Consider the following 72,089-nt stretch of genomic DNA (forward strand, 5'->3'; position numbering starts at 1 on the left):
AATATTAACATTCCTAGAATCCCCATGGCTCCGATGACGCAGCCGATAATACCAAGCACGAGCCCGATTTTGATACCTGATGCTTTCTCCTGGACCCTTAATGGAGGCTTCACAGCTAATGCTTCCTCATGGCAAAAAGAATTTGGATTCTGAAACTTCAAATTCCCATCAGCCAAACAGTTCCATGAATACAAAACAACACAACTCGACGAATTAGATTCAACGCATAACGGCAACTTCCCACTCAACAAATTATGCGAAAGATCAACAAACTCGAGTTTACCGCCGCAGGAAACATCCGCCGGAAAAGTGCCCGTGAGTTGATTCCCAGCCACATTTAAGTACTCAATTGATTGCAATGAAACCAAATAAGGTGGGATTCTCCCAATAAAATGATTAAACGAGACATCAAATTTCTTCAACTGATCAAATCCTTTGAGTTCAGCAGGAATCAAAGATCTAAATGAGTTGTTCTTCAACAAAATGGTTACAACCTTGTTACTCATAGAAGGAAACTGAAATCCTAAAGCATTACTACTCAAATCCAATTCTTCTAAAACTCTCAACGGTTTAAGATCCGGAACAGATCCATTGAACAAATTATCAGCCAAAACAAGACTCTTAAGATTCTGCAACCTGTTTACACTCCCCGGAATCTCTCCGGTAATGAAATTAGAACTCAAATTCAATACTTCAAGCGACTTAAACCGACTAATCTTCGGCGGCAGCGGACCCCGTAATCCCACCGATACTAATGATAAAACCTTCAAACTGGAGAGCTTAGTAAGAACAGTGAAAAATGAATCAATCGAGAATCCAGTTGACAGTGAAGAAGAAGATTCAGTAGAAGAAGAAGTTCTAGTTCTGTTACCAACAATGGATAGTTCAGTTACATGGTTTCCTGAACAAGTAATTGTAAGAGCGTCTGTTGAAGGTAAGGTACAAAAATCCGTCCAGTTTGTAAATGTATCAAGTGATGGCGGATACTCTAAAACTTTCTGGATTTGATGTAGAATTCTGTTTTCTGATGGACTCAATTGACTCAATGAAGTACCTGGAAGTAGAACAAGAACTAGTGAGAAGAAGACTAAGAAAATCAAGTTTTTCATTATGAAAATGTGGTGATGATCATCAGAAAACTTTGGATTTTCAGTGTAAAGAGTTTGTTATATGATGAGGAATGGAGAAAAGTTTTTCTGTTTTTTGGTAATAAATGAATGGCATTGAAAAAGGGGAAGTGGTGATGAAATCATTCTTTAAAGAATGATGAGCTAGAGTTTCAGAGAAAAGGGAGTAACTGAGTCCACGCTACACACTGACTGAAAAGTCAACAATCAAGACAGCTAGAATGAGTAAGATCTACGGTTATCGATCGACTTAAGTAGGAGTAACGCGTCGTCACGTGCCGTACGTGTGCGGATGGTTGAATCCTCTAACTTTATCGGAAATGACAGCCGTATGCCCTAAAATTTATAGTTACACGACCCTACGCCAGTTTACACGTCGCGTGTTTTGCTGCACGAGACAGGTTGATTTTGCACGATATACAAGAATTTGTCCGTTGGATGTGATGTAGTCGACAGCCATAAATGAACGGCTGTGGATGATACGGTGGATCGTCTTGTACCAGTGATTCGTTTCGGTGAACAGCAACGACGGGACCGATGTCAGTCGACACTGACTAATGTTTACTGTTCTATAGTACTATATGGTATTATTTTCTTTTTGGTTCACTTTCCCGTGGTTTTGTTGGTTCCACCACAAATTCATTCTTCTTTCAGGAGATCCTTTTTGTCCTTAGGTTCTTACCATTTCTCGGTGTCAGGGCGCTAATATTATTTCTTGGGTTCACTTGCCACATAGAGGAGAGTATCCGTAGATCTCACACAAATACAGATTAGCAAATACGCCTATGCAATATAAAGATGGGCTGCCGTTTGAGCCACCAACTTGGACAACGAATAACATCCAATGCCCCCAACCATGGTCCAGATACACGAGGTCGATGGACCATGATAGCTTTACTAGTACTGATGTGAGACATTCCTATCTCAAAAATGCTTATATCCGTCATAAAAATAATGAAATGTAGCCGTCCCTTGATAAAGTTCAAGGGTAGTCTCCATAATTTAAGGGATATTTTGATTTTGGTGCCCACAAAATGGTATACCTTTGTGTTTGGTGCCTAACTTTGTCCAACTTTGAGTTTGGTGTCCAGTCAATCAATTGACTTTGTTTGACCGTGTTGACCATCCATTTTACACTTAAAATTGTGAAATGACTAGATGAATGCAGGAAAGTTATTTGTTGGCCAAGAATGGTTGAACGTAGATGAATGCAAAAATTATTTGAAGGACCTTGAATTTTACAATTTTAAGGGTAAAGTGGATGGTCAACACGGTTAAACAAAGTCAATCGGTTGACTGGGCACCAAACTCAAAGTTGGACAAAGTTAAGCACCAAACGCAAAGGTATACCATTTTATGGGCACCAAAGTCAAAATAAGTAGACAAATTGCCACCCATTCATTCCCCACTATCCAAACAGTAAGGAGAATCAGACATGCGGTAAGCTTCCACTAATCCACAAGAACCTTAAAACAATCTAACCCTAATCTAATATTTAACCTAAGTTAGAGATCAAACCTTAGGGTTCTTGTTATAGTTAGGACAATCCATGTGATTCAGATGTGTGCTTAAAGCTTAAAGCTATCATGTTTAAGGAAAATGATATATGGCGCCCAACATTAGTGCACCCAAATGCACCCAATGTTAGGTGGTGCCAACGTGGTTGTGTTTTAAAATTAAATGTTTCGGAAGTAATTCTATTAACTTTAACTGCTTGTTTCTGGACCATGGATGAGAATCGATGGCTTGACTTTCATATTATGTATTGGGTTAATCTGTTTAGATATTCACAGTCGATTAACTAAGTCCCTTGGAGAGCTTACGACCCAAAAAAAAAGAAGAAGGGAACGCAAGTATTTCAGAATTGTGGAAAAATGAGCTCTGCCTTCTCTCCTCTTTCCTCTCCCCCTTTCCCTTCCTTGTCCGTTTAGCTTGCCGGTTTTTCCTTGTTTGTTTCTTGCAACGGTCGGCTCAACGGCTAGTTTTCGTCGGATGTTCTAACCGGAATTCAGTTATGACAATCACAACTCACATCCATGCTCTAACTAATCACTGCAACTGCAATTGCATCACCCAAACTCACAATACCATTACAAAGAATGAAATCACTCTACATATTGATGCCACTGAGAAGATGAATTCGACATCAGAACTCAAAGTTAACCCAAATTCAGCTGAAATCACAAACCCTACAGAAACTACTCTCATCACATACATCACACCCATCACCTATTGTAGTAGTATCTCTATTACATCCCAATTCACCCCTGGTACTAGTTTTGTCCCCTAAATCACCAACTCTGTCGTATTGAATTCTGAAAACCTGCAGTACCTCAAAGTTTTCAACTTTAACCCCTTTCAGGTCAAATGTGATATGTTGAAATTGAAGATACCTTCTTATTCTGAAGGATCCTTTATCTTTGATCTTTGCAAAACAATCCTGGGAAATTATCCTAACTTCACCCACAGTTTTCTTTTAAAGGAAAAATCCAAGATTTATTGGATCTATAGAGTTCCACCTTCTAATCTATGTAAGGCTGGAAATTTCATTGGCAAATTGGGAAGTGATGTTCATCTCAGGCTTGGTAACTATAGTTTCACACTCAACTCTCAACTAGCTGCTTTGGTCTTGATTAGAATTCTGACAACTGCTGATCTCAAGAACATAAGTGTTAGTCTACATTTCCCCCTGAAGTCTGTCTCCTATACTGGTATGTATACTTACTGCTCTCTTCTAGTTATTAGATATTTCATGGTTAAAAACCCATATTTCAGGAATCCTCAATACGTTAACATCTGGGTCACTACCTATAAGCATCCAAAAAAACAAATCAACCACAGAATAACCATAAAACCCTGCATAACTTTCATCACACAACCCCATTTTCCCAATCACCCCCTAAACCATGAAATACTCATAATTTATGCCATACATCAAACCATAAAAAATCTGAAACCTAGGAAGACAAGCCCAAGCATATCATTCATTAAACCCAATCACAAACATGCTTAACATCCATTCATACAACTTTGTCACCAATTCTTTCAACCATAAAAGCAATTTAAACACCACCGGTTTAAAAATGCAATGTATAAAGCATCTATGAAATCACCTGAAAAAACCAAAAAAGTTGGCTACTTACACCACCAAATCTTTGATGTTACTCACTCCATGGTAATGCCTCTGGTGCATCTCCATATCCTCCTGCTCCACCTCCAACACCCCTACTTTCCATGCCGACGCTTCCTCCTTTGCTCCTGGTGTATCATTCTTCCTGGGAACATAATAACTACCTCCACTCCTTGGCTTGGACTTAGGAAGCACATCATCCTCAGGAATCTCATCAGGTGCAGTAATTCCACCAGGCCCAAAGAGGGCAATGCCATATGCATCCTCAACCAACTGCCGCATCACAGGGGCCAACATGAAGATGTTGGGGAAGACCACAGAATCACTGTGAAGTTGGAGGGAATCATTTCTCATGAATCCTGGCCTTGTATTCTGTTGGAACAGGTGCAGAGAAGAATCCTTGCCTAGAACCTCCACAAACTACTTGCTGATCTCCAACAAGAACCACTCCTTCATTAACCACTATGCGACCTCTGTCAGGATGCTCATCATACAAGACCCAACCATCCTGCACTCCCCTTATTTGAGGCAGAGGTTGAGAAACCTGCTGCGATTTTCGTCTCTCAACACCACTTGTAACCTCATGCATGTCCTCTCCTGGAGATTCACTACTACTACTTACTTCTACCACATGACAAAGAGAAGAACTTGGAAATTAGAAGAAATATGGTACTCAAATTTTGAAATCATTGCTCAATTCAGATATGCAGACCAAACTCAAAAGCTAAACCTTTCTTATTTGGCTTTGTATGTCACAAATCAATACCTGTTTGTCATGCATGTCGATCTTGGACCTCTTCATCCCTGGAGCAACCCTGTTCATTTGATTCTCACTTCTATCTGGAAGCTTATCCAAACCCTGATTCCCAATTTGGTTTCTCTTCGACATCCTATCAATGAAATAGGCAATGCTTGGAATTATCAGGACTGGAAATTAAAACTTCTCTCTCTGCAGAAGTCTTTATGGCTGGGAAGATCAACAGTTACCACATCCCAACCGTCTATTTCCCATCATCGAGATAGGACTTTCTAGATCCTGCGGAGTCATAATCCTACTGGATGCATGCAATGTTCTAATATACGCTATTCAAGCTTATTGGCTAATTCGAGGCAACAACTACCACTTGGCAGTTACTACTTAACCATAAAATTGGATCGGATTTGGCAACCCTTTACTCCGATGGATACTTATTTCGACCCACTTTTAGATCAGACACGCTGCAGAAATGGAATTTCTGTGAAGAAAAGATGGATCCCAACAGCAACTCACCAAACAAGAAATGTAAATCACAACTTCAAGAAGAAGCCCAACTGCAACTCAGGGTCCAAGGTAAGCACACTCATGCGACACAACATGACCATAATGAGGTACAACAATACACGTGCTACAGGTATGATCTTCTTGTAGTCCTTAGTCGAAAACAAAATTATATCACCATCATTGCCTCTCATATCACTTGCCTGGAAACTACAATACAGTTCAAACTAGCAAGATTTGTAAAGTACGTAGGTCAACCAAGCCCCCCACCACTAAAGCACATTTATGGTTACATATATTCAAACCTCAATAGCTTACAAAACTTAAGTCACTATCAACACAAAAAGTACTTACTCATCACATGGAATCTTACACTCATGAACTGTCAAGACCATAGTTTGAATAATGCTAAATTCTTACAAAATAAAGTCCAAAAAATATGTTATCATTTTTATTCATATCACTTGTATCTTGGAATTTATCTTGGTTTAAGCTTGAATGACATGTACTAATCCCTCAGATTGCTAGTAGTCAAGACCATCCACAAATGCAGGCCTGATAAGGACATCTCTAGCTGGAGTCCAAAATCTCTCGCATGGCTTATGGCCTACAGTTTAGCTATACCTTGGTGCCATCCACTGCAATCTACTCAACTGCAACAAAACAACAAGTTGTACTACCTGAAACCTGCTAATCAACAATTCAAAATTCAAATTAAAGTGAACCATAATAATACAACCACTCCCCCCAAATTCAAAACCTTCTTTCATATATATCCCCTACACAATCATCTCCACACAAACCTCAGTATCCATACTTTCATGGCATCTTCTTCAGGAACGAAAAATTCTGAAAATATAGAAAACCTAGTGAATCAAATGAACTCCTCCCTAAATATCCCAGAGGATTTATTCCCAAAAGTCTTTGTTAACCAAGCTAATATACTACCAAAGAAAAAGATAGACTGGAAATGGGTTTTCATTGGAAGGTATTGCAGCAAAATCTCTCATGAAACAAGAACTATAACCAGATTCATCAACAACAACTGGGAATTACGAAGAAACGTATAAGTCTCTCTTTGGAAGAAAATAAGAAACTACTACCAAATCAGGTTGACTAGTATTGAGGATTACAAAGTTTTCAGGAAAGGGGGAACAAGAGGAATCTTTGACAAGCTTATAGTTCTTACTGAAGTTCCATCCTCAGGAGAAGACTACATTGATGAAGCAAACTTCTACAGAGCGTGCACCTGGGCGCTGGTGAAGAGAATCCCAACTCACATCATTCCTGACATACACAATCTGATTGGACCAGCTGGAATCTACCAAGTATCTAAGAATGCTTATGGAAGAGACGAGGATGAGAAGAATCTTGAAGTCCTGATCACCATAGATATCACCAAATCTTTAAAATATGGCATTGATGCATATGAGGATGAGACTACTTCTCACTGGCTAGAACTAGCATATGCTCTAAATGGTATAGCCTTCTGTAAAGTCTGTAGAATTCTTGATCACCCTGAACCTCTTTGCATTGAAGAGGAGGAAAATTCTCAGAAAAACTCCAGGTAATCAGTACACATCCACCTCCAAAAATAAATACCCATTAACACCCACTACCCCTTCTTCTTCCAATAATACTATCACTCCGGCCAGTAGCCCGAAAAAAACACCTCTTATTCGCCATTATACTGAAAAGGCTGGAGCGAAAGAGTTTGCTATCAAAATGAGAATTGCTCAACAGAAGATTCTCCGACAAAACTCTTCTGAGGAACTGGATTGATCTCCACAACATATAATCTTCAAAGCTGGTCTAGATCAACCAATAACCGGTGATTATCCCACCACCAACCCTGAAGCTATTGCTTGCCAGAAAAGGCATAAGAAACTGGTGGAAAGCAACGGAAACAAAGAACCTTTGATGAAGAAGAAAAGCAGCATCAAGGATGCAGCAAGAAAGCAATACAATACCATCTCCATTTCCCCTGAGCTAAAGGAAACCATTGATCCCTCAACCATATTTCCAAAAACCAGAGTCAACCTTCATCACCCAAATGATGATATTACTTCAAACAATTCTCTACAAAACTTATCTACTTTAGCCGATGTCCAAAAGCAGATGATGGGAGACTATAACAAACAGAAAAAACTCCTATGGGAGAGGAAAAAAACTGAATTTAAACTTAAGGCTGTGGATTCTGAGCAACACCATCATTTGGTTGATCCTAAGAGAAAATTGTACGACCTTCCCAACAGCACTGATAACCAAGCTATGCAGTGGAATGGGCATCAATCAGCTAACATGAGTAACAATCAGACTACCCAAATGGAGGAGGATCACCTGACAGATAATACTACTAGCAATCTGGAAGGAGCTAACCCTTTTAACATCACCCAGGTAACACTCAGCTATCTTCAATCCAAGTTAAACATATTTATCATTCTTACTATGAAATTTTACCTTTGGGTTGTCTTAGACATTAATGCTAGGAAATTCTACATGACCCTAGGTACAGATCATCATTTTTACCTATCCTATCATATCTTACTTTTGGCAATTTTACTCAATCATTGCTTGGAACTGTCAAGGCATAGGACAAACAAACACTATTAAACACCTAGATAACATGCTAAATAAACACAACCCTGATATAATTTTCCTATCTGAAACCAAACAGCAATCTGTAAATCTTAAGAAAATCTTAGGTAACACAGGGGTCACTAATTTCTGGTTTGTAGAACCTAAGGGAAAAACCAAACCAGCTGGAGGCATAGTTCTTGCTTGGAAAACCAACCTAGATGTCATTATTAAGGATTTTTTAAACCATCATATTAGTGCCACCATTCATCATTTGCATGGAGAGTCTTGTTTATTTACTGGCTACTATGGTAGCTCTTATACTACTTGTGATAAAATTAATTCCTGGAAGATGATTGAAAATACTTGTGCTACTAACTCCTTACCTTGGTTAATCATGGGAGATTGCAACTTTGTCCTTCATGAACATGAGAAATTCAGTCAACATCCTATTGATCAAGTTGAAGCTGATTTATTTATAAACAAGATTGAAGAAGCCAATCTCACTGACTTGAGTTACACCGAATGTCCCTTCACTTGGACCAACAAAAGAACTGGTCCCTAACTCACTGAGCAGAGATTAGACAGAGGCCTAGCTAATGAAACTTGGCTAGAAACTCAACCCAACACTACCATCTCAAACCTTCCTTCCATTGGTTCTGATCATAACCCTATAATCCTCAATACCAACCCCACTTGGAAACAAGGTCAGATCCCATTCAAATTATTTGGACCTTGGCTCAACCATGAAGATTGCAAAAGTATTATAGTTGAATGTTGGAAAGTCAACCATAAAGGATCTCTAGCCATAAAAATTGCCAGGAAACTTAGAGATGTAAAAGTTAGACTAAAGAAATGGAATAAAGAAATTTATGGTAACATCAAGATAAATCTAGAAGAAAGCTGTAGATGGGGAAAAACGATTTGCTGGTTTTTAAGGAATTGAGGAGACGACCGTACGGAGGAGACTCCTCTAACCGAGCGAAATGTTAAACCTCACACAGATGCACCACTGCAAAGGGGGTGCTTTAGATTCGAGATATCAATCTGTATTACTCCGGCCTAAATCAAGACAATGACCGTTCCAGAGTAAATTCGGTCACAAGAGAGGATGGGTTGATCTGTAGGAGGGAAGCTGAGAAATGTGCGGAATCAATGGTAATCAAAGATTTTGGGTGTGTGAATTCTGAATATGATAAGCTCTGGATGATTGAAATTTATCAACTGAGAGTACTTGCTCAATTGATGAGTTGATGATCTCGTGTTTGCGATGAGACGTGAGATTGATGATACCGCTGATGATTCAATCATGATTCAGAGACTTATTTATATTGTTGGAATTGTAGACACCATGATTCCATGAAGTGTGACAGTTGATAGAATCAAGGAGTGGGGAAGTGGAGATCGTGTTTGAAACCAGTTTCTCAACGTGTGGATACTTGGTCGATTTTCCACCCACTACCTCGTGAATTCCTTCAACTGATTGCACGACTTGCTCACATTCCATCGTGTGTTTGAACACACGTGCAGTAGACCGCCAGACCAAAACCCTAAGTGATATCCCCCCAAGTGACACGATTGACGTCTCGTGGTATGTTAGTCAATTAATGACTTCGTGGTTTGATGGGACGATGAGTCCATGTAGTTGCTGAGTTGAACATGATGTTCTGAAACTCATGAATTGAACATATCATGAGACAGAGGTATAGTTCTTACGATGAAGTGAGCAAGTATTGCTCATTCAATGGATCGTTGAATATTAATTGTTGAACCAATACTCCTTGGTTTGAATAAATATTTATCATCTGAGCAAGTATTGCTCATGTAATGAATTGTTGAATATTTGATCGTCTGAGCATGTGTTGCTCGTCTGATGGATTATTGGCAGCGTACCAAAAATATTAATTAGAATACTGGTCAATGAATCGAGCATAATTAATAAAATTAATGACCATGATGTCGTCATAAAATTATTAAGGTAAGAATCTGGAATGATGATCCTTGGATTCAGAAACCCTAATTTGATCAATTGATGATCAATTCATGGTTCGTCAGAATTTAAACCATGGGACGAAGGAGGGAGCGACTACATGGGACCGTGGATCAACCATGTAGTGTCCATATGCTCACGTGAGAAAATACGAAGAACTCCTGAAGAGTTGACGATTTGTTGGTGAAAGAATGATTAAATGCTGGCTTAATCATTTATTCGAAAATACTTGTCTGAGCCTTAGGTGGGAAAACCTAATTAATTATGACGAGGCGAGGGACCGACCATGGAGTCATGAAACCGGCCTTGGGTTGTCCCGTGACCGCCTGACGATCACTTCATGAAAATCCAAAGTGTTTGGGAGAGTTTTAGACATAATACGAGCAATTGTGCAAATTAGGTCAAAACTGTGAAAATTGATGGGACTGGCTTCCGTGAGCCAAAGAGTCAATCTAGGTCAGTCCAGATAGCGTGCTCGTGTCCCCAAGGCATCCGCGTCTCAGTCCTGAGAATTTTGATATTTTCTAGCGTGCAATTGAGCATCCATTCGAGAAAATATGCCAAAATTAGGGTTTCGACGAAACTGAGGAAAACACCATGAGATGATGAAAAATAATTATAAAATAAGGAATGAGGAGGCGTGGGACCGCCATGGTCAAGGCATGGTCGGCCGGTCGTGACCACGTTCCGGTGGTGCCTTTTCCTCAATTTTATAATATTTTGATGGATTTTGAGAAATTTGATGAATTTTGGGAGTTTCCATGAATTGAAGGAGTTTTCATGAGTTCAAGGAAGAAAAAAATATTAAAATAATAAAACAAGGGCGTGTGGGACCGTGGAAGGCATTTCTGGCCGGCTAGGGCCCGGTCCCACGAGTTTTCCTAATTTTATAATGATTTTATGAAAAATTCATGAATTTTGATGAATTTAGGGAGTTTCCATGAATTGAAGGAGTTTTCATGAGTTCAAGGAAGCAAAAAAAATATTAAAATAATGAAAACAAGGGCGTGTGGGACCGTGGAGGCATGACGGGCCGGCTTGGGCCTGGTCCCACGAGTTTTCATAATTTTTTAATATTTTTTAGGTATTTTTGATGATTTGAGGGAATTTTTCCTAATTTGAGAGAAATACCATGAAATCAAGGAATTTGATGAATTCAAGGAAAACTAATAATAAAATAATAAAACAAAGGGGCGCAAGGCCCGGTCCCACAAGTTTTCATAATTTATTTTATTTTATTTTATTTTATTATTATTTGATGATTTATGCAAAAATACCATGAAATCAAGGAGTGTTTTCATGAAATTAGAAAAATAATAGAATAATAAAATAATAAGGAACCGTGGGTGTGGGGCCGGTTGGACCAAGGCATGGCCGGTTGGCCAATGGTCACGCCCCACACTCCTTTCCTTAATTTTATATTATTTTTTATGGATTTATGGAAGTACCATGAAGCCGAGGAGTTTCCTTGAGACGAAGGAGATTTGATAAAATGAGAGGATTTTCATCAAATCATGGAAAATAATAAAAATATGTTAAAATATAAAACTGGCGTGGGATTGACCACGACATGGTCGGTCGGCCGTGTGTCCGTGCTCCCAGCACCCTGGTCAATATTTTTAATTATTTATTATTTTCTTCTCTATTTTGCATAAGTTCATCGTTTCGTTGTATTTTTGAAATACTCGTTCGTGCGGTGACTGTTAGTGTATCATCGTTGAATACACCTTCACCATTTGAATTGGGGCTTACTTAGGGGTAGCTCAGACGCCCGGTTGTTGATTATTTATTACTAATTGTGGAATTCAGTGGAGAATAATTCACAAAACTGAGTAATAAGATGTTTATTATTAATTCATAGGATCAGCTGAGGATTCGACTACGAATTCAGAATAATAAAGTGAGCATTACCATTCCATGGGATCATAGATTCGACCATAGAATCGGAGTAATTAAGGTTTATCTATTACCATTTATGAGACCAGTTGTGGATTCGATCATGAAATCGGAGTAATGAGATAATATAGTTATTGCTATTCTATGAGATCAAGCTGTGGATTCGATCATAGAATCAGAACAATTGTTATTGTCATTCCAGGGGACCAGTCGTGGATTCGACCATGGAATAGGAGAAATTGTTATTGCCATTCCATGGGACCAGTCGTGGATTCGACCATGGAATAGGAGCAATAATAGATTATTCTGGGAATTAAGTAGTGAATGTCACGGCAGAATCAATTTTAATTAGGAATAATTAACTTTGTGGCTCTATACTAGCAGAGAAAGCTGTCTAGGAGCATTAATTATCCCGATATGAGCTTGTCGGTAAGTCATATCCTTTATATAGTCAGGGTAAACTCGTTGTTTGTTCCTTAAGATGTTATCGCTTTATACTAGCAGAGCAAGCTGTCTAGGAGCTGTCCATCTAGTGATGCTATATACAAATAATCACTGAAAGTATTCAGTATTCATGAGATATGCCGTTGTCCAGTCGTGAGACTACATATTTACATGTACTCTGAGAGAAAGTACTCTCCGTTGAGAATTCGATGAGAGACTCGTGCCTCGATACTCACGTCCGATTGCTGAATCGGAGTTTCGTATAATTATGAGTTTACGAATTTAGCCTTTGTCGAAAATCCACCATCTACATTAAGTCCCCTGCTAAATGAGGAAAGATGTGTTCCTTAGTCAGCATTAAATGGTGATTTTCCGGTCATAAATAATAATACCAGTAATTGAACTTAGTCGTAAGTTGAGACGTCACCGAATTTAGAGAGCTTGAGCAAACCAGGACTTGATGAAGGCTTCAATGTCATGATTGGAGCATCGTTTGATGAGCATAAATTGGTGTTGAACCGCTGGTTTGGATGACGAGTCCGTGGTCGGTTAGGATTCGCGGGTCGGCCCAATAAGGAAATCCTTAGAAAATTAGGTTTTGGAAATAAAATTGATATAAAAGGGATTAATCCTCTTTTTTTTTCCTCACACACGACCAACACCTTCATCACCTTCACGCCAGGGAAGGAGAGTTTTCCCGCCGCCGCCGGACCACCACCTGTCGCTGCCGGTCGTCGTCGTTGCCGCCGTCGGCCAATTTCCAGCCGGCGCTCCCAGGTACTTTTTTTTTTTGTTTGCTAATGTTTATGATCCTCATGAGTTGTTCATGCTTTGATAATGACGAAGTTATATACATGTGTGTATATTATTGTGAGTTTTATGAAAAACCCTCGTTTTTTGAAAACGTATGTTCGTTCGATCGTTAGTTTTGAAAACTAACTATAATCCCTGATTTAGGAGAGATTTTTTTTTAATATGAACCTAGGTCCAGCGATAAAACTTAGTGTATGAGCTTTCATGTATACCAAGGTTTCATCATAAAAGAAGTGAATTTTCATGAAATCGGAATAATCCTTCGTTTTAAAGACAAATAATGATGACACGAAGGAAAATATGTATGATGAACTTGTGTCCAGTGATAAAATTTTGCTTATGAGCTTTCATGTAAATATAAAACTTTATCATATGTATGAGATGTGAGCTTTCACAATATTTTTTGAAATAAACCTTCGTTTTAAAGACAAATAACGACGATACGAAGGAAAAATAATTTTTTTTTATATGTAGCCGTGACATATATTGTGTAAAATATGATGGTATATTTTATTTGCATGAATTTGTTTTCATTAGATAAAATTCTTTGAGAATTTATATATGCAAGTTGCATTAATTGTTGTTTTTTCGAAAAATCAGAAACGTGGGTTTTGAGGAACCTTCGAAGATAGACAATATATTTATGATGAAATATTTTATTGTTATGAACTTCATAGGTCAGTTGTATGAATGTTCGCATTTATGAAAATTGTGTCCGTGATTTTATGAAAAATCAGTTTCGAAATTAATAAAGCTTCGTTCGTTTTTTGCAGTTTTCGAAGAGACGAACGATTTTGAGGTGTTAACTCTAGCATTACTATAAATATTGTTAGTGGAAGTATAAAAGGTAAGAGTTAAAAGTTACCGTTTTTTGTTGGTGTTGGTTTGTTTACATAGTAGTAATCTTTGATCTTCCGGTTCCAGAAAATGTCGACCAACAATAACAACAATTATGATTAATGGTATTCCTCTTCTTCCTCTGGCTTTTCTGATGAGGATTTCAAAGCTCCTGTAGCGAAATATAAGGCTAGGTTACCCAGGAAGGGGCGAATACTAATGTTCCTTTGGGTAAGCGAAGAGTCTCTTTTGCTGAACTCGAAAAGAAAAGAGCTGAAGACAAAAAGGAGGATGCCCGTCAACGTGAAAAAGATCGCATCCGTCGTAAGAGACATAAGGTTGAGGAGAAGCGTCAATTCTTGGATGGGGTGCCTTCTGATTCTGATGCTGATCCTTCCGAAGGAGAGATCACATGGGAACCATCCGAGCGTTACATTAAGCCTGATCGATATGAAAGAGAACATCAGAGGACGATGAAGAAAATTGAAGCTGAAGCTGCGGCAGAAGATAATTCAGATTTAGATGATGATGTTATCTTCCATCCACTGGACTTCACCAATGATCCTGACAGTGACTCTGAATAAGATGATTCCGAGAAGGGCAGTGGCGATGAAGCTGACAATTCGGATGAGTCCGACGAGTAGTTTTACTTCTATCTTCTGGTAGATGGTAGAGCGTTCCCTTTTTAGTCTTCATAGTGGATATCTTTCTTTTGACTTTTTAAAGACTTTACTTCAATTAGACTTTTCTTCTGAATGATGAACATTTTGTTAATCGTCGGTTTCCTCTTATCCATGAAATGGACCAATGTCCATATATCCAAATTCATCATGACTTGTCGATTTCACGAGAAGTAACATAACACGGCTGAGAATTCATGACGTGTACAAGGCCGTGTGGCCCATCCTTTGACCGTGATGTTCAGTCCCCACTGTGTTATTTTCCTCAGCGTCTTTGGTACCGATCCTTGAAGCCTAGGGTTTCATTGAAACTCGTAATTGAGTTGACTTTATGACTATCGCCTCATATATATATCTTCAAGACTCCAAATCTATGATCCACACAAATATTTCTTTCATTCCTGAGTTAGCTTCATCGTGCAGAGAAGTTTTGATCCTACCCTCTTGCCGCCATGTCGAGCAATAACATTTCTTCTCAAGATGATCTTCAGTCGAAGCGTGAAATATCATCGTCTATCTCAGTAAGTTGTGCACTTGTTCTTCTTCTCCTTTCTTGTCTCTGTTCAATCGAGATTGTTGATCACAAGAGAATGATTTGTCGTAGGACTGTAAGAAGAATGCTACTCCTCATAATGCAAGGCTCCTGCCCGGTATGGATCGGCTCGTGCTGAAGATAGATCGTCTGTAGTAAACCTATGACTCTTGAGATTATACTGAGTCCCGGGATTAACACTCCTTCGTTTCATCGTAGGCGGATGTCCGTGTCGTCGTCGATGCTAGACGAAGAAAGAGTGGAAAGTCTGTGACCGTGGTTGAGGTTGAGGAAAGCAGTAACCAGGCATGTGAAGATTCTTTAGGATCCTTGGATACCGGAGACGGTGTCCATGCTCGTGAATACCCAACCGCTGGACTTTTATTCGAAGCCCCATTGATTAATACCTTCCCATACAATGAAATGGTCGGCGGATTCATAGTTCCCAAATGTCATGTATCTCTGTACACCAAGATCTGGAAGAAGTATGGTCACATTGCCACCACAAAAGTGTGGAAAGGTTTTCTTCCAACCCTTTTAACCACGGTAGCGGGGTTATTGCCGATCATTGAGGAAATGAATCAGATGCACTTGCGAGACGTCAAAAACCATGAGCTGCACCAATGGGATGAAATGATCTCGAATTGTGAGATATTGCGATTCAATGTAAGCTGGCTCCGTCGTCGTCTTGAGATAATCAAGGTTCATAAGGCAGCAGAGGCTGCTGATGCAATTTCCATGAATGCAGCTTTACTGGATGAGGAGAGGATACTGGCTCTGGAGTCGGCAAGGGTTGAGAAAGCAGTCGAAGACTTGAAGGCAAAGACCAAGATTTTTCAGAAGAAGCTTGACGAGGCTTCTTACAGGGATTATCCGTTGCTAGATGGTTTGCTCTGAGTGAGCATTTGTGGTTGTTGTTTTTTGAGTAAATCTGAGTTTCTAGTTAGGTGAAACAGTTGATCATGGTATGAACGAATTTTGCTCATTTATGAAATGTTTAATGAACAAAGGAGCATTCGTATGCTCTTTGGAGGAATGAAATTACATTTTTGAAAATGCTTGAAATGATGAAGAGGTAGTTTGTTTCATGGATCAGGCATAATAAGCTTTGAGCCATTTGCCATTGATGATGTTTCCTTCCTTTCCTCCATTGATTGCTAAAATTTTGTAGTATCCGCTAGACACTGCTTTGATAAACATATGGCCCTTCCCATTTAGGAGAGAACTTAGGAGCGGACATGTCTTGTTGAATGTGCTTTGCCGTCTTTAATACCAAATCTCCTACTTGAAATGTTCGAGGTCTTACCATTTTGTTGTAGGCTCTGGAGATCCTCTGTTTGTAAGCTTCCACATATTTTTCCACCTTGGTCTCCTTGATTCCAGCATATCTAGCTCAGCGATTCTTGATCTGGAGATTTCGGCCTCATCCCATTGTACACCACTGGATGCTGCAATCCTGGCTGAGGGAACTTTGATTTCTGCTGGAAGTATGGCATCGGCTCCATAGACAAGGGAATATGGCGAAGTACCGATCGAGCTCCTTGGTGCAGTTCTGTAAGCCCATAGAGCCATGGGTAATTGCTCATGCCATGATCGAGGATTGTCATGAATCGTCCGACTGATAATCCTGACCAAAGTCTTGTTGGTACTTTCTGCTTGACCATTTCCTTGTGGATAGTAAGGCGTGGAGAAGATTTGTTTGATCCCATATTTATTGAGCAGCTTCTCAACATCTTGATTGGCAAAAGGAGTTCCGTTATCTGTGATGATATGCTTAGGAACTCCGAATCTGCATATTATGTGCTCTTTGATGAAGGCGGCAATCGTAACTCCAGTGGTGCTTCGAAGAGGAATAGCTTCGACCCACTTGGTGAAGTACTCTGTCGCAGTGATGATGTATTCATGTTGTTTTGAAGATGCTGGATTGATCTTCCCAATGATATCTAGTCCCCAGCTGTAGAAAGGCCACGGACTATTCACAGAATTCAATGGGAGACAAGGAGTGTGGATGAGATTACCATGAGTTTGGCATTGGTGACACCTCTGAACGTGTGCGGCTGCATCATCTTCCATGGTTGGCCAATAATATTTCTCATGAATTTGAAGAAATAGTTTTCTTTCCTTGATGTTCTCCATCATGTACTTCCTTCAGGATTGTAGGGATTTCATGTTCGGCTAAGCACCTTAGTAAATTTCCACCAAAGCTTTTGCGGTATAAGATCCCATCGAGATGACAAATCTCTTAGCTTTCTGAATGAGTTTGACTGCTTGCTTCTTTTCCAGTGGTAGTTCGTTGTCCCGGAGGTATTTGATGTAAGGCTCCCTCCAGTCCCCAGTGTGGTGGATCGTCAAAACCTCCAAGTGATGAGGAGGTGTTTGGCAATCAGGACAAGATCCTTGTAAATCTCGATGAGTCTCCATGGATGGCCAGTAGTACCCCATTCTTTGAAGCTTTCTGTAAAGTGTTACCACTAACGTTTGCCCACAGACTTCCTCATGTATGCGCTTGAGTGTTCTTCGCTTCCGCTTCGTCGCTCCCAAGACATCGTGATAGAGATCCATCAGGGTTTCGATAGTATAGCCCTCCATGAAGCAAGAAGTAGTTTTCAATTCCTTGAGGCTGACTTGGCCTTCTGAAATAGAGCTCAATTCATGAATGATGGGTGCTCGCCAATCGTTCGCTGGAATGTCTTCGATCTGAGTGAGCCAAGTTGATGATACCGTACGTCTGTACAGTGATCGTTTTCTGTGCTCCTTCGAATTGCAGCTTGGAGGCGAGAGTTGCTAGGCAATCAGCATGCCTATTGTTAGTCCGTCCAGTATGGACGATCGTTGCGTCAGCAAAATAGGTCAACAGTCGCTGAGCTTCGGTTCTGAATGGAGCAAGTGTGATTTCTTTGAGAGAATACGTTCCATTCATCTGGTTGACCAATAATTTTGAATCTCCCCTTATCTCGAGGTGTGTTGCTCCTGCTTGCTTGGCCAAGGATAATCCTAATAGGAAGGCTTCATATTCCTGAGTTGTTGGTGCAGTGGAAATCCAACTTGAACGAATGTGAGAAAACTTCACCAGATGGAGACACACTATGCCCGCTCCTCCGGTGTCACTACTAGGGGTGGCAGATCCATCAAAGTATAGAAGCCATGTTTCTTCCTTGATGACCAAGATGTCTGGGAATTCGCCGGGTACTTCTTCATGTAGTGTTGTTGTGTCTTCCCCTGGAAAAGCGGCGAGCAAGTCTGCGACCGCTTGACCTTTGATGGCTTTAGGTGGCGTGCAAGCTATGTCAAATTCTGACATCTGGAGTAGCCACTTCGCTGGTCTTCCTATCAAGGCTGGCTTTGATAGCAAGAACTTTATGGGATCAGCTTTGGAGATGAGTACGACCCTGTTAGATAGTAAGTAATGTCTGAACTTCTGGATTGCATGTACCAATGCCAGGCATGCCCTTTCGGCCTTTGGATATCGGAGTTGAGCATCTCTCATTGTGCGGTTGAAGTAGTAAATCGGTCGTTCGACGCCTTCGTTGTATTCCTGAGCGAGGAGTGCGCCGATGACGACGTCACTGGAGGCTTGTAAAGAATCAGAGCTCGTCCCTGCACTGGAGACCTCATGACGTCCGGTGACAATAATATCTGTTGTATTTTATGGAAAGCTTCTTGTTGAACAGCTGTCCAGGTGAATCTTGCTCCTTTCTTCAGCAGAGGTGTGAACGAGCAATGAGTTGAGCTAATCCAGGAATGAAGCGTCGAATATAATTTACCTTGCCCATAAAGCTCTGTAGTTCCTTCACGGTACGTGGGGGAGGCATGATGGTAATAGATTTTTCCTTGTCGGGGTCGACTTTGATCCCTTCAGCCGTGACCAGGAATCCTAAGAATTTTCCGGAAGAAACTCCGAATGCGCACTTTAAAGGATTCATTTTTAATTTGTATTCTCTGCACCTTTCAAACACCTGCCTTAGAACTTCGAGATGAGATGCTCGAGTCTTCGATTTTACCACCACCATCAACATAGTCTTCTACTTGCTTGTGCATCATGTCGTGGAATATGGCAGTCATGGCTCGTTGATAGGTGGCACCAGCATTCTTTAATCCAAAGGGCATCACGTGTAGTGAAAATTCCCAATGGGAGTACGGAACGCAGTCTTGTTGGCGTCATGTTCATACATCTTGATCTGGTTGTACCCACTATAGCCGTCCATGAATGAGAACATACCGTGACCACTGGTTGCATCGACGAGCATGTCAATGTTGGGTAGAGGAAAATCATCCTTTGGACAACATTTATTCAAGTTCCTGAAGTCGACACAACATCTGATTTGACCATTTTTCTTCTTAACAGGTACCACATTGGCTAGCCACGTTGGATGAAGAATAGGTTTGATGAACCCTGCTGCCAACAGTTTCTGGATTTTGACCTTGATTTGCTCCTCGACTTCATGTCTAAATTGTCTGAGCGGTTGTTTGACAGCTTTGGAACCAGGGACGCTGTGCAGGTGATGGGTGACGAGTTTGTTATCCAGACCCGACATTTCTTCGTACGTCCAGGCGAATACATCTTGATATTCTTTTAATAATTTCACCATCTCGGTCCGCTGCTCTGGTAATAGCGCTAAACTGATCAGGATTGGCCTTGGAGCCCCAATGTTGATTGTTTCAAGATCGTCAGTGGTAGAGTCAGTGCCGTCCTGTATTTGTCGTGGGGCATCTTGGACATCTTCAAGTGATTGCTCACTCTGACACGATTCTTCATGGTGGGGAGACTTTTCATCGTTCTCCCCGATTAATTGTTAATCTTTCCGTCGGCGATAAATGACTCTCCCTTCTACGTCTCGATCGGTCGTGAAGTTTGTCCCTGGAGTTGAGACTTGATCATTATGGCGTTTAGTCGGTGTAGTAGGTGACTTGATCACTTTAGCAGCTGAGGATGACGGATCGTTATCAGCCTTCTCGATAGTCTTCCAGCTTGGAAGTGGAGTACTGTGAATCCTGCTTGGAGGTTCCGGGATGCCTTTTTGAGATTCAAGGAACTCAGTATCATAGACGGGAGCATAAGGAGATGATGAAGCCGGAATGCGAACGATCTTGTTGTCGAGCAGGGCCTTCATGCATTGATGGTATGTTGAAGGAACCACCTTGTTATCATGGAGCCATGGGCGTCCCAGTATTATATGGTAGTCAGGTTCTTGCTCGATCACATGAAACTTCTTTCGATCGAATCGGCCCCACCCTCAAATCTATGTATGCATATCCATATGTATGGCTTTGACTTCCTTCAAATCCTGTCATTAGGATGGGATAGCGAACGATTTTACCTTGTGGGAACCTGGCCATCCTGAGAGTCTTCATGTGACAATGTTGGTAGAAGCACCGGTGTCAACAAGAGCTCTTCTAAATTCGGTGCCTTTGATGAAACCAGTGACATACAATGCTCGGTTGTGTCCTTCATCCGTCATGCGATCTTCTTCTCCAAAAGAGATGTTGTCGATCGAATGCTCAGGCACTAGGGAGACTTCTTCAACTGATGGTGTTGGTGGCGTTATTTGCACGCTGGATGATATCTGGTTGAGTGCTGAAAATGTGTCTGTGCGCTGATCCCTGGAGAAGTGCAGGAGTTCACATAGATTTTCGATCAAATGTGTGACCTCTTGTTCCACCGGCTTCTCGTATGTGGTGAAGCTGTTGATTTGAGGGTCAGATGACGCTTCAGTCCCCGGTGTTGAGACTTCTGGAGCGGAGGTACCGCCTAACTCGGATGTTAATTTGATGAGAAAGTCGAGGATGTGGTTTATCGTCTCCTTCATCAGGTCCATGTTCCTGGTATGGACCTCTAGGATTTGAGCCAACTCTGCCAAAGTCGGGATCCCTCTGCCTTCCATGCCGCCAGGTGTAACATGAGGAATGTTGCCGTTTGAAATATTCTGATCTGAATTAGTTGAATTAGTCCTAAGACCAACCATCTTGTGAGATTGTTAGATTGCAACCGAGAGAAACTCCCACTGTGGTCGCCAATCTGTAGATGGGGAAAAACGATTTGCTGGTTTTTAAGGAATTGAGGAGACGACCGTACGGAGGAGACTCCTCGAACCGAGCGAAATGTTAAACCTCACACAGATGCACCGCTGCAAAGGGGGTGCTTTAGATTCGAGAGATCAATCTGTAGTACTCCGGCCTAAATCAAGACAATGACCGTTCCAGAGTAAATTCGGTCACAAGAGAGGATGGGTTGATCTGTAGGAGGGAAGCTGAGAAATGTGTGGAATCAATGGTAATCAAAGATTGTGGGTGTGTGAATTCTGAATACGATAAGCTCTGAAATGATTGAGAGTTGCTCAATTGATGAGTTGATGATCTCGTGTTGTCGATGAGACGTGAGATTGATGATACGATGTGATTCAATCATGATTCAGAGACTTATTTATATTGCTGGAATTGTAGACACCATGATTCCATGAAGTGTGACAGTTGATGGAATCAAGGAGTGGGGAAGTGGAGATCGTGTTTGAAACCAGTTGCTCAACGTGTGGAGACTTGGTCGATTTTCCACCCACTACCTCGTGAATTCCTTCAACTGATTGCACGACTTGCTCACATTCCATCGTGTGTTTGAACACACGTGCCGTAGACCGCCAGACCAAAACCCTAAGTGATATCCCCCCAAGTGACACGATTGACGTCTCGTGGTTTGTTAGTCAATTGATGACTTCGTGGTTTGATGGGACGATGAGTCCATGTAGTTGTGAGTTGAACATGATGTTCTGAAACTCATGAATTGAACATGTCATGAGACAGAGGTATAGTTCTTACGATGAAGTGAGCAAGTATTGCTCATTCGATGGATCGTTGAATATTGATTGTTGAACCAATATTCCTTGGTTTGAAAAATATTTATCATCTGAGCAAGTGTTGCTCATGTGATGAATTGTTGAATATTTGATCGTCTGAGCATGTGTTGCTCGTGATGGATTATTGGCAGCGTACCAAAAATATTAATTAGAATACTGGTCGTTGAACCGAGCATAATTAATAAAATTAATGACCATGAGGTCGTCATAAAATTATTAAGGTTAGAATCTGGAATGATGATCCTTGGATTCAGAAACCCTAATTTGATCAATTGATGATCAATTCATGGTTCGTCAGAATTTCAACCATGGGACGAAGGAGGGAGCGACTACATGGGACCGTGGATCAACCATGTAGTGTCCATATGCTCACGTGAGAAATACGAAGAACTCCTGAAGAGTTGACGATTTGTTGGTGAAAGAATGATTAAATGCTGGTTAATCATTTATTCGAAAATGCTCGTCTGAGCCTTAGGTGAGAAAACCTAATTAATTATGACGAGGCGAGGGACCGACCATGGAGTCATGAAACCGGCCCTGGGTTGTCCCGTGACCGCCTGACGATCACTTCATGAAAATCCAAAGTGTTTGGGAGAGTTTTGGACCTAATACGAGCAATTGTGCAAATTAGGTCAAAACTGTGAAAATTGATGGGACCGGCTTCCGTGAGCCAAAGAGCCAATCTTGGTCGGTCAAGATAGCGTGCTCGTGTCCCCAAGGCGTCCGCGTCTCAGTCCTGAGAATTTTGATATTTTCTGGCGTGCAATTGAGCATCCATTCGAGAAAATATGCCAAAATTAGGGTTTCGACGAAACTGAGGAAAACACCATGAGATGAAAAATAATTATAAAATAAGGAATGAGGAGGCGTGGGACCGCCGTGGTCAAGGCATGGTCGGCCGGTCGTGACCACGGTCCCGTGGTGCCTTTTCCTTAATTTTATAATATTTTGATGATTTTATGAAAAATTCATGAATTTTGAGAAATTTGATGAATTTTGGGAGTTTCCATGAATTGAAGGAGTTTTCATGAGTTCAAGGAAGCAAAAATATTAAAATAATAAAACAAGGGCGTGTGGGACCGTGGAAGGCATGGCCGGCCGGCTAGGGCCCGGTCCCACGAGTTTCCCTAATTTTATAATGATTTTATGAAAAATTCATGAATTTTGAGAAATTTGATGAATTTAGGGAGTTTCCATGAATTGAAGGAGTTTTCATGAGTTCAAGGAAGCAAAAAATATTAAAATAATAAAACAAGGGCGTGTGGGACCGTGGAGGCATGGCCGGCCGGCTAGGGCCCGGTCCCACGAGTTTTCATAATTTTTTAATATTTTTAGGTATTTTGATGATTTGAGGGAATTTTTCCTAATTTGAGAGAAATACCATGAAATCAAGGAATTTGATGAATTCAAGGAAAACTAATAATAAAATAATAAACAAAGGGGCGTGTGGGACCGGCTAGGGCATGGCCGGCCGGCCAAGGCCCGGTCCCACAAGTTTTCATATATTTTTTTTTTATTATTTGATGATTTGTGCAAAAATACCATGAAATCAAGGAGTTTTTTCATGAAATTAGAGAAATAATAAATAATAATAATAATAAGGAACCGTGGGTGTGGGGCCGGTTGGGACCAAGGCATGACCGGTTGGCCAATGGTCACGCCCCACACTCCTTTCCTTAATTTTATATTATTTTTTATGGATTTATGGAAATACCATGAAACCGAGGAGTTTCCTCGAGACGAAGGAGATTTGATAAAATGAGAGAATTTTCATCAAATCATGGAAAATAATAAAAATGCATTAAAATATAAAACTGGCGTGGGATTGACCACGACACGGTCGGTCGGTCGTGTGTCCGTGCTCCCAGCACCCTGGTCAATATTTTTAATTATTTATTATTTTCTTCTCTATTTTGCATAGGTTCATCGTTTCGTTGTATTTTTGAAATACTCGTTCGTGCGGTGACTGTTAGTGTATCATCGTTGAATACACCTTCACCATTTGAATCGGGCTTACTTAGAGGTAGCTCAGACGCCCGGTTGTTGATTATTTATTACTAATTGTGGAATTCAGTGGAGAATAATTCACAAAACTGAGTAATAAGATGTTTATTATTAATTCATAGGATCAGCTGAGGATTCGACTACGAATTCAGAATAATAAAGTGAGCATTACCATTCCATGGGATCGTAGATTCGACCATAGAATCGGAGTAATTAAGGTTTATCTATTACCATTTATGAGACCAGTTGTGGATTCGATCATGAAATCGGAGTAATGAGATAATATAGTTATTGCTATTCTATGAGATCAAGCTGTGGATTCGATCATAGAATCAGAACAATTGTTATTGTCATTCCAGGGGACCAGTCGTGGATTCGACCATGGAATAGGAGCAATTGTTATTGCCATTCCATGGGACCAGTCGTGGATTCGACCATGGAATAGGAGCAATAATAGATTATTCTGGGAATTAAGTAGTGAATGTCACGGCAGAATCAATTTTAATTAGGAATAATTAACTTTGTGGCTCTATACTAGCAGAGAAAGCTGTCTAGGAGCATTAATTATCCTGATATGAGCTTGTCGGTAAGTCATATCCTTTATATAGTCAGGGTAAACTCGTTGTTTGTTCCTGAAGATGTTATCGCTCTATACTAGTAGAGCAAGATGTCTAGGAGCTGTCCATCTCGTGATGCTATATAGAAATAATAACTGAAAGTATTCAGTATTCATGAGATATGTCGTTGTCCAGTCGTGAGACTACATATCTACATGTACTATGAGAGAAAGTACTCTCCGTTTAGAATTCGATGAGAGACTCGTGTCTCGATATTCACGTCCGATTGCTGAATCGTAGTTTCGTATAATTATGAGGTTACGAATTTAGCCTTTGTCGAAAATCCACCATCTACAAAAGCATACAACACCTGGACTGGTTAACAAAACATCAATTCAACTCCAATAGAGGAAAAGATCTTAAAGAAGCAAGACTTCAAGTGGAACATTGGCAACATGTTCAAGAGTCCTTCTGGAAGACCAAAAGCAGACACCAACACATCAAACTTGGAGACAGAAATACCGGTTACTTTCATCTGGCAGCAAAAAAAAGATATAAAAGGAATAAAATTGATTCTATACAAAAAAAGGATGGTACTTGGATACAAGACAATGCTGAGATAACCAAGACTTTCACAACTCACTTTGCCAACATGGCAACTTCTGAAACCATAAACATTAACCCCATCATTATAAACCTCATTCCAACCACCATTACTTCTCAATAAAACCAGAACCTTACTAGAATTCCTGAGGCACTGGAAATTAAAAATACTCTCTTTAGCATGGCTGGAGAAAAATCCCCAGGACCTAATGACTCCCCCCCCCCCAACTTCTTTCAAGCCAACTGGGACATTGTGGGAGAAGATATCATTCACATGGTTCAGCATTTCTTCTCTTCTGGACACATCCTAAAAGAAATGAACTCTACCTTCATATCCCTCATCCCCAAAATTGAGAAAACTACCACACCAGCTCACTTCAGACCTATCTCCCTGTGTAATATCACCTACAAAATCATATCTAAACTTCTTGCCCAAAGACTCAAACCCTTCCTTCCTAAAATCATATCCCCATTTCAATCTGCTTTTATTCATGGAAGACAAATCTCTGATAACATTGCAATAGCTCATGAAATAATCCACCACATGAATACCAGAAGAGGGAAAAAAGGAAGCAATGGAACTATGGGCATAAAAATAGATATGGCCAAATCTTTTGACAGGGTTAACTGGGATTTACTTCTTCAGGTTCTGTCTCAAATTGGGTTTAGTCCTCAGTGGTGCAACTTAATCCATCAATGCATATCAACTACCAGTATGGTTGTTCTAGTTAATGGATCACCAGGAAAGTTTTTCAAGCCATCTAGGGGATTGAGACAAGGGGATCCCCTATCTCCTTATCTCTTCCTCTTCTGTATGGAATCTCTATCTAGATATCTAACTCATGCTGAAACTCAACAACAAATTCAAGGAATCAAGATTTGCAAGGATGCTCCAGCCATCAACCACCTTCTATTTGTTGATGACTGCATGATATTCTGCAAAGCCAATATGCAAGAATGCAATAACCTTATTCAGATCTTTTATGAATTTGGGAAATCTTCAGGTAAGCTGATAAACTTCTCAAAATTTGGCATCTTCTTCAGCAAGAACACTGCTCCTGATATAGATGACAACATAAGCAATACTATGAAAGTTCAAAGGATCAATACTTATGACAAATACCTGAGATCCCCATTGTTTACAACTAAGAGTAAGATACAAGCCTTCAATCTTTGTGTTTACAAGCTCAAGTTCAGATTTGCTGGATGGAAGACAAACCTCTCAACTGCTGGGAAAATGACTGTGATCCAATCTGTTACTTCCACCTCCAGCATCTACCAAATGAACTGCTTTAAGATTCCAAAAACTACCTGCAATGAGATCAATGCTATTCAAAGAGACTTCTTCTGGAACAAAGAACAAGACAAATCAGAAGGCCTCTACTATTTTGCCTGGGATGGAGTCAACAAACCTAAAGAACTCGGGGGATTGGTATTCAAGAATATGAAACTCTTGAACTTGGCTATGCTCACCAGGATTTCCTGGAGATTAATTAAGGAACCAGACTCCCTCTGGAGAAGCACCATGAAGGCTTCCCACTACCCCAATACTGAAGTTATAAGAATGGATACTAAGCCTAAGAACATTAATCCTTGGATCTGGAAAGGAATAACGGAAGGCATAACCTTAATCCAGCAAAACTACATTTGGAAGATTGGTAATGGAATGCAAATTCACATCTGGGATAATAGATGGATAGCCAACAACTCTGACAGAATTACCAAACCTACCCTATGCCCAGATAACCTCACTATAGTCAACTAACTTTTCACCACCTCTGGAGACCGGGATACAAATATCTTAAACCAATGGTTCACACCTGACATTCAACAACTCATTCTTCAAACCCCACACTTCCCAAATGAACAAGATGAAATCCAGTGGTCTCTCACTCCCAACAACAAGTTTTCTGTCAAATCCCTATATGACAAACAGATATGCCAATGATACTCAGATAGCTCATTGGAATCAAATTTGGGGTCTGGATACTAGCCCAGCAATTCACTTATTCATCTGGAAATGTGCGTCCAACCAATGCTAAAACTGCTAGCATCTTGAGCTACATAGATCACATATGCTCTTACTGCAATAATGGAGCTGAAGACATCACTCATGTTCTCTTAACCTGCCCAGACGCCTCAGAAGTCTGAAAGAAGCTATTTGGAGAACATCATAACCTATTATCATCCTTCAAATCGTTCCATGATTGTTTTAACAACTGGTTCCAGGCTAATAACCTCATTGCTAGCTGGAATGAAACTTATGCTACTATCTGCTGGTTTATCTGGAAAGCCAGATGTGACTGGGTTTTAAGAAAAATCTCTCCAGATGCTACAGTCCCTGCTAGAGACATAACGCAACATCTCTGCAATTATTCAAGAGTGCACCACAAACTAGGGCACATCATTAATAACCTCTTCTACCAGTCTAATAGCTCTAATTCTCCTCCTGAGAACTACAGTCAACACAGACACACCTCTGACAAGTTTGGAATCACTATTAGCATGCATATTGAACTAGCTGACCTATGCCATGTTACTAGTGATGCTCAATCATATACTAATTATTCCTTTGTTGCTATGTCCTTCACAGGTAAATGCATGGGAACAAGAAACTTCAAGGACTATACCTCTGTAATCAGAAGAGCCGAAAGATCAAGCAGAGGAGCTCAACTTGCACTGACTTGGGGAAAGACTATGCCGCAAACAAACATCAACTTTGCTGCTGAAACGGAAGAAACTCTACAAGCTATCAAAACAAGTTACCAATTGGAGGTCCAACATAGGTTCAAAGGAAGAATAAGTTCAATCCAAGGCAACAACAACAATAATGCCCCAATCGATTTCGTCTTAGGGAAGCTCATAACAGTTACTGCTCAACAAAACTATGCTGCTATCAACCTAGCAAGAATAGCTAGGCAATCTACCCATTTCTATGATTCTGCCTAAAGAGGAACTAATCTACAAACCATTTCGCTTGCTTTACAGAATTCCACAAACAATTCTCATCTGGATTACTGTAATAATGCTAACTATATTTTGAGAGATATGTTTGATGCCCGTGAAGGCTCAGACAGTATCCACGCTGTAACCATGAGTGGGTTGCCTATCTAGGCGCCTAGACTCTTTTCTTATATAAAAAAAAGAGAGCTTACGACCTTGAACTGCGATATTCAGACGAGACTTGTAAGACAGACTGGAGATGCTACGGGGAGACGGGGTTTGTCCGATAGAGAAAAAAAAATTAATGAATGAGATAACCATCATTAGTGCCAATTTTTCATTAATCTTGTTTGACAATGTCTTTATCATAGTTTCCTCCGGAAAGTACTATTTACAGCGTATAGTCCGAACTCTGAAGAAATGAGATGGCGTGTAAAAAGAGGAAAACTAACAACATGTTTGTTTTTTCCTCTGTGTAGAGGAAAATCACTATCTTCCTCTATGTAGAGGTGGGCCCCATTTGTTTAGATGTTTGTTTTTTCCACTACCTCTACATATATAGAGCTTAAACCTCTACCGAGTAGAGGAAATGAAATAGCACCTGGTTGGTGCTATCTTTGAAGCTACCCTCTATCTTATGGTTTAATGTCTATATTACTCTTAATCAAATTTAATAATTACAATTATAATCCTTGAACAAACTAAAAAAAATCTATTTCGTAGTTACTTCCTCTTCTTCACATCCGCCGCGGTTATTGTCGGCGCCGCCTCCCCCTCCCCCTCCCCCTCCCCCTCCCCCTCCCCCTCCACTGCCTGATACACCTTTCACGTTTCCCCACTTGCTTCTCCTCCTTATTCCTCGAGATTATTTTGAAAGAGAAAAACTAAACCTTGATTACTATCGTAATTATCCACCAACAGTGAAAGAAGACTTCATCCAAAATGGGATCTGAAAAAAAAAATAAAAAAAAAAAGACTTCAAATCTCTATTTTTTTATGGTTTCTTTGAATCAAAACCCTAAAAACGGAAAGAAGATCAGAAATTAAAATCATCATCATCAGATTTTAACAGTGAGCTAAGGGGATTGGGATAAGAGATGGATCGCAAGAGGAGAAAAAAAGACGAACAATTATGGATAAAATAGGAAAGACATATAATACTCAAACCACGAGAAAGTTAAAAACAAACGTCAATTGAGACACTATGTATCGGATTTTTTAGAAAAATGGAGATAGAGCTCTATTTGATGGCCACTTTCAGATAGTTCCCAAAAACAAACATGTTGTAAGTAATACAAATGATTCTAACAGAACTATCAGACTTATTCATGATTTCAAGCAATGAAAGCACAAAAGCTTCTCCCTTACATTTTATAAAGAATCTTTCTTAACTTCACAAGCCCGATACAGAAAATTTATCACCAATGTAATCTAAGATAAGACGCTCCATGAATAAAAAAATTTAGATAAGTTGTTCCTTGAGTATGCCTGTACACTAACATTTATGCATGACAATATCTTGGTTACTTCTTCCAAACAGAACTATTGGTAATGGTAGTGCAATCGTTGCAGTTGTTACTGCTATTCTTTGGTTCGTTCTAGATTGGGAAATAATAGCTTTGTTCATTTTATTACATCAGACAAAATTTAAAGGGAACTAATTCATCTCAATGACAACCCTACAGGGAGTTAGTCCTCGAGTGATTTGTGAGGAGTTCAGTGTAGTTGGGTTTTACCCGTTAGTCGTGAGGGAGTTCGAGGGAGTCTCTCAAAATCCCCGTTAGTCGTGGGAAAGTTTAGAAGAGTCTCCCAAACTCCCTACAAAACACCTGTTAGTCGTGGGGGAGTTTGAAAGAAACCCTTGAACTCCCTGTTAGTCGTAAAACCCTAGAATTTTAGGGAGTTGGTTGTTTGGGGGAGTTCTGGAGAGTTGATAGTGTATTTTTGCCTGTATACAAATCTCCCAAAAGAGTAGAGATTTGGGAGGGAGTTTGGTCAGAGAAAAACACAAGAGAAAGAAGAGGAAACGCTTCAGCTTCAGGTATGATTTTTCTTTTATCTATTTTCCTTCTTTGATCGCTATGATGGTTGGTTTTTATGGGTATTTATTTTTACTTTTGATTGTGATTCTGTTATGCATTGAACTGTTGTTGATAACTTTGCTTCATAGATCTGTGTACATGTGTGGTATTTTTGTCTTTTAATAAACCTTACTGCAACTGTCCAGTTCATGCTCAAGACCGTCATGTATATTGATTTTTAACTTGCAAAGGTTTGAGGGTCTAGTTTAGTAGTGGAGTCTGATAGTTTCCTTCCATCTAGGAGATGCAAATAGGGTGTAAATCTTGTCACTTGGCTACACAGAGCCGATAGTGTTAGGTTGTTAGCTAGTACTTGTAAAAATATTCAGAAGGTCATACTTGTTAATGAGATGTTTAATACACATGATGTGATATATAGGGAGTGAAATGACATCAAAGTAAGGGTTTAGGTAGTTCAGATCTTATGCAGAACATCGTGGAATTGTTAGTAGATTGGTAGTTTTTGTGCTAATGCGACGAATCAAATGATCGGTGTTGTTGAATTTGTGTACTAACAATGCTAGTTAACTGAGTATGGGATTTCCAATTGGGTGAATTTCAACATCCTAAAGAGTTTATCAACGAATTAATCTGAGATTCTAAATTAAGAGGTAGGAAAAGTATTGCATAAATTGCATTTTTATGTTGTACAGGTTTAGTGTATAGTTATAAAGTACCCATTCGTCACCTGATAATATACAGATATCGTATCATTTTTTATTTTTATTGGGTTTGATAACGAATCAGTAATGTACATTAGTGTGCAGAGTTACCGGATAGATGTATTAAAGGTTCAAATTAGACAGAAGGAGCTCTTGAACAACGAGAGCCTAATGATGAGTGTTCTGAATTTTTATGTGCGTAAAACTGATTAGTATTCTGAATTCTCTTAGTATACCATACACAAAGCACGCATTCACATTAGCATGAGCTTATCGATTCTTAGCCTAATAAGTCTTCCTATATCCACTAAGATGTATATGCATTTTTTATACATGGTTAAAAAACACGGTACTACATATAGATAGAAGAAAAAAGAGTGAGAAGGTACTTTGTCCAATTCCTTGGATCTGTAAACCAAAAATTTGTACAGAACTAGTGTTTCTTTACTCCTGAACTTGAATTTTTTAGGTGCATCTTTAAGGTTGGTTGTTTGGTTTGATTCCACCAGTTGCAGCAACATAACTTGTTTTGACACAAATTCAAGAACAACAACATCAAGAAGCTAATACATGGAGAAAGAGAACAAATGGAGTTAGAATTGTATGGAGACCGTTAAAGTGAAGAAAAAAATTTATCTCGTTGCACAATAATAACATACTATTGATATACACAGATATGATCATTTTTTTTTCATTTGATTAAAGATCATTTCTACTTATAAATGAGGATTTGTTGTTTCTTAAAAGAGAATGAGTTAGAAATGAACTCTCTCAAACTCCCCCAAACTCCCTCTAATAAACTCTCTCAAACTCCCTACACTCAAAAACACCAAACTCTCTCAAACTCCCTATAGTCTCTCAAACTCTCCAAGATTCAAAATACACTCAACTCCCCACAAATCACTCGTGGACTAACCCCCTGCTAGATTATATAAACATTGACATGAGAAAAACAAACAACTCAGAGATGAATATTTTCTACTCTATAGTGATCCAAGTAAATCAATGGGTTAGCTTCAGAGAATCTCCTAAAATGATTGTTTTCCCTGAGACAGAAAAGAGCAATTTTTTTGTGAAAGAAGTAACATTTCGTCTCCCTTTTCAGCGGTATACTTATTGGATTTGAGAAATATTGAGTATATAATCTAAACCGTCTATTCTGATCCACGGTCCAGAAACAAGCAGTAAAAGTCAACAGATTTATTTATGGAACATGTAAAGGTTAAAACAAAAAGATATTGGAGCCACGTAACATTGGGTGCATTAGGTGCACTAATGTCGGGGGCCATATATCATTTTCAATAATTTAAAGTAGAAATAAATAAAGATCAACAACAAATACATCATTTTCCGTTGACCGCATGGGGTGGCACCCACTAAAAGATAGTCTAAATACAAGGTTTTTGGACAAGCTATTAGAGCATCTCCAACAGTGGGTGTAAAAAATCCTACATGGAAGTCTAAATATGACTTTTATTTAGGAGATTATGCACATATAGTAAATATAGGACCTAACAAAACATATACTAATGGAATGTAGTTTTTCTAGAGCTGTATGGCTTACCGTTCCATGCGCACTTCATAGTATACAGAGTAATGGAGGTGATGCTGCAGAATGTATACAAAGTTGGTTTACAAATACAATGAATGACTTGGTTGATGAATGGATAGTTAGGATGGCTAATACGGATTGGGAAATCTGGAAGGCTAGGTGCAATTATACTTTCCAAAACATACAACCAAATGCAGTGGGAGTAGTCAAGTGTGCCTAGAAGCTGAATCTAGGAACATGGAAAGCAATGAGATTGAAGCACACTAAAGAAACTCCAGCCACACAACAAACAAGAACCTCTTTGGCCTGGATTCCACATGCTGCTCCTTTTTTATCTATTTGCTGTGACGCTTCTTATAAGAAACTGCATAACATTCATCACTCTGCATTGAACTAATCATCCGAAATTTTGCAGGTTCCTTCGAACGGGGAGATGCGCCTATGCAAATCAATATGTAAATGCAGAACGAGCGGAATGTGGAGGTCTCTTAATGGCTATGGAATGGGCACAATAATTAGGCTGCAACAAATCTGTTTTGAACTGGATGAGAAAGCTATGGTCGAGGCAGTCAATGAAGATCATCACAAAGTTGCTTGGGAGAATCAATCACTTATTTTAGATATTAAGTTTTTGTTAAGCAGACGACCATTATGGTCCTGCAAGTCTATTAGTCGTGAATGTAATAAGCCAGCAGATAAGCTAGCTAGGCACGCAAGAGTCTTTAAAAATTCTAGTACTTGGTTGATAAATCCTCCCAATTTCATTGCTTCTGCTTTGGATGAGGATAGAAACTCTGTAACACAATTCAGTTAGTAATCAACATCTCTTTGCATCAAAAACAAAAAGTAAATATATAACCCATGGTTAAAAAACTATCTCAAGTAGTGAAGGGTATAATCTTTAGTATATTTTATATTATAAAATCTTAACCGTTTATCATTACTTTAATTAATTTCTAAAACAATAAAATAATTGAAAATATGACGTGGACTTTCTTTATTTTCCCATCCCTCCTGATTTGTAGGATACAACTATTTGGAGATGGATTTATGTTAATTGGGGGTCTAAAATCCTACATATCATGAAAAACAAAAAAACTTGACCCTCTATTGGAGATGCTCTTAGAATTTATGTGGTATGCGGTTTACTTGGAAGAGTTTTTTTCATTTGAGCAAAAAAAAAGGATGAGGAGGGTAATATCATGTTTATGCTTAAATTGCGCATTCTATGAATTGATTTAGGAATTTTTATTTAAAAATTTGAAATTAGTGGTTATTAAGAAATTAAAAAAAAACATTATACAACCCCAAAAGGTGATGAACAAATGTAACGCATATCCAGGATAGTTATTTTATGAATTATTGTCCAATTTCTTGAAACTGCTGTAGGTTTAACGAATTTGTAATGTAACCGCAAGAAGAAGATTCATTGATAAAAAAAAATTAGGATGCAAAAGATTTAGAGAGTACAAAAGATTTGAACAACCATCAGAAAAAGAAACCAAAACTACTAACATGCTACTAGTTGCACAAATACTACTGTAAAAACTGTGAAGTTGTATTATCCACGTTAAAGAATACAAAGAGATGGATGATACTTTCATATAATAATATCATCATACAAGAATACAGAAGATTAAAAAATACAGGTTGTTTTTGAAAGAGACAGTTGAAGGCTAATGAGTGAGCTGTCAGATAATACACATATCACCACAGCATTGGGCAGAATTAAGTAACACAGATTAAAGAGAATCCGACGATTATGATTTGTTCTTACAGTCCCCTCAAATCTGACGATCATGATTTGTTCTTACGGCCCCCCTCAAACTGAGCACTCTGACAATGCAAAAGTTTGTTTCTCAGCTTGAAGAATAACTGCTTAGCTAAGCCCTTTGTAAAAAGATATGCAATCTGCTCCAAAGTAGAAACATACTTGACCTCCAAAAATCCAGTCATAACCAAGCTTCTGACAGCATGATAGTCAACCTCAATATGCTTTGTTTTTGCATGACATACTGGATTATTAGCCAAACTTCCAGCACCCATGTTATCACAATACACAACAGAAGGAGTCTGAACTGGAACACCTAGATCATCCAGAATATATGAAATCCATCTGTTTTCAGAAGAGGCAACAAATAATGCCTTATATTGTGCTTCAGTAGAAGATTGATCCACTGTTGGTTGTTTCTTGGAAGACCAAGCAACTAAATTATCACCAAGATAAATACAATACCCAGCTGTAGATTTTCTAGAATCATGACAACCAGCCCAATCAATGTCACTGTAAGCCGTAATAGTAGAACAACTTCTCTTATTCAGAGTAAGTCTGGTACTCAAAGACCCTTTGAATGAATGTCTGTTGGTTGATACATGAGTTGAGCCACGTAATTGACAGCAAACTAATATCAGGCCTTGTAAGAGTAAGATACTGCAAAGATCCCACGATACTCCTACATAAAGCAGAGTCTTCCAATAAAATTCCATCAAACAAAGAAGCCATTCTACCAAAAGCACCCGAAGTTATCATGGTTCCAGAGAATACATATTCTGGGTGGGTAGAAAAGTCTTGGTGGAGGAATTCAGAGTAGCTTCTATACCCAACAGACATTCATGGAAAAAAACTGTCTTAAATCCTTCATGGAAAAAGCTGATTGTAAAGTCTCAATTGAATGAAGGTATTCTTGAATCTGAATTATCCACTAAGATTATATCATCAACATAAACCAGTAAGATCATTTTCACACCATACTTACTGTAATAGAACATTGAGTGATCACAGATAGACTGAATGAAGGCATGAGCAACCAGAAATTTACTGTTTCTTTTTTTTTTTTTTGCTGAATCACATTTTTTTATTAATTGAAAAACTAAAGAAACAACTTACAAGACTGACCCAAAATAACCTTACAAACCCAAATGACTAAAGAAGGAAAAGCAAAGACAAGAATGTAAATGGCCCAATATGATCCTAAGCACAAAACCTAAGGCAAGAATGTAAACTGTGCTTTATAGCATTACAAACAATTCCAAAATAGAGATACATACCCTTCTTATACTTTCAAAGAATTCCTCACCTGAGACTCATAAGGTTGCTTCCAGCTAACTCCATTCAATCTATAACCACCTTTATGAACCAGCTGCATAATTCTGCATTTAAATCCATTCACATTGAGTTTCTTCTCATCAAAAAATTTTGCATTTTTTTGAAACCACAATTCTCTCATGGTTGCACAAGCTGCAATCATCCAAACTTGCCTACTAAGGACTCTTATTCTTGGTTGTTGTACAAACTTCGTCAAATGATTTTGGATTTGCAAAAAAAAAAGACCAAGTTCAACCAGTCCCAAAATGCAACACTGAAAACACATTCCCACATAATGTGATTCATGGTGTCTTGAGTTTCCAAACATATGCAGCACATAGAAACCATTTCAAATTCATTCTTCCTCATTACCTCATCATCAACATATACTTCTTGTTGTATTTTCCAGATGTTACTAGCTATGCTAGGATGAAGAAAGTTCTGCCATATATACTTAGGCCATGGAAGTATTAATTATTTATGCCTTATCTTCTCAACTGCAATATCAGTGTAAAAATTTCCATCTTTACTAGCAGTCCACACTATCTGATCAGTTCCACCTCTTATTACTGGCAAAGAATTCACGTAAATGATTTGTTGTGATTCAGTAGGAATACACCAATTCCCTTCTAGGATCAAATCCTGTACTTTCATTCCAATTTGATTTTTCACATAGTCTATGAACCCAGTTTCTTTAATTATAGAACATCCACCTAACCAAGGATCAAACCATACCGAAATCTTTGAGCCATTTCCCACTTTCCATCTAATATCTTCCTTTAAAGTGTTTCATGCCCATTTTAAGCCCTTCCAAACTGAAGACTGTCTCCAATTAGGCAATTACAGGTCCATTGCCCATTTCTGTCTTTAAACTTTGCATAGATAAATAATTCCCATTATTTATCTGAGTTTAAGATTTTCCACATCATCTTCATTAATAAAGATTTGTTAATTGTTTTCAATCTTTTGATGCCAAGACCACCTTCCTCGTATGGTATGCACACTCTTTTCCAAGAAATTGTCTTAAACTTTTTTAACTCACCATCACCAGTCTACAAGAAGTTTATAATTAACTTTTCACACACTTTAATCACAGACAAAGGCCATTTGTAGTCTGACATATTATAAATGGGAACACTACAAAGAACATATTTTACCAGAATCAACCTATCTTGAAATGAAAGCAATCTCCCCTTCCAAGCTGCCAACTTTTTCTGAATCAGTTCAACTATAGGCCATATCATAGCAGGGGTAATTTTTCCAGGAGCCAAATAAACACCCAAATACCTATTTGGAAATTTAGAAATTTCCATGTTTACAAGTTCACTAATCAATATTTTCCTCTGCTGTGTAGTGCCATCCACAAAGAGTTTACTTTTAACTTTATTAATGATTTGACCAGAACATGCTTGATAAGTATCTAGAAGTTGAAGCAGATTTAATAAACTCTTCCTACCACCATTGCTAAAAATGAATACATCATCTTCAAAGAAGAGGTGCGTAGGATGAATACCTTTTTTGTAACCATTGGCTGCATTTTCCCTTTCTCCACCAGAGATGAAATGTTTCTGCTAAGTACATCTTCCATAATCACAAAAAGAATTGGAGATAAGGGATCTCCCTGTCTCAGTCCTCTTTCAACTTTAAAAAAGCCACATGGTCCTCCGTTCACCAACACTGAAATTCTTGCTGACTTAAACAAAGTTATTATCCATTCACACCAATCATTTGAAAAGTCGTATTTATTTAATACTTTGATAAAGAACTCCCAACTCACTGTGTCATAAGCCTGAGAAATGTCAAGTTTCATACTTATATTCCCTCCTCTTCTTTTAAACTTCATTTCTTTAACAAGTTCAGATGCTAGAAGAACTTGTTCATGAATACTTCTTTCATTGACATATGATACTTGTTGAGGAGATATCGGCTTCTTCATTAACTCACCTATCTTAAAGATAACATTGCTTAATCCTATTGGTCTGAAATGGTTGGAAGTTTTTGCAGCTTATGTCTTAGGTAATAAGAATAAGAAACTAGAATTCATGCCTTTGGGAATAAATTTCCTTCTCTAACAGAATTGAATAACTTCAACTAAATCTTGTTTAATTATCTCCCAACAACTTTTATAAAAAAATACCTGAAAAGCCATCTGGACCAGGAGCACTTTCTGGATCCATTTCAAAAATTATCTTCTTAATCTCTTCTTCCTCTGGAATACCATCAAGCATTCTTTGATCATCTTCATTAATAACTTTAGGAATCACCTCCAACAATTCATCAGCTTCTTCCACAGGAGCATGCTCAAATTTCTTTTGGAAATGGTTAACCAAGTATTGTGCTATTAAATCCTGACTTGCAAGTACATTACCATCATCATCCTCTATTTCATTAATTGTATTCCTTGCAGTTCTGATCTTCATATTTGTGTGAAAAACTAGTATTAGCTGCTCCTTCTTTAATCCATTTAACTCTGGATTTTGTCTCAATAAAGTGTTTTCTTGAACCTCTCTACTTGCATGTTCATTTTGAGTTTTAACTAATTCATTTAGAGCGTCTTCATCAAATGGATTATTATCAGATATCTCAGTTTCAGCTTTAACTCTTTCTTCAGCTTCTTTTATCTTTGCTTGAACATTTTCGAAAACTTTCCAATTCCATTCATTTAACACCTTTTTAAGTTCCTTCAACTTGTGTAAAAATTGAAATGCAGGATCACCAACAATTATTTTTCCCAATATTCAGATACTACTTGCAACAAATTAGGATGACTAATCCACATTTTTTGAAATTTCCTAGGTATATTCTTTGGTTTAGGAATGCTTGCACAACCACCTTGCAGAGGAGCATAATCAGAAACAATCCTCATTCCAACCTTGAATCCCCAATCTCCATACAGTTGTAACCATTTTTGATTGAATAGAACTCTGTCTAAATTGCATAAAATCCTCTTATTACCTTATTGACAATTAGACCAAGAAAATTGAAGACCATTTTTTGGAGCAGGAAGAAGTTCACACTGATTTATACATTCATTGAAATCCAATATTGCAGTCCTATTAGGAAGTCTACCACCAACTTTCTCATCATGAGAAATTACTGCATTAAAATCACCAAGAATTATCCATGGCTTATTTAGATCACTTATTAACTGCATTTCAGACCACAAAAACCTCCTTTGAACAACCTTCATATGAGCATGAACACCAGAAACTAAAACATCACCAACACTAACTGTTATCATTTGACTAGAAACTGATATAACTTGTGGCTGTGCAATACATTTGTTCCAGAACAGCCAAATATTCCTTTTTCTACCTTGACAAGAGTTATGAATCACCATTTTTTCCATTCCATGAAGACTTCTTTTTGACAGAAAGAAGCACTACAACTAACTCTTGGTCCAGCTACCCAAACTAAATAAGGACTAAATTGATTTATTAAAGACCAAAGTTTGTCTTGATCCCTTAATCTTCTTAGGCCCCTGACATTCCAAAATATTATCTTCATTGTTTAGTTGGAGGGTTTCTGTTACCCCTTTACCTTGATTCTTTCTAAAACTATATTTATTGTTTAATGGAACTTGTTTAGATACCTTTGGTTGATCAGGTGGACTTTTAGCATTAGATGTACTAGTTGCTGTATTGACCATTTCCTTCTCCACCACTTTGGCCCAAGAAGTTACTTGCACTGGAGTATTCACTACTGTACCATTAATTCCATCAACAAATGGAACCATGTTGCTATTTTCTTCTACTTTAGTAACTGCTATTGGTGATGAACCAAAAGTGGTGGTGACACCACTTTTGGAGATGAAACTTCTTTTATTATTTCTGCAGGTACCTCTGAACTTTCAACTATCTCCAGAAGACTAAATTTACTTTGTTGTAATAAAACTTCTGCACCTGAATTACTTGGTAAAACATTATGTTGAATGAAATCAACAACTGAATCTTCTTTAGAAGAATAATCACATATATCAAAAGGAACTGGAGTAGGCTTCTCCTTTGTAGCACTCTTCTCTTCCATTGTTTTTGTTTTAGTCATAGGTTGTTCTTGCTGATCATTTAGATTTTTAAACTTCTCCATCCTACATTCAACATTTAGATGACCAACAATTTTACAGGATGAACGTAACTTATGACAATCAGGAATCAAAACATCTTGAAGAAACCTCCATATTTAGTTCCAATCCATACCTTATGAGGAATGTGCTGAGCAAAATCAACCTCAACCAAAACATTTACATAATAACCAACTTCCCACCTTGCAGTAGCATTATCAATATTAATTGGAGCGCCAAATTCTTTGCAGATTTTAAACAAGATACTTTCATTCCAAAATTCCAAACCTAGACCAAGAAAACGAACCCACACCATTGCTTTAGATGTTCTTTGACTTGCTGGTCTAAAATTGTAAACCCAATTTCTAACTTATAAGATTTGATTCAACACCTCCCACCTCTGTGATTTAATCAACTTTTTATCTTGTTCATTATCAAGCTTAATAGTGAAGAAACCCTGCCTAATGGAATTAGACGACAATCTCCATGTAACTTCCATTGACTTCATAGAATAACAACAACATCTACAAATTTAATCTTCTGTAAATCAAGCCTCCAATCAAAGAAAACTTCCATGGATCCAAAATTTTTCAAACAAATCATCTGGTAATTCGATCGGAGGAATTTTCTGAAAGTTGCTTCTGTTACTTAAATTGTCCATTTTATACTTATTTTGATTAATCAAAGTGTTTTTAGGACAAGAATCCATTAACCAACACTTTAATTACTACAAGAAATCATCATAAGACTAAAATCAAGAACAATATTAAATATTTTTCACCTGAAATTGCACAGAAAACAAGATCTGAGGAGAATTTTTTTTCGCCGAGTTGCTCGCCGATTCACAGAGCTCCTATTCAGACCGGTCCACCTGGATTAATGAAAAAACCACTGAATGTAAGAGCTCATAATGCTACTGAATGTAAGAGATTACTGGGCATCTGTAAGATCCGAGGTTCACTGATTCAGAATGTAAGAGCTCTTACATTCACAATTTTTGAATGTAAGAACTCCTACTGAATTTATCAAACCAAGATCTAGGAGCTTGTTTGAGCCTATAAAGAGAATTCTGTAAATGACAAACATAAGAAGGATGTTCTTGTAATACAAACCTCGGTGGCTGCATCATGTATATATTTTCAGTGAAATCTCCATACAAAAATGCACTGGAGACATCTAGCTGTCTCATAAACTATTTCTGATGTAAAGCAAGGTTCAAAACAACTCTAACAGTACTAGCCTTCACTACAGGACTAAAAGTCTCTGTGTAATCTATTCCATTTACTTGATTGTATCTTTGAGCCACTAATATGGCTTTATGCCTCTGAATGGTACCATCAGCCTTTAGTTTACAACCAAGTACATTCATGCCAGGTTCATATGGAACCTCCATCTAAGTATAATTTTCATACAAAGCAGCATACTCATTTTTCATGGCTTGTACCCAAACTGGTCTTTTTGCAGCCCATTTTAAAATTTTTTGGCTCAGTTAAAGAATCCAAAATAGTAGTACATGCTTCTGGAATAGGATGTTTCACAGTTGCACGAGTTACAAAATCAGCACATAAGTGTTTTGGTTTTGAAATACCAGATTTTGATCTTGAATGTATAGAACTATTGTTAGAGCATTGCTCGGCCGAACTCGAAAGCGTTTCTATCTCAAGTTTGTTTCCCAAGTTTAGATGCCAAAACTATAAGTCTTGATTTCTAGTCTAGTTATAGCTAAGTCTCGGATTAGGATAGAAAGTGTAGTTGAGCATTAGACTTCATGGCGTTCATCGATTGAAGACGAAGAACTACTAAGGGGAGCTTGTGAAACTTTATCAATAAAAGTTATGTGGAGACTTGATGATACATGTGTATCTTCCTTTCTATGGGAACTAGCGATCCTCAAGACGGATTGGGGATAAAATTGTAATTTAGGAGGGATTACTGATTTAAGACAGTATTCCTATAAAAGGAAAATGGATTCCTAAGAGGTTTAGGAAACCAAACCAAAGTAAGGAGGTATACCTAGATAAGGAAATACTTCCTAGACAAGCTAATATTCCTAGAAAAGGAAATACTTCCTAGACAAGGTAATATTCCTAGAAAAGGAAATATACCTAGAAAAGGAATTACTCCTAGATAAGGAAATAGATTCCTGAAAGGTTTGGGAAACCGTTAAATCTATAAATAGATATGTTTAGCTCATAGGTAAAACATCTGGTGTGTGGTTTATGATACAGACACACCTAGATCTAGAGGTGGTCTGTGATACAGACACACCTAGAGAAAAGTTTGCGTGGAAAATATTAATTATTATAAAAGCAAGCTTAGCAAAACAGTTTAATGTTCATCCATTGTTTAGAGAGAGCATAACAAAGAGAGAATTGTAATAGTTTTCTTGTTCATAATCTAGAGAAGATATTTTCTTCGAATCACTAGTTGTGTTTTGTGTTCTTCTAAGTTTCTCGTGAATTCCGCGTCTATAATAATAGTCGCCAAGGTACAAAGATCATACGTATCAAGTTGGTATCAGAGCAAGTTCGTTTCTTTTAGGGAAGATTCTTGTGGTTTATGGTCTTCACTAGATCTATCTACAAACAACTTGGTGAGTTACTCGAAAACAAGAAGACATTAGAAGAACAAGGGGATCAAGATGGGCAAGTCAGATGATGAGCCTAAGCAAAGCAAACCACAAACTATGAAAGAAAAGGTGGATGCGCTATAAACATACATGGAGTCTTATACACCCAAGTTGAAGACGAAGAAAAAGATTACATTTTCATCTGGTGTTTTTGAAGAAAAGAACGAGGAAGAAGAAATAAAACTACTCGTACAAGATTGCGTTATGGAGCGAAGATTGACTAAGACAAGACAAAGAGATATGAAAGCTTTTCGAGTTAGACGTCAAGGTCCAGTTTCCAGCAAAGAGAGATGGTTCAACAGGGTGAAAGGAACCCTCGAGTTCCCTAACTTACAAATCTAACTTTCACAGGAGTTCAAGTTCTTGAGTGGGGGAGCATGATACATGTGTATCTTCCTCTCTATGAGAACTAGTGATCCTCAAGACGGATTGGGGATAAAATTATAATTTAAGAGGGATTACTGATTTAAGGAAGTATTCCTGTAAAAGGAAAATGGATTCCTGGGAAACCAAACCAAAGTAAGGAGGTATACCTAGATAAGGAAATACTTCCTAGACAAGGTAATATTCCTAGAAAAGGAAATATACCTAGAAAAGGAATTACTCCTAGATAAGGAAATATATTCCTGGAAGGTTTGGGAAACCGTTAAATCTATAAATAGAGATGTTTAGCTCATAACTAAAACATCTGGTGTGTGGTTTATGATACATACACACCTAGATATAGAGGTGGTCTGTGATACAGACACACCTAGGGAAAAGTTTGTGAGGCAAATATTAATTATTGTAAAAGCAAGCTTAGCAAAACATTTTAATGTTCATCCACTGTTTAGAGAGATTGTGAGTGTAACAAAGAGAGCATTGTAATAGTTTTCTTGTTCATAATCTATAGAAGATATTTTCTTCGAATTAATACTTATGTTATGTGTTCTTCTAAGTTTCTCGTCTATTATTATTCTGAATTCCGCCTCTATAATAATAGTCGCCAAGGTACAAAGATCAACACGTATCAAGTTGGGGTGGTTCTTCTCTATCAAACCACAAGTCTTATGCATGTGGAAAGATCGTCTTGTCATCTCCATCATTATCTAGTAATAGTGGTTCAAACATCTTCAACCTTCCTAGGTCTTCTTCTTTTTGTTTCGTTAGGGTTTCCAAACAAACTCTACTCAGCTTCTCCTCAAGACAACGTGTCACAAGGAGAATGAACTTCTTACTAGCATTCACCAACCGTTTAGCCTGAGTGGTTGTAATCAAGCTTGCTCCCTCAAGAGGAGAGTTAATAACTCGTATTACAAAAGCTTTCCCATCTTTGGTAAAGGTATACTTCTGCTCCCTTTGATGTAAAACCGCATCTCGATCCCACAAGTAAGGACTACCAAGTACAACTTGACAAACATCCAATGGAACCACGTCACATGTAACCTCGTCAATGTATGACTCATCAAAAGCAAACTTGAACGTGCACTGTTCTGCAACCTGTAGACCACCTTCCTTTTGAAGCCACCCTAGAGGATAGGGTTTCAGATGTTTGAAAGTTTTCAAACCCAACTTATGTACCAAAGAATGTGAAAGTAAATTCTTCTGATTTCCCGGGTCAACAACATCATCTATTAGTGTTATCTTAACCTGCATCTTAACCGTGAAGAGTCGTTCCCTAGGATCGTCTTCCATAAGTTCATCTACGCCTCCTGCCATTAGAGAGAGATTTTGATTAGGTTATGTCAGTTCTTTGACTTCTTTTGGAGCTTGTGCGACTAGTGTTGCCATCATGGCTTCTTTCTTCTGTAACCCTTTTGGTTTTAGATTAAGATACTTCATCCAACATTTGTCAACAACATGCCTTGTTTGTTTGCAATGAGTGCAAACTAAACCTTCTTGGTCATTAGACTTCCTTTTCTCTTTGCTCCTTTCATCTCCTTTAGCGACGAAACTTCCAGACTTTACCTTGTAGTTTCCCTCATCATCAGTTTTCTTTAGACTGCCTTCGATGGCATTAGCTTTTATAATTTCTTCGGAGATAGTATCCATCGAAAACATCTTCAACTCCTTCCGTATATACTCATGGAACCCGAAAATATTTCATATAGATAACATAATCTCCCAAATCTAAATCCAAAACCATAGCTTGATTCTGAAATTCTGAAGTATATTCTTGCACGGTTTGGTTGTAAGTCTGCTTCAAGTTGTACCACTTGAACCATCTCTCCTCAAGGTAGCCAACCGGATAAAATTGTTTCCTTACAAATGCCTTGAAGCTTTCAACGACAATACTCCTTTTCCTAGGTTTTGTCTTTGATAAGCTTTTCACCAGGTTAGAGCATGCTTTTGTAGCTTCAATGCCGTGAAAGAAATCTTTTCCTTTAAACCATATTCAAAGAAAGAAAAATATGTCTCTAGACGTTCAACCCAGTCATCCAATTTTTCTACATTGATACTCCCATCGTAAAGTGGAATATCAACATGAAAATAAATTTTCAGACTCTTACCATGAGGTTTATTTGATGTCGGACTTTTAAGAAAATCACTTTTCTTCTTCTCATCCTCATCTTCTTCTTATTCTCCTTCTTATGAATCGTCTTCTTCTGATTCATCTTTTTCTGAAGCTACAGGTAAAGGTGTAATCAGTTTGTGAGGCAATTAATTATTGTAAAAGCAAGCTTAGTAAAACAGTTTAAGGTTATCCACTGTTTAGAGAGATTGTGAGCGTAACAAAGAGAGAATTGTAATAGTTTTCTTATTCATAATCTAGAGAAGATATATTTCTTCGAATATGGTTTCTAGTGTGTTCTGTTTTCTAGTTTTCGTCTATTATTATTCTGAATTCCGCCTCTATAATAATAGTCACCAAGGTACAGAGATCAATACGTATCACTTGAACTCATCTATCACTCAAAAGTCTATCTACTCTATCTCCTATTTGAAACAAAATTCGTATAGCTATGTAGACTTCAATTATGCATATTTGATATTTCGAGCTGAGTTTAACTCACTTACATATTTCTCGAAATATGTGTTGGTAAGCTTTTTCTTTAACCAAGTTCATCTTATATTCTTGAAGAAAGTCAAAAGATGATCATGTGAAAATCGCCTTGTAACATCTTACATGATTTGTGTGAGATAATCATTTGATGTGGACTCAAAATGTTTCGTATTGATCATTCGATCACTTGAAAATTGCTTTGAAGCTAAAAGTTTGTGTAAGACAGCTATTGTCGTCTTCCAAGAGTGTTTCAATGGTTGAAATGAGAACAATTGGGTATAAGCATAGTATGCGTACTTGCATATATGTAGTCCAAGTCTGGGAACCATGGTATGCATACCCGTATGCGTAATGGTTGGTTTAGCGAAAGTTCGAGAACCTTGTACGCATACCGGTACGCGTACTAGCGTGAGGTTCAGGTCCGGGAATTTCTGCTGAGTTTGGTGGTATGCGTACCCGTTCGCATACTAGCGAACCCAAACTTAGTCCGACCACTAAGGTATGCGTACCCGTTGGCATACCTGAGTGGATAATGTTATAAAATCGATTTGTTCATGAACTAATACATTTATATAATAAGAATCTTTTGCAAATCGTGGCTATAATGTTCATGAATTGATTCGAGTGAATCAAAATCGATTTCGCTTCAATTGTTTCTTGTATACTCCTATGAGAATATAAACAATTGAACAGAATTAAGCATAATCGTCAGATTCTATGTAATCTTTGTTGCTTAATTCTGCCCAATGTTGTTGTGACATGTGTATTATCTGACAGCTCACTCAACCACCTTCAACTGTCTCTTTCAGAAACAACATGTATTTTCTATTCTTATGTATTCTTGTGTGATGGTATATAAAGTGTCATATATCTCTTCGTATTCTTTAACGTGAATAGTACAGCTTCACAGTTCTCACAATTACAATATAAAGATTCACTGATAAAAAGCAAAACTAGTAACATACTAGTTGCACAAAAATTGAGGAAGTTCACAATAAGCACTTTGCCAAAGACCACGAAAAAGTTAATACTACACCTCGGATAAAATAACACAAAATTGGTTAAAAAGACCAAAATCAACAATTCCTAGGTGAACGAGACTTGTGCATTTTGATACTGTTTATATGGACATGAATCAGAAAAATACTGTTTAATTATCCATTTTGGATATTCCACCCAGAAAAAAATAATCTTTTACCTAAAATAACCCTTAACCTTTTAAACCAAGTTGCTTATCAGCAAACAAACCAACGATTTTATTTGAAACTTCGAATTCATCTTTTATCAACAGAAAAAACACACTGACGATTTTGTTTTCCTTTTTCAGATCTGGAGCTCAATCATGATGACGAACACTTGTGGAATCGAAGTTTAAAATATTCTACTATCAAAAATCATCTCATATCTTCAAATTGGTAAGTTTTAAGTTTCAATTTCACAAAGTATTGTAGATGATTATGATTCATTGATCTAATTTTGTCTTTCATTCATCATGATTTGAAGTTTCATTAGCTATTGGATGATAGGATTTTTGCTAATTTTGGGGTTCAGTTGGTGATTTTCTAGTCTAGGGTTTTACAAACGAACAACTCGTAAGTTCTTAAATTTAAATCATGACAATCACGAAGTTGGTGATGCTGATTTTGGTTCGAGTTTGGATTGATATTTTTTCGAAACAGAAGTTGACATTCATGAGAATATTGGGTTCTTGATGGAGCCTGAAATTGGGTTCTGCTAGGATAAGCTCCGGGTTTAAGAATAATTGTGGATATACATGAAATATTATGTTGTAGGGCTGAAATTGAGTGTGAATTGAAGACGATTGCGAATAATCAATAGATTGATGCATGATGTTGATTCGTTTTATAGCTATGAGACATTAATAGTTTAATTCCTATATCGTTACAACAAAAAGCTTGGACCGATAGTAGACAATGTAACTGGTTTTGTGGTCAGTTCGGGGAGGAGCAGTGACGAGATGGTCATAGTAGAAATTGCGGCTGGTGGTTATGCAAATATATTAAAGGAGAAGTGGTTTAATGGTTAAGAAGGAACTGGGGTTTGCTATATTAACTGAGTTCAACTTGAATTTTTTGAAAATGTATATGTTTGTGCTTGATGGAGCAAATAGGTTGAGGTGCAGGTGATGATTGAACGTGAAATGAAAATATGTTTGAATCTTGTTATTATTGAAAAGTTGTACTGAAGTTGTAAGCGTCGGTATATGGATCAGTTTCCTTATGATCACGCTATTGTTGTATGGCTTCAACGAACCTTAATGTTTATGAGTACATTAAACTGTATTTCAGTATTGCAACTAGTATTTGTTTTGACACATTCAAAAAAGGTGTATCTTAATGACTTTTGTTGGTTGTTTAATTGTACGTAGATTCTTTTCAATTTTTATGGTAAAAACTTGAATAAATTCAGAGTATAACAAAGATTAGACTTGGATGAAACCATTTTCATCCTGCATATTCTGGAAAATAATTTTTTTGGAGAGGGTGAAACTGGTTTCATCCTTCATATTCTGAAGAACAAAAAAGATATCCATCCTGCACAAAGTCGCAAAAACATTTTTTCCAGGATGAAACCAGTATCATCATGTATATTCTGCAAATATACCTGGTTTCGTCATGCATATTATGAGACAAGATTATGTGAAATTATTGGCAACTCGAAGTATAGGATATTTTAAGTAAAAACATTGCATATTTAATTGATTTGCATTTATAATACATGCATTCATTATTATACGCAAAGAAAATTTTACAAACAAAAAACTTAAGTTTAAATTACATCAATAAGATTTGTAGTAACCTATTTGCTAAATAACCTAATGACGTCAACGGTTTTAGTTATCATTCAACTTCAAGCAACTGCATATGTTATAAACTTCATTTAGTTTCTTTTTTCTCCAACTTTTTTCATTTATTTTTCCAACCATATTAGCATCATGCATACTCCTTATGCTTGATTCACCATCCACGTTCACATCATGCCTATTATTGGCTCTTACTTCAGCATTCTTCTTTCTTTTGCAACCTGCAACAATTTATATAGAAACTAGTTACCACCTTTTTTAGAGCTTTATAAAAACCACTTACATCCTATATTAAAGCTATATGAAAACTAGTTACATCTTATGATATTGAAAAACGGGGGTCTAATAACACCACCCAATATTTCGCTTAGCAATCTGTATGGACTAACTCCGAAACAGTTTCTAGAGAATCAACTAGACAGTCAGACTCAATCTAGGTAAAAGTATCTCAAGGAGTTAATATCTCTCTCTTGTTTTGATTTACTCAAGCTAATAGAAATCAGCGAGTCTTTAATCAAACACAAGGAATAACTTGGACGGTACCAATGTCCAAGGATCAATCAATGACAATCAACAACCAAAGGTTGGATTATACTAATTGATGATCTAAACGCACAACCTGTATTATTTCATTATAAAGATAAAACAATATAATGCGGAAACTGAAATAACACAGACACCAGAAATTTTGTTAAGGAGGAAACCGTAAATGCAGAAAAACCACGAGACCTAGTCCATATTGAATACACACTGTATTAAGACGCTACAGACACTAGCCTACTCCAAGCTAACTTCGGACTGTACTATAGTTGAACCCCAATCAGTCTCCCACTGATCCAAGGTACAGTTGTACTCCCTACGCCTCTGATCCCAGCAGGATACCGCGCACTTGATTCCCTTAGATGATCTCACCCACAACTAAGAGTTTCTACGACCCAAAATCGTAGGCTTTTATAATAAACAAATCCGTGTCACGCGGACAAGTCTATCAAAGGATCAATCTGTCTCCTACAGAAAAACCCTAAAGTTTTTGTTCCGTCTTTTGATAATAATCAAGGTGAACAGGAACCAATTGATAATCCGGTCTTATATTCCCGAGAACAGCCTAGATTAATCAATCACCTCACAACAATCTTAATCGTATGGTAGCGAAACAAGATGTTGTGGAATCACAAACAATGAGACGAAGGTGTTTGTGATTATTTTTTATATCTTGCCTATCGGAGATATCAATCTCAAGCCGATCAATATGATTGTACTCGTACGATAGAAGATGCAAGATCATATCACACAACTACGATAAAAGTAGTATCGGTCTACTTCACAATCCCAATGAAATCTTTAAGTCGTTTAACCTGGTTTTTGAAGAAGAAAACCAAAGGTTAAAGGAGAACCGACTCTAGCACGCAAACTAGTATCACACGTAAGGTGTAGGGATTAGTTTTGCAGAGTTGCTAGATGTCCCCTTATATAGTCTTTCAAATCAGGGTTTGCCTTGGTAACAAAGCAATCAATATCCACCGTTAGATGAAAACCTGATTTAAATTCAAGCTAATATTTCTCAATCATTAGATCGAAAACTTAGCTTGTTATACACAATTGAAATGCACGCTTATAGGTTTGTTAACCGTACCCAAACGTGTACATTGTTGGTTCAACAATAGTCAACCAAAAGGTTAGCCATATGAGCATTTCATATCAACCATGTTCTTCTTCACCATAACTAGTTCAAATGACTCAAATGAACTAGTTAGAGAGTTGTTCAATTGCAAGGAAATCGTATGTAACTACACTAGACACAGTTGAAGAAAAGATGATTTGACTCACTTGAATCGGTTCATGAACTTTTATAGCCACGGTTTGCAAATAACATTTCTTAGTCTTATAAGTTTAAGTTCATAAATCATCTTTAGATATATAACCTTCTCAAGTTCGCAGACTAGGTTCGCGTACTTAAGATACCGGACAGAGTTTACAAACTCCAGCAGAAATTCTCGAAAATGAGAACTTCGCCGGTTCGCGGACTGGGTTCGTGGATTGAGTTCGCGGACTTAGCTTCACGCAAGTAGTTTGTCAACTCCAGCAGAAATTCTCGGGTTTGATAACTTCGGCAGTTCGCGGACTTGGCACTTGCCATTCTTCCGGTTATCTTGATCAACAAAGTTCGAAAACTTTGGTTCAAGGAATAAGAATTATACATAACTGTGTTTCCACAACAATGCTTATGTCCACCATTGGTTATGTAATCTAAACTCTCATTCTAATCATCGAAACATTCTTAGAGGACGTTATACAGTTGTTACACCATTTCTCGTCAAAGAAATTTTCAAAGTGATTGAAACATATCATGACTTTCGTCACTAGGTAAAGATAAACTTGGTCGAAGCGAAAAGCTTACCAACACATATTTCGAGATATAGATAGGCGAGGTATACTCGGCTCGAAATACCAAATGTGTATAATCATAGTCTATATATATAGCATACGAATTTTTGTCTCAAAGAGTAGGAGATAGAATAGATAGACTTTTGAGTGACAGATAAGTTCAAGTCTCCAGATACCTTTTTGTCGAGATTTTCCACCGGTTCCTTGAGTAGATCTTCGTCTTGTATGATGAATCGCCATGGAGTCCTTGAGCTTAACTACACTTACTATCCTAGTCCGAGACTTAGCTATAGTAGACTAGAAATCAAGACTTATAGTTTTGATCACTAATATTGGCAAACATGCTTGAGATAGCAACGCATGCGAGTTCGACCGAGCAATGCTCTAACATATATCACTGGATTAAAACTAGTTACATCTCTATGTTATCACTGTGTGAAAACCAGTTTCTGCATGTCAGCTTAGGAGACGCTATAAGAATCGCATTACCCGACTACATAATGCAGAAGCAAATAAGCACATAAGACTAGCTTATGCTCATGCATCAACATACACTATAAGATTTCATTACATTCCAAGGCCATGGAAACTCGGTCACATGACAAGTCCAAGAAAAGTTTCTACTTGATAGGATTATTGATATATGCATAACCTAGCTGTAGAGATCTTATATGTATTTAATTTAGCTATCTAAGTGATGCTATATGGATCATATTTTGCTATACAGATGCTATATATATCATATGCCATAAAAATTCACTTGAGCATTTTTCCAAACACGCTACAAACAAGTTTTACCATCAACGGATTTTTTGCCAGGGTAAAACTGGTTTCATCCTTCATATTCTGAAAAAAAAATAAGATTTTGGGCCAGGGTGAAACTGGTTTCATTCTTCATATTCTGAAGAAGAAAAAAACAACAGATTTTTAGCCAGGGTGAAACTGGTTTCATTATGCATATTATGACAAAAAACATATCCACAAGCATACACTCTAACAAAAATAATTTTGGATTGGATGAAACCAGTTTCATCTTCTACTTTATTTCTGCATTCTTACAAACACCTGTTGAGCATGACTTCGATAATGAAGAATTAGCTTCTGCGTGCGATTTTTTTGCTCATACAACACATATAACCAAATGCAAACCATTTTCATCAAATATTTATAACCATTAAGTTCATTGCAACAACCAACTAAAACCAGTTAAATGAAACTAAAATTCAACGAATCAATCATGCAGTAGTGAAAATAAAATCAAAACAAAATTAGGGTTTGGAAAACTTACGAGTTCTATGAGAGATTTCATGAAATCAATCGATTCAAATCCTAATTAGGATATAAATCTTTCATACTGGAGTTGGTGTTGGTGTTTTGAAGACGACGGAGAAACCAATTTCAACGATGATGTATTCAATTTCAACTACAACAATCAATGATACTGGATTAATTTGATGATGTCTACCAAGACGATAATACTATTGATGTCGTTGTTGATAAGAAGAAGCTGGAGAAACCGGTTTTAGTGGTTGTGATAGAGAAACACAAATGGAGGAGGAAGAGAGACGGTGGTGTAACTCTAGGGTTTTTTTTTTTTGTAGATGATGGAGAGAAAAGGGAAGAGTCGATGGTAATGTAATGGAGGAAAGGTATTTCTGTCTGTTTCAAATAAAAATATCTCTCGTCCATTTGACCCAGACGGAAAGTTTACTCGTCCATTTAAACCGGAAAAAACACTTTTCTGGTCAAATGACCAATTTTCTGATAAAATAATCACACGAATATCTTTTTATTATTTTTTAGGTAAAAAATTTAGTGCTTTTGATGAGTTTTAAACTTTCGTTACTGATATCATGGACCAATGACCTCGTTATCGTATTACAAAATACTCTATTGTCGGGATCACTACTAAAGGAATAAAAATCCACATGCCAGTGCTAGATTTAGTCGGATGCATCAGATGCTAAAATTGAAGTGTTGAAATCATATCTTGAGGAGAAATGAAAGAACAATATAATATCATTGTCAACCTTCTTCTTTACAAAAAAACGATAATTAACTTGGAAATTTGAGAAGAATCAAAACTGTTGTTTCTGGAGTAAGATATATTTAACTATAGTGCAAGTCTCCAAATATATGGACAACACCCGGAAAAGGCGATTCTGAGAACGATTTTGGTTAGGGTTTTTTCGCTTCGTAGTGCATCTCCTCTGGCGAGATGCAAGCTTCTTATTCGAATCTGATACCTCTAGAGGTTTCCTCGTCACCTCTAGAGGCTAATCCCATGGAGGTTAATCATATTCCAATTAATGTTTTGTCTGAAGATCCTGTAATTCCTCCAGGTTTTGAAAATTTTCCCCCTTTTGGATCTAAAGGATCTCCAGCATCTTGGTCATCACTTTTCGATAAGAAGAAGGATTCAACTATTTCAGCTGATATGGATTTCTATTCATACCCAATAGTTGATGGTAAGAATTCTATGGACATTCCGTATGAAGTCATTGATGAAGATATCCAGCAATGTGAGCATAAGGTCATCGGAGCTTTTGTAGGAAGCATATTAAATTTCAATTGGGATCGAAATGCTGTCAATCGAGCCTGGAAACCTAAAGGTAATATGAAAATCTATTCACGGTGACAATATGTTTATTCTTGAATTTCAATTATCGGAAGATAGAATTAAGGATTTAAAAATGGGCTCTGTGTTTATTTCAAATAGATTGTTTATTGTCAAGCCTTGGTCTAAAACAGTAGAACAAGAAATTGCTACACTGAAATCAATTCCAGTTTGGATGAATTTCAGAAATGTTCCACTACTCATGTGGAATAACAAAGGATTAAGTATGATTCCTAGCTATTTAAGGAAGCTTTTAATGATGGATACTCAAACTCAAAATAAGAGTAGAATGAGCTATGCCAGAATTTGTATAGAAGTGAGTATTGACTGTGAATTTCCAAAATCTTTTACATTTACTTTGGGAGGGAAAGATACAGTGGAAATTAAGATGGATTACTCTTGGAAGCCTACAAAGTGTATAAAGTGTGTTGTTTTTGGTCATAGCCTTGCTCATTGTCCAAAACAAGTTAAACCTAGTCAAAAAGTGGTACAAAAATGGGTTTCAAAACAGGCTACTCAAAATAAAGATGAGGAGGGATGGATGAATAAATCAAGAAATGGAGTTTAATCAATTAAAGGTCCTAATGAAGATGCAAGTAATGCACTATCACCTATTGAAATTGATAATGAAAATTTAGTTTCAGAACTAGTAGTGACAAATGTATTACATGAAGTTGCTACAAGGAATGATGGTAATCTCAATGTGTTTGGTACTTCTATTTCTTTCTCAATATTAGATCAATGTATGGATTACACTCATGAGGTTTTATCTGATCAGAACAAAGAAAATTTCTTAAATATTTTAAAGGCTACTCAATTGAAGACTAAATAAGCTGAAACTGCGAGTTCAGGATCAAGAGCACATTTCCAAAGAATATATGTTCTTTCTCCAGTAGCTATCAATCTCTTTCCTAGAGGTACCATCTCTCTCTAACAATTTAAAATGAGTTTCAACCTTGGTAGTTTGAACTTCAGGGGTCTAAATGATCCTATGAAGCAGTTAGAAGTTAAGAATTTAATTAAAATAAATAAGCTTTCCATGATTGGTTTAATGGAAACTCATGTTCAAGCTCTCAATAAAGTAAGAATAAGAAATAATATTAACCCATCCTGGTGTTACTTAGACAATGATAGTGTGAATAATGTTGGTAGAATATGGGTTGCTTGGAATCCAAAAGATGTGCGAGTTACTATTTTAAGCTCCTCTCCTCGGGATATTTTTATGGATGTTTCCTTCTCTTCCATGATAAACTTTGTTGTTACTTTCATCTATGGGGATAATTATTATATCACAAGAAATCTGTTGTGGAACTCTATTATTGATTATGCTTCCTTTAATACAAAACCCTGGGTCTTATTAGGGGACTGTAATTCTTTGCTTTATCCTTCTGACAAAGTGGGAGGTGCTTCTGTTTTACCTTATAATTAACAATATCTTTCTAGATGTGTTCAGTTGTCCAAGATTATGGACCTTCAATTTTCTGGCTGCTTTTATACTTGGACCAACTATCATAAAGATGGTACTATTATTAGATCTAAGATAGACAGAGCAATGGTTAATGTGGAGTGGATACAACAATTTCAAATCTCTAAAGATGAGTTTCTTCTTCCTGGAATATCTAATCATTCCCATTGCATAGTGTCTGTTGCTGACAGAAGAAAACATCCCCCCTCCCCCCTTTTCAGGTTTTACAAATTTCTATCTGAAGAAAATGATTTCATGGAAATAGTAAGAAGGGGTTGGAATATTGATGTTAAAGGTAATCCCATGATAAAATTTGTTAATAAGCTTGAGAGTGTGAAACATGATATTACAAGGTGGAAAAAATAAAGATTTAACAATATGTCTGAACAGGTGTTATTTGCTAAAGGAAAAATGGATTCTGCCCAACTTCTTCTTCAATCTCATCCCTTGGATCATGAATTGGCTAGAAGAGAAAGAGAATATGTAGATGAATATGTTAAGTTAGTTAAATATGAAGAATCAACTGCTAAACAACAATCTAGAATTAAATGGCTTGACTTGGGAGACCCAAATACTTCATTTTTTTTTCATAATTCTCTCAAAAAAAGAAGATCCAGAAATAGTATACTATCACTTTGTGACAGAAATAATGTTAAGCTGGTTGAAGATGAGGAGATTGCGAGAGAATGTATTTCCTATTACTCAGAATTATTTGGAAGTGATTTACCTGAAGCTGACTTATCTTCTCTTGTTTGCAATCTTAGCATTAATGTTTGTGTTCAACAGGATGATGTTGCTGATTTGGTAAATCCTGTTACAAGAGAAGAAGTAGTTGCTGCTCTACACTCTATTGGCTCAAGCAAGGTACCAGGGCCAGATGGCTTCTCTAGCCATTTCTTCAAATCTTGTTGGACTGTGGTAGGAGATGATTTAGTTGCTGATGTTCAGAATTTTTTCCATAAATCCAAGCTTCTTAAGGAAGTTAATTGTACTTTCATCACCTTGATTGCAAAGCAGAAAAATCCATCTTTTGTCACTAATTATAAACCTATTGTTTATGGGTGAAAACAATTTCTGCTGGTTTTGGTAAATTTGGGTGTGTGTGGATGAGAAACGAATCTAAACCCTAAACAAATGCGCTGCACATGAGTGCTTTTGATTCGAGAGATCAATCTATACAATTATGGACTAAACCAAGAAATGGCCGTTCCAGACTTGCTTCGGACACAAAGTGAAGGAGATGGGGTTGATCTTAGGGAGGTAAGCGAAGAAGGTGTTGATATTGTGAAGGTGTTAGCTTTTTATGACTTGTATCAGAAAGCTGAACTGGCTTGCAAAATGTAAGCTATCAGTTCTAGTGTTTTCTGGAAACGAATGACAACACTTGGTTTTCTTTGCTTGTCTCTTGTTCGTATTGTTTGGAAAATAGGTGAATGACCTATTTATACAAGTCATTGAGCGCAACCTCTCATCTCGTAGGAAGTGGAGGAGGTGAAGTGATGGAGTAGTGGGGTCGTGTAGGAGTGGTGATTGTCACACGATCACATCTTTTCCCACTTCTCTCATCACTGCTAACCATCCACCTTTTCCTGACACGTTCTTCTAATGGCGCGTTGCACGCTGTAAACCGCCAGACCAATACCCCAGTAAGTATCCCCCAGTTTGTGACATGCTTGATGTCTCGAATGAGTGGATCGTGGCACCCATTGTAGGAAGTTGGACGGACGAGATGGTTTAAGACCCTCATCTGCGGCCGTTGATGGAATTCAGGGTTTAGGAGGTGTGCTAGCATCACTCCTATGCTTGACCGAATCCGGGCTTGGGTGTAAGTGTTGGTGGGGCCGACCAGGCATGCGTGTAGACGTCCTGCCGATGTATATTCCATTCCTCTTTGTCTCATGGAGGTGCGATCTATGCCACTCAATTTGATCGGCAAAGGTGAGTGGTCGTGATCGGTTTGAGGCAGAAATCCATTGCCGCAAAGGATTTGGAAGCTGCTCGGCACACAACTTTTGGGCGTGCGTTTCGTGGTCGTCTAGTCCTAGTCTGCCTAGGCCGACCAACTTTACGCAAAGGTGGGGCCCACAGTGATCATGTTGACATTCTTGGAACCTTTTAAGTCTATATCTATACCCTCCATTCAAGCTTGCGAAGATGGATGGTCGTGATCGAACTGCAACAGTTATGCAGCGCCGCAAACCCTAATTAGGGCTTTGAAAACAACACGTACACACGATTTTGGCCAAACGGTTTGGCAAGTTATGATCCTCTTTTGGAGGAATCGATCGTGTGGGCCCACGTTGGGCCGACGGTGAACGTGTGTGCACTTCTCTAGTGGTCTTAGGCGCAATCTAAGTCATCCAAACATGCTGGCGAAGTTGGATGGTTGTGATTGTTTTAAGACGCTAGTAGAATTTCCGTGACCCTTTAAGCATCACGTCAGCTTCTCTTCGAGCAAACATTTCTTGCTCTATGGATAGGCTGTGAAAGAGTCGGTCATGTAGGTGAGAAGTGGACCCGCAAATTTGCATGCCAGCACTTCACTGATCGATCGCGGGACGATCCAAGCCGTCCAACTAGGCCGACAAAGTTGGAAGGTCGTGACCTCTTTTAAGACCGTCTTTGACATCCTTGCTCGCACGAGCCATTCCTAGCTACTCCATACAACGCAAACCAGATCATCCATCCCACTTCAAGGCCGGCCATCGGTGCGTGTTTGGGAGTGTAGCGTGCGTTCAACCGGCCAGCGTATAAACGGGCCCGTTGGTGGTCATTACAGTGGTCGCCTGCTAGGTTTCGTCTAGGCTAGTTAAATTATGTGGCAACCTTGCGTGGCTGTGATCGTTTCTGTGACTGACACAGACAGTCCAAAATTCCTTTAAGGGATTAAACTTGCTCGATCAGGCTAATATAAGCATACTGATATGAGATTCTATTTGTCAGAGAATGGTATGGCATGTATGGGTATTTCGTGCATGCCTCACTATTGACACTCGGAGATTCTTGTTACTTTGCTAAGAGTAAACACTCAGTCGTCATGCCGCGTCAATAATGAGGGTCCTGCTGAGAACAACACAGGAAATACAAGGCAACTCGTGCATTAATTGATAATGCTATAAATTCACAGAATATTTGGGATGGTTGCTACATGCACCATTCTGGGTGAATTTTGCATATTTATTGTATTGCTTCGAATAAAGCGAAGAGGTACTCATCACTTATCAAACAACTTTACTCTTTGCAGGATGTCAACGCATTAGATTTGGTTTTACAATTTTAGCCCTGAACTAAAATCCACCATCAATATTAAGTCCCCTGCCTAGCACATAATGGTTGCATTATTGTGGGGTAGGCATGAGATGGTGACAAATAAAAAGAAATTCACGGGAAAGGTTTCAGCGCGTGTTACCAGGATGGAGTCTGGATCGTTCCTCGGGCAAGATGTGTTCCTTCTTGTTACACGGAAGCTGCCCTCCAATATTCGATAAACATCCACTGATTGCTATCCTGCATCTGTAGCCTTTGCAGACGGCAAGTGGAGACTCCTTTTCTTCCTGGGATCTTGTTAACTTGTGAAATATAAAGAAGACCCTGAGTCTTCTCTCCTTGCAGAATTGTTTCTTTCTTTACTTCAGGTATTGCTCCATGTTCATTACACAACTTGATCTTCTGATTGATCATGATTTTTTTTTTATGTATGTTGATATAATCATGACCTATTCTCGCATAATCTCATGGAGGTTGCTGGTAAGGACTACTCTGGTACTTCTCCAGAAAGAAGTTTCGAAATCAATAAGCCTGAGGCTGATGATGTGTTCGAGGAGGTGATTGCTAAAATTGATCTTCCGCTTGGCGAGGCTGATCGTGCTATACAGGGTATGTCTATTCTGCACTTGCGCATCGCCCGAGAACGTATTCCAGTCCTCTTAGCTTCAATCGACAGGGAGGATCAATGGTGGCATGATGAAGCGTCGCTACCGGTGAGCGCAAGAGCTGAGAGGTTTGCGGCACGACTGAAAAGGCGAAGGGTTGAACACAAACAGCCTCCAAGGGAAGATATGTGTGATTATATGATCCGTGATGGTGTGGTAATCCTTGATTCTGACACGGATGGACCCGAGCACCCAAAGGTTGTTAGCAAAATCTCCGCAATGGCCCTTGAAGAAGATATGGAAGCTGTCCCTACTGAGGATGTTGTTGAAACGGAGAACATTGCTGCAGGAATATCTGAAGGGGAAGCTGAGGTAGATCCAAAGGAAGAAGTAGTGGCTCACGATGATAATGTTGAAGCAGACTCCAACGGGGCGAAGACACAGTTGATCTTCTTGATGACTATATCTCCATGTTCCTTTTTCTTCTGTTATTATTATTTATTTATTTTTGAGCGAGTATTTTCCGTAATTTGTGAACACTTTTCTCTTTGCATTCAGTGGCGGCTGAGTTTAAGATCTTCCTCTTCTTGCTTGCTTGTTTTGAATAAGGGTTTCATATTGTTTTAAGATAAACCTTCCAATATGGGTATATCTCTTCTCAGGTTCATGTGATTGTACGTTATTCTTGTGATAAAAAATAATTCTATAACGAAATACCATGAACCTGTCTGTGCTCCTGACATGAGGTCTGCCGGATCCTGTTGGAGTAGACTGCTCAGAGTGTTTTCCCTCTTTTCCTTTGCACATAATGTTTAGGGTTTTCTTTCTGGTCTACTCTGATGGGTAATGATGATTTAGGCTGACTCAGAATTTGTGTCATCTTTAAGGGGTAAAGAAATTCCTAAAAGGAAATAATACTTCGATTAATTCGAAAATTGAAACCCTAATTATGAATGCAAGCAGTGCAATCATTTTGGAGGAATTGCAAATATTGCATGAAAAGGAAATTGTTGGAAGTTTTAGGAAGAACGCTGGAGGAAATGGTAGTACATTGTCTCAAGTACTGTAGGGCTTGAGCCATCGTGAGTGAATCTTCACGCCTTCAAGCTTGTCGGCGTTGATGATCTTGCAATAACCGCCTAGGATGACGTCTGCCACCAAATACGGTTCATCTTCTTTTGTTGTTGGCAAATCAGACTAGGTAGTCATCTTTACTGCCACGTTTCCAACTTGAAACGTGGTTATCTTTGTCACCATATCTCCAATTTGAAACGGATTTGGACTTGGCACAACATCTCGTCTCTGGGACACGTTGTCTCTGATTGCCTCCAAGTTCTTAGCGAAACGTTTAAAAGGACCGATATCCCACTCACATCTCTTAGTGGCGGCTAGGTTGTTGATCGAAACAAGTCCCCCGGGCCTCAGTAGGAAGATAATTTACTGTTTGTAAAAAAGGTTGTTCAATGAGACTTACTTGGGTTCGAAACCTTTTAAGATATGACGACAAACTTTCTTCAGGAAGCTTCATTACATTTGCAAGTTGCTGATACGGCAACAAGTAATCTCCGGGATCGGATGGTTTATTGGAGATTCTTTCAGGTATTGAAATCGGCAAAGGACATACTCCCAGTATTGCTTTGTTGTCGTGTATCCACGGGCGTCCCAGGACCATGTCGTAATTCAGATGCTCTTTTACTATTGAAAATTTAGTCTGTGTTAGAGCATCACCGATTTTGAATTCAAGGTCAATACATCCATAAGCGTCTCTGAATTCTCCTTCCGAGTCCCTGATCACGGCTGGGCTGCGAATAACTTCCTGTTTTGAAATCTTTGCGGCTCTCAGGGTCTTGACGGTGATGATGTTGAATTCTGAGGATGCATCAATTAATGTGTTGTCGAACTCGACATCCTTCAAACGAGTGACGGTCAAAAGTCCCCAGTTCCCCTTGTGGGTCACATCTTACAGGAAAGTCTGAGGTTATGAGACTGTTTCCTTTTCTGGATACAAACGCCTGCCTGACACAACCCGGTTGAGGGATGTAAATATATCTTGACGTTGCGCCTTGGAGAAGTATAAGATTTCACATAAATGATCAGTCGTAGACTGCACTGTCTTGCGAACAGAATCCTCGGAAATCATGCAGCTCATAATAGGAAGAGGATCCCTATGAACGCCTTCGTTTCCTAACTGGAGTTCTCCTGCCTCTACCTTTTCCCTAAAAAATTTGTTGCAGTTTGTTGCAATCCTTGGTCGGGCGATGGACAAACCTATGGTAACGGCAATATTTTGGGTTTGTCATTTCTTCCTCAGTCGGCGGACGTATGATAGGAGGTAGCTTGATCGCCTTATCTTGAATCCATGCTTCCAAGAGTTCTATGACTTCGCTCATGGGAAATGGAAAGTTCGGAACTGCGTCTCCAGCTTCCTGTACAGGAGCCTTGCCTGCCCCCTTTCGAGATGAAGTTGTATGTGCTGGTGCTGCACGCTTGGGTGGTTGTTCTGTCGTTGATGCTTTCTTTTTTCCTCCTTCGCCCACCACACTCACAGAAGGACCGATGATATATTGCTTGTTGATGAGGCGTCTGCTCCCTCGACTTTCGCGCGCATCTTCGTTTCGGACGACCCTAGTTCTTTCCAACAACGCTGGAGCCGTTGTAGCTGAACGCTTGGCGGCTTCATGGAGTTTAGAAAATGTTTGAAAACCCAGATTCTCTAACAAAGCATGGTATATGGGCACCATTCCGTTAATGCATGACTCCACCAACTGGCGTTCGGTGACATTCGGATCATGACAATCCAACGCTTGAATCCTGAATCTCTTAACGAAGTCATTTGGATGCTCTTTGTTTCGTTGAAACATTCTCCCCAAGTATGAAAAGGTGATCTGCTCAGACACGAAGAAATACTTTATGTAGAAGGCACTGACCATCTCACTCTAATTGGATATGCTGTTAGGTGCAATGTTGTTGTTCCAGGTGTACGCACTTCCAGTAAGTGTCTTTGAGAACTCTTTCAGGCGGAGAACATGATTATATTCGTGTTCCCCTAAAGATTCCAAAAATCAAGAGATGTGTTCACGAGCGTTACCAGTACCATCATAAAGTGAGAACTGAGGAGAGGTGTATCCTCTTGGAAGGGGAATCCGCTGCACATCTTGAGGGTATGGAGGTTGATGATGGTGCATGTCCATTGGATTTCCTTTGCCCCGATTTTGGAGGAGTCGCTTCAGGTCCTCATGCGTAATGAAGTTGGATGGCTGGTACCTTTCCCTTGGACGTTCAAGAACACGAGCTTCTTCATCCATGTAGGACCGCATCGTTGAAGTGCCTGCTCCAGGCGTATTGACTGCGCTCCTTCTTGGCTCCAGGGGTTGTCGTGACTCTTGCGGTAATCGCTCTGTTAATGTTTTGAGAAAAGTGAATACCTATTTCTGAGTTGAAGCCATGTCCGTATGAGCCTTAGCAAGAACCTCCTTCCGTTCTATCAAATCCACAATGGTAACATGGGGTTGTCCTCCTCTGTCTGCTCCAGCCACTCGTTCTGACGGAGGAGTGGCAGCTTCTCTGGTGACGGCTGGAGGCGTTAGACTCGAAGAAATGTCGGGGTTCGCAGCTGCTCTGGCTCTGGTGATAGGAGACGTCACGCCCAAAGGAATATCTCATCCTGCTCCGCTGGTGCTGGTGGTAGAGGACGTAACTCCACGAGATACGTTGATTGTATTGAAAGGATATACGATAACACCACTAATCGGGATATCAACATTGAGAGTGTCGGTAATGGTTCCGTCGGGATTGGTTTCTGATCCATACCTAAGATCCACCATTCATGAAATCGGTAAAATTGAATTGGATTTTGAAGAAATTGACTTCACAACCGAGAGATTAATCTCCCACTGTGGTCGCCATATGTTTACGTGTTAAAACTGTTTCTGCTGGTTTTCGTAAATTTGGGTGTGTGTGGATGAGAAACGAATCTAAACCCTAAACAAATACACTGCACATGAGTGCTTTTGATTCGATAGATCAATCTATACAATTCTGGCCTAAACCAAGAAATGGTCGTTCCAGACTTACTTCGGTCACAAAGTGAATGAGATGGGGTTGATCTTAGGGAGGGAAGCGAAGAAGGTGTTAGCTATTTATGACTTGTATCAAAAGGCTGAACTGGCTTGCAAAATGTAAGCTATCAGTTCTGGTGTTTTCTGGATACGAATGACAACACTTGGTTTTCTGTGCTTGTCTCTTGTTCGTGTTGTTTGGAAAATAGGTGAAAGACATATTTACATAAGTCATTGAGTGCAACCTCTCATATCGTAGGAAGTGGAGGAGGTGAAGTGATGGACTAGTGGGGTCGTGTGGAGTGGTGATTGTCACACGATCACATCTTTGCCCACTTCCCTCATCACTGCTAACTTTCCACCTTTTCCTGACACGTTTTTGTAATGGCGCGTTGCACGCTGCACGCTGTAAACCACCAGACAAATACCCCAGTAAGTATCCCCCAGTTTGTGACATGTTTGATGTCTCGAATGAGTGGATCGTGGGACCCACTGTACGAATTAGCATGTGATGCTAAAATAACTAAGGATTTGATATTTACGAAATATCGTGTATGCTCAATGCATGTAATGCATTGCAGACAATCAGCATGTATGAAGCATCGATGTTTTAAATCCTGACCGAATAAGTTGCGGACCAAGCGTCTTAAAATAGCATCACTTCCAACCATCTTCGAGTGATTGTTTGGAGGCTGCATGGGCGAGCTATATCCTGGCCAATCACTCCCTGTGGAAGAGGGGCGGACGATGATCATCGAGATGCCTCACTGGTCGTCTAGCTTTCAACATAGGCTGTCCAACCAAGCTAGCGAAGTTGGACGGACGAGATGGTTTAAGACCCTTATCTGCGACTGTGGATGGATTTTAGGGTTTTAGGAGGTGCGCGAGCATCACTCCTATGCTTGACCGAATCCGGGATTGGGTGCAAGTCTTGGTGGGGCCGACCAGGCATGCGTGTAGACGTCCTGCCGGTGTATATGCCCATTCCTCTTTGTCTCATGGAGGTGCGATCTAGGCCACTCAATTTGATCGGCAAAGGTGAGTGGTCGTGATCGGTTTGAGAAAGAAATCCATTGCCGCAAAGGATTTGGAAGTTGCTCGGCACACAACTTTTGGGCGTGCGTTTCGAGGTCTTCGAGTCCTAGTCTGCCTAGGCCGACCATCTCTACGCAAAGGTGAGCCCACAGTGATCATGTTGACATGCTTGGGACCTTTTAAGTCTATAACTACACCCTCCATCCAAGCTTGCGAAGATGGATGGTCGTGATCGAACTGCGACAGTTATGCAGCGCCGCAAACCCTAATTAGGGTTTTGAAAACAACACGTACACACGATTTTGGCCAAACGTTTTGGCAAGTTATGCTCCTCTTTTGGAGGAACCGAACGTGTGGGCCCACGTTGGGCCGATGGTGAACGTGTGTGCACTTCTCTAATGGTCTTAGGCGCAATCTAAGCCATCCAAACATGCTGGCGAAGTTGGATGGTTGTGATTGTTTTAAGACGCTAGTGGAATTTCCGTGACCCTTTAAGCAACACGCCATCCTCTCTTCGAGCAACCATTTCTTGCTCTATGGCTAGGCTGTGAGAGAGTCGGTCAGGTAGGTGAGAAGTGGTCCCGCCAATTTGCATGCCAGCACTTCGTTGATAGATCGCCGGATGATCCAAGCCATCCAACTAGGCCGACAAAGTTGGACGGTCGCGACCTCTTTTAAGACCGTCTTTGACAGCCTTTCTCGCACGAGCCATTCCTAGCTACTCCATACAACGCAAACCAGCTCAACCATCCCACTTCAAGGTCGGCGATCGGTGCGTGTTTGGGAGTGTAGCATGCGTTCAACCGGCCAGGGTATAAATGGGCCCATTGGCGGTCATTATAGTGGTCGCCTGCTCCTGCTGAGGTTCGTCTAGGCTAGTTAAATTATGTGGCCAACTTGCGTGGCCGTGATCGTTTCTAAGACTGACACGGATAATCCAGATTTCCTTTAAGGGATTAAACTTGCTCGATCAGGCTAATATAAGCATGCTGATACGAGATTCTCTTTGTCAGAGAATGGTATGGCCTGTATGGGTGTTTCGTGCATGCCTCACTATTGACACTCGGAGATTCGTGTTACTCTGTTGAGAGTAAACACTCAGTCGTCATGCCGCGTCAATAATGAGGGTCCTGCTGAGAACAACACAGGAAATACAAGGCAACTCGTACATTAATTGATAATGCTATAAATTCACAGAATATTTGGGATGGTTGCTACATGCACCATTATGGTTGAATTTTGTATATTTATTATATTGATTCGAATAAAGCGTAGAGGTACTCATGACTTATCAAACGACTTTACCCTTTACAGGATGTCAGCGCATTAGATTTGGTTTTACAATTTTAGCCCTGAACTAAAATCCACCATCAACACATATATCTTGTTGTAATGTTACTTATAAGTGCATTACCAAGATTCTATCTTTAAGAATGAAGAAGATTTTGGGAGGTTTAATTAGTCAAAATCAATCAGCATTTATTTATGGGAGATCAATTCAGGATAACATCATGGTAGCTCATGAGTTGGTAAGGAATTATCATAGAGCCAAAGGTACTCCAAGGTGCTCATTAAAAATAGACTTGAGGAAGGCTTATGATACCGTTAAATGGGATGTTATTTTTTATATGTTAAAATAGATGGGTTTCCCTGATTTATTCATTAAACTGGATTTCTCTGTGCATTAAAAAAGACTAAGTTCTCCATTATCATAAATGGCTCACCTTATGGCTTCTTTGTTGCTCAGAGAGGATTGAGACAAGGCTGTCCAATCTCTCCCTACCTGTTTGTGCTAGCCATGGAAATGTTGAGTGCTACCCTTCTTAAACAAGTACAGATTCAGAGATTTGGCTTTCACCCAAGATGTAAGTTAACCAGCTTAACTCATTTGTGCTTTGCTGATGATGTGATGATTTTATTCAAAGGAACTATTGATGTTGCTTCTAGTTTAAAAGATGCTCTTGATGAATTTAATTCTCACTCAGGGCTAGAAATTAATAATCAAAAGACTTCTTTATTTTGCTCTGCTGTGGATACTACTACTATGTGCCAAATAACTCAAATTTTAGACTGCACAGTAGGAGAATTACCTGTTAGATATTTAGGAGTTCCTCTTCTATCAACTAAACTCTCTTATAAAGATTGCTTACCTCTGCTTGAGAGAGTTAATGAGAGAATTCACTCTTGGAAGTCTATTTTCTTAGCTTATCCTGGTAGAGCTTTGCTCATTAAAGCTGTTCTTAGTGGAATGTCATTCTTCTGGTTCTCATGCTTTGTACTTCCTAAAAGTGTCATTAAGGAGTTGAACTCTAAATTTAAAAGATTCTTATGGGCTGGTCCTGACTTAAAGAAGAGTTACAATCCTATTAAATGGAGTTTGGCTTGCCATTCTTATGAAGAAGGGGGATTGGGAATCAAGGACTTAGAAAATACTAATGTAGCAGCAAATTTAAGGCACATTTGGGATTTAGTTTCTGGCAAAGACACTATTTGGAATTCTTGGGTCAAAAGAAATCTCATTAAAAACAATGATTTCTGGACAATGAAGATTCCTCAAGATTCATCTTGGTGCTGGAGAAGAATCTTGGACCACAGGGAGCTAGCAAAAGAACATATAGGAGTCCTTTTGGGCAATGGAGTCTCCACAAGCTTCTTGCATGAAAATTGGCATTCTAAAGGTATTTTTACAAATTGGGTAGAACCTCATATTTTAGCAACAATTGGTGTTGCAGATAATTCTAAAGTGGCTGAATTTATCTCTCCAGATGGTTGGGTGTTTCCAGATTTTATGGAAGATGATGTCCAAGATGTTGTGAAGGAAATATCCCAGACTGAGTTTAATATTTCAGAGAGTGATCAAATTTTCTGGAAATCAGGAGCTACATGTAATTTTTCCATGAAAGATACTTACATTGCAATATCTGATCATATGCCTAGCCCTGTTTGGAAGCAACTAGTTTGGTTTAAAAACCACATTCCTAGGAACTCTTTTATAACTTGGTTAGCTCTACTTAAAAGATTGAAAACAAAGAGTAAATTATGTAAATGGGGAACTATCTCTGACTCCACTTGCATTTTATGTGGAACTGATGAGGAGTCTGAAAACCATTTGTTCCATGAGTGTCACTTTTCTTCTGAAATTTGGAGAGGTCTGCTTTTTAAAATGGGGATAGTTAAGGATCTTGAAAGCTCTTGGGATGAAGAAATAAACTGGTGTGCTCATAACTTTACTAGTGCTAGTTGTGTGGGTATGATTAAAAAACTGTCTCTTGACAGCTTTGTTGATCACATTTGGGGAGAGAGAAATAACATAGTCTTTAGAAATCAACATGTTTCCCAAGAACAAGTCAGCTTGATGATTACTCAAGATGTAAGGTTCAAATTGTCAGCTAGAAACTACAAGGTGACTGATACTTCAACTGTTAGAGTTTTTATGAGAAGATGGAATATTGACTGCTCCTTTGTTATCCCAGAAATCATTCCCTGTACTTGATTATACCCCCAATGGGATGAAGTCATGATAAACACAGATGGCTCAAAAATTGATACTACAGGAGGGTTTGGAGCTATTATTAGAGATCATGAAGCTGAGGTGATTGCAGCTGCTAGTGGAGAAGGTCCTGTCAAATCTGTGTTTGTTCATGAACTAAAAGGTGTTGAACTTGGTATGAATCTGGCAGTGCAGAAACAAAAACCAAACATTCATTTATGCACTGACTCAATGGTTGTCTTGTTAACAAACAAAGAGCCTGAACCTCCATGGACTGTTATACAAATCTGGAGAAGGATTATAGATCTGAAGAAGAAGTTTGTCAGATGGAGAATCACCTTCTGCTACAAGGAAACAAATATGACAACTGATTATTTAGCAGGCTTACATTTGGGAAGTACTTGGACAGAGATTCATCATGATGAGTTTACTGCAGACTTTAGAGAAATCCTGGCAAAGGATAAGGCACAAAAAATTTATCAGAGGAAGAGAAACTGGTTTTGTTTTTGTCTCTGTAGCTTTTCTTTTTGTTTTGTTCTTTTAGCTAATCTGTCTTTTTTTTGGGCCTTGTGCCGTTAAATTTTTTTTTTTTCCAAATATAACTCTTCTTCTATCCATCTTAATTGAGCAAGATGTAATCGTCCAGTTCTTTAAAGGGGATCAAAATGTGCAGATTATAGTATGTTTCGAACTCCAAAGTTTAGATCAAAGAAATGATTATTTATGAACATGAGTGGGTTGTTTGTTCGTTCATTGTTCTGTCATTGTTTTTCTTAGACAAGAGAATAAAGGACAAGTACATTTATTACAGTTGTAGCAAAAAAGTATATACCAAACACGGGCTTTACTTGGACAAAATACGAATAGAAAACATTGTATTGTCATTTCTTGTACTATCATTTGGATCGGATGTCTCATAACTTCCAACTAGACAAATTAAAGAGATTTTGTACAGAAATGATCCAACTGTATATGACATTCATTTCATGTTTACAAACTGAATGTGTCCGTCGACTACGGTTTTTCTTTAACATTTGCGGGAAACAATAAACAGAAAACATTAACCGAAAAAAACTAAACAGAAGTATTGAACGTTACAGAATTTATTTATTATTTTGAAGAAATAGTTGGAACAAAATGTGGCGCGCCAATTATTGTGCAGAATCGAGAAAATTTGGCGGTGTGATTGTTGTTCTTTTTCTTTTTGCTTCTAATGGAGGGAAGCTACTACACATTTACCGGATTAATATATCACCTTTTGACACCTAGATGCGACATGCATCAAATCCCTAGATCTAGAATGATGAATCCTTATAACAAAGACAGTGGGATAGAAAAATGAGTAGATTTGTCCATTTTTTAATAGACAAACAATCAAGGAAACGGATGGGCAAACGCTCAAATTCAGAAGTTTGTCCAACCTGTCTCAGATTGAGCTGAGCGTTTCAACATGAGACGAGCGGTTCAATTTGAGACACTCATCACAAGCTACGGTTCTTGTAGAGACGGGGCTCGTCTTCTGTTGAGACGATCGATCCTTTATAAGCCGCCAACGATTATGTTCATCCAACAGTTATAATCTCAATCCTTATAAATTCGATCAATTTCAACTCAAAAACCATGCATTCCTCACCTAATATTTCTTATATTTTCAACTCTCAAACTCTTAATTTCTAAAACATTAGGGAAAAAAAACATCATAATACAACGAAAAATGTTTCGCAGAAAATAAGGTTATGTAACATTTACTCTTAATTTTATCGATGACGCTCAACAACATCATAATACTCTTTGGGGAATTTTTTTAAACAGTTATGTTAGGAAACTAGAAGTACACAAAGACGTGATGCTTCGGTTTGTCAAGTCATTTTAATGCAATCAACAAAACATACACAGTTGGATTGCTTTGGTGATGTAAATGGATTGTCAAATAGGGCGAGGAGATATTGATGTCGATTTGGTAAGTCACGTTTCAAATAGTTTAATTAATTTTTAAAACGTGTGTATCTTTGTTGTAATAATTAATTCAAAATTATTCCAACTGCAGTATAGAAAAACTTGGAAGGAATGTCGGAAAAAAAAAATCTTCGGGTTTCAAGCACGAAGAATGTTCCCGCATCCTCTGAAAGATGAACCGATATAACCCTTATCTGTTGAATGGATATTAAGTACCAAAGGAATCACCTTACGAGAGTATAAATGTTTCTCAACAACCTGGATCTCCTTATTCTTCAACAAAAACACAAGCGTTAATCCAACACTGGAGGTTTTCCACCTGGTAGTTGTATTCCTAATGTCAATGGAAATGCAAATAGATATGATGAGGTGGGTGTCAGAAAAGCAAAAAGAATCAAATAAGCAGCTTAAGATGCCGAATAATCATCAAATCCAAAATACCATCTTCAACATTTTTGAAAGAAAAGAAAGTTGATATTGTTAAAATAATAGAGCGTAAGTAAATAGTATCGGAAATGAGGAAAGGCCGTAAGGAGGTTGAACAAAATTTGTTCAATGTCCATATGAGAGGAATCATGGAATTGACACGTCAAAAATGAATTCTGCACAACTACGATTGTGGCAAGATGAGTTTGATGAAGTTCAAGCACAAAAAGCATGCCAAAGGCCAACAACCGTTAACATTGATTCTGATGAAGATGACTTAGAAAAGAATGAAAATGAAAATAATAGTATTGCCATTACATTTGTTTAGTTTGAGATTTAAATTACGAATGTAATATTTAATTCTAAATTCAATGTAATCTTTAATTTTAAATTCAATGTAAGCTTCAGTTTTAGTTTTAATTTCAATGTACGTTTAATCCAAATCACATAAACCATAAAATCAAAAGAAACTAAATCATGTGAGAAATTCTTCTTCTAAATTCAGTCTAATTGTGCACAGTCAGATCCTCCATTAGTCTTAAATATAAAAGTCTGTTTATAATTTTATACTCTCTTGCGGGTACATCAGGAATGGATCGAACTTCTTTCCTCAAATCTTTATCCAGATAACTTTTCCAATTGGTATCCCGTCAGGTCTCCTCAATTACCATATCATGCAAAAAAAATATAGGTGACCATAACCCTGTTCATTTCTGTTGGTTTAAATAGACGATATGGTCCACAAATATATGGAACTTCCTCCTCAAAATTCCAAATGCTCGTTCAAAACACGCCATTTGCTTTTTGTTGAAATGCCTTCTAACATGGTGCTCCACCCTACTAATAGCGATACCTGCCTTTCAATCGTGATTGTTTTGTTCACAAAAACATCACCACCTGCTGCAATATTCACAAGATTCTTATCGTTCGCAGTAAAAGACTCTTTTTCTGAGAACCGGGTAGGTCTCACACAAATACTGATCAGCAAATACGCCAATGCCGTATAAATTTGGGCTACCATTTGAGCCACCAACTTGGACAACACCAACACTATGGTGCCTATCTGTAGCGTAGGTCGCCTCGAATACCTTACCGACATCCAAGGCCGCATTGCCGCCAACCATGGTCCAGATGCACGAGGTGGATGGACCATAGTAACTCACTGGTACTGATTTGAGACATTCCTGTTCCTTTTACGAAAAAAATGAAATGTAGCTATAGAGTTCCAAGGTAATCTCAGTGGCATCTCAATAATTGAAAGTACTACAAGTAGACAAATTGCCACTATTCATTCATTCCCCACTACCCAAACAGTAGGGAGAAATCAAACATGCGGTAAGCTTCCACTAATCCACTTGTACTAAATAACCAATCTAATGCTTTAACTTAAGTTAGAGTTACTTCTAACCTCAGGGTTCTTGATAGTTAGAGAGTGTGCGGTGTTGGTGCTAGTAAGCCGCTGAGACTATAATAAGACAAATACGAGAGACTTTAATGTTACGATGCAGGTGATTTATACGTACGTGCTTAAAGCTATCATGGTTCGAAAGAAAATAAAGATCAGTGTATATGGAAACATTTTCATTGACCACATGGGGCTGGCACCTACTAAACGATGTGGTTTACTTGATTGACCTTATTTTGTTTTATTAATCGTCTCTAATTTCTTTCAAGTGACCCGTACATGTCAGGATTTATTAGAGGTGTGCATGCTTTTGTGAACTTTGAAATGAACACCATATGTATAATAAATAAAAAAATGGACCTATGAATATGGTGGTTGTAGCCTCTTCAAATAATAGTCTTCGGCGTAACAAATATATATTGCCAATGGTATACCTCAATTTGATGGGTGAGTATGAGGAAATGAACATGGAAACATGTCTAGGAAAACTGTCCACGATCTCATCACCCTCCAACTTTTGTTTAACCTATCTTCATCTACGTTGAGGCAACATAGTGCTAGTTTTGTTTAACCTATCTTCAAATACGTTGAGGCTACATAATGATTTTTGTTACTCTACATGTTGTCCGAATCTCAAATTCTTGAATCAATCTCAAACCTAAGATGAACTCACCATTGGAGATCATACCTTTAATAATCGGTAGTTACTTATTATTTTAAGAAAAAAAATAAATTCAAAGAAGAGTTCCATTTTCTTTCATTATTAACTTATTATTAAGATCCTGATATAATTGGTAGTTTCGAATTTTTTTATTACTACCGATTATACAATAAGTCTAAATAAATTTAATTTTTTTTTCTTTTGTAATCGATAGTTCATAGGTGTTGTAAAACATCTAATTTTATATCTAGTATTTATGCTTTCTTTGTTATTATCCTTGTGAATTGCATCTCATATGTTTAATTTTGAGTTTTTAGGTGCAATGGAGTCATTTGGAGCAAAAGAAGGAGAAATCTTCATTTGGAGTGAAAAGAACAGAAAGGTCAATTCACTGGTGATATTTGGAGCAGGCTAGGTCGTGCAAGAGGATTTATGCAGGAAATTAAACCGTCAATCTCCTAGAACTGACAGTTGAACTGAGAATTAGACTGTCGGTCTTCTGAAACCGACAAGCCATGTTTGAGCTGGTCAGCCCTTAACCACCACAGCTGGTGCATATAGCTTTTCTAGCTATTACCTAACCCTAGATTTCAGGGAAAACGTT

General features: G+C 38.4%; 2 protein-coding genes across 2 annotated transcripts in view; one reads left to right on the forward strand and one right to left on the reverse strand.

Moving 5' to 3' along the window:
• Nucleotides 1–1,305, reverse strand: part of LOC113331492 (probable LRR receptor-like serine/threonine-protein kinase At1g14390) — a 3,296-nt gene extending 1,991 nt beyond the window's left edge. Inside the window, exon 1 of the mRNA XM_026578200.1 lies at nucleotides 1–1,305. This exon is cut by the window's left edge and continues 113 nt beyond it. Coding sequence (XP_026433985.1) covers nucleotides 1–1,109 — 1,109 coding nt within the window. The 5' untranslated portion in view covers nucleotides 1,110–1,305.
• A 24,592-nt stretch (nucleotides 1,306–25,897) lies between these two features.
• LOC113331256 lies at nucleotides 25,898–28,245 on the forward strand. Its single transcript, XM_026577987.1, has 2 exons — nucleotides 25,898–26,728; nucleotides 27,526–28,245. The coding sequence occupies exons 1-2, from the start codon at nucleotides 25,898–25,900 to the stop codon at nucleotides 28,243–28,245; spliced, it is 1,551 nt and encodes a 516-aa protein (XP_026433772.1).
• Nucleotides 28,246–72,089: the final 43,844 nt, after the last annotated feature.

Source organism: Papaver somniferum, unplaced genomic scaffold (genome assembly GCF_003573695.1).
Source record: "Papaver somniferum cultivar HN1 unplaced genomic scaffold, ASM357369v1 unplaced-scaffold_125, whole genome shotgun sequence".
Taxonomy (NCBI): Eukaryota; Viridiplantae; Streptophyta; class Magnoliopsida; order Ranunculales; family Papaveraceae; genus Papaver; species Papaver somniferum.

Bases quoted from the DNA above. Each gene is read 5' to 3' on its own strand.
- LOC113331256 (XM_026577987.1), top strand. From the start codon at position 25,898: ATGGCCAAATCTTTTGACAGGGTTAACTGGGATTTACTTCTTCAGGTT. The intron at 26,729-27,525 runs GTATTCAAGAAT...AACTGGTTCCAG, and splicing joins CTAAAGAACTCGGGGGATTG to GCTAATAACCTCATTGCTAG.